The sequence below is a fragment of the Phytophthora cinnamomi genome (genome assembly GCF_018691715.1).
Source record: "Phytophthora cinnamomi strain GKB4 chromosome Unknown Contig24, whole genome shotgun sequence".
Taxonomy (NCBI): Eukaryota; Oomycota; class Peronosporomycetes; order Peronosporales; family Peronosporaceae; genus Phytophthora; species Phytophthora cinnamomi.
In genome coordinates this window covers 21,813-86,222 of record NW_027150957.1, presented here as the reverse complement: position 1 = coordinate 86,222, position 64,410 = coordinate 21,813, and the positions used below count along the sequence as shown (strand labels likewise).

At 51.6% G+C, this 64,410-nt stretch overlaps 19 protein-coding genes across 19 annotated transcripts; 10 read left to right on the top strand and 9 right to left on the bottom strand.

Moving 5' to 3' along the window:
• Positions 1-5,481: 5,481 nt before the first annotated feature.
• IUM83_15202 (putative transposase) lies at positions 5,482-7,851 on the bottom strand (the record flags this gene model as incomplete). Its single annotated transcript, XM_067940002.1, has 1 exon — positions 5,482-7,851. The coding sequence occupies one exon, from the start codon at positions 7,849-7,851 to the stop codon at positions 5,482-5,484; it is 2,370 nt and encodes a 789-aa protein (XP_067794480.1).
• Positions 7,852-11,323: 3,472 nt separating this feature from the next.
• On the top strand, positions 11,324-11,890 carry IUM83_15201 (putative secreted RxLR effector protein; the record flags this gene model as incomplete). Its single annotated transcript, XM_067940001.1, has 1 exon — positions 11,324-11,890. The coding sequence occupies one exon, from the start codon at positions 11,324-11,326 to the stop codon at positions 11,888-11,890; it is 567 nt and encodes a 188-aa protein (XP_067794476.1).
• Positions 11,891-12,016: 126 nt separating this feature from the next.
• IUM83_15200 (Cytochrome P450 86A2) lies at positions 12,017-13,594 on the bottom strand (the record flags this gene model as incomplete). Its single annotated transcript, XM_067940000.1, has 1 exon — positions 12,017-13,594. The coding sequence occupies one exon, from the start codon at positions 13,592-13,594 to the stop codon at positions 12,017-12,019; it is 1,578 nt and encodes a 525-aa protein (XP_067794482.1).
• A 354-nt stretch (positions 13,595-13,948) lies between these two features.
• IUM83_15199 (uncharacterized protein) lies at positions 13,949-14,571 on the top strand (the record flags this gene model as incomplete). The annotated part of the gene is made up of 2 exons (XM_067939999.1): positions 13,949-13,957; positions 14,056-14,571. The coding sequence occupies 2 exons, from the start codon at positions 13,949-13,951 to the stop codon at positions 14,569-14,571; spliced, it is 525 nt and encodes a 174-aa protein (XP_067794503.1).
• A 331-nt stretch (positions 14,572-14,902) lies between these two features.
• On the top strand, positions 14,903-18,195 carry IUM83_15198 (elongator complex protein 6; the record flags this gene model as incomplete). The annotated part of the gene is made up of 6 exons (XM_067939998.1): positions 14,903-15,379; positions 17,180-17,401; positions 17,470-17,709; positions 17,775-17,837; positions 17,908-17,991; positions 18,061-18,195. The coding sequence occupies 6 exons, from the start codon at positions 14,903-14,905 to the stop codon at positions 18,193-18,195; spliced, it is 1,221 nt and encodes a 406-aa protein (XP_067794541.1).
• Positions 18,196-19,932: 1,737 nt separating this feature from the next.
• On the bottom strand, positions 19,933-20,343 carry IUM83_15197 (transcription factor s; the record flags this gene model as incomplete). The annotated part of the gene is made up of 2 exons (XM_067939997.1): positions 19,933-20,202; positions 20,296-20,343. 2 exons carry the CDS (start codon positions 20,341-20,343, stop codon positions 19,933-19,935), a joined length of 318 nt encoding a protein of 105 aa, XP_067794543.1.
• Positions 20,344-20,467: 124 nt separating this feature from the next.
• On the top strand, positions 20,468-21,742 carry IUM83_15196 (SpoU rRNA Methylase family; the record flags this gene model as incomplete). The annotated part of the gene is made up of 1 exon (XM_067939996.1): positions 20,468-21,742. The coding sequence occupies one exon, from the start codon at positions 20,468-20,470 to the stop codon at positions 21,740-21,742; it is 1,275 nt and encodes a 424-aa protein (XP_067794542.1).
• Positions 21,743-21,838: 96 nt separating this feature from the next.
• On the top strand, positions 21,839-25,366 carry IUM83_15195 (SpoU rRNA Methylase family; the record flags this gene model as incomplete). The annotated part of the gene is made up of 1 exon (XM_067939995.1): positions 21,839-25,366. The coding sequence occupies one exon, from the start codon at positions 21,839-21,841 to the stop codon at positions 25,364-25,366; it is 3,528 nt and encodes a 1,175-aa protein (XP_067794544.1).
• A 2,210-nt stretch (positions 25,367-27,576) lies between these two features.
• On the top strand, positions 27,577-28,845 carry IUM83_15194 (kinesin family protein; the record flags this gene model as incomplete). The annotated part of the gene is made up of 1 exon (XM_067939994.1): positions 27,577-28,845. One exon carries the CDS (start codon positions 27,577-27,579, stop codon positions 28,843-28,845), a length of 1,269 nt encoding a protein of 422 aa, XP_067794509.1.
• Positions 28,846-28,951: 106 nt separating this feature from the next.
• On the bottom strand, positions 28,952-30,553 carry IUM83_15193 (Bloom syndrome protein, DEAD/DEAH box helicase; the record flags this gene model as incomplete). The annotated part of the gene is made up of 1 exon (XM_067939993.1): positions 28,952-30,553. The coding sequence occupies one exon, from the start codon at positions 30,551-30,553 to the stop codon at positions 28,952-28,954; it is 1,602 nt and encodes a 533-aa protein (XP_067794505.1).
• Positions 30,554-30,699: 146 nt separating this feature from the next.
• IUM83_15192 (Hsp70-like protein) lies at positions 30,700-32,601 on the top strand (the record flags this gene model as incomplete). The annotated part of the gene is made up of 4 exons (XM_067939992.1): positions 30,700-30,796; positions 30,864-31,773; positions 31,849-31,984; positions 32,059-32,601. 4 exons carry the CDS (start codon positions 30,700-30,702, stop codon positions 32,599-32,601), a joined length of 1,686 nt encoding a protein of 561 aa, XP_067794504.1.
• Positions 32,602-32,688: 87 nt separating this feature from the next.
• Positions 32,689-40,497, bottom strand: IUM83_15191 (Kinetochore component; the record flags this gene model as incomplete). Its single annotated transcript, XM_067939991.1, has 10 exons — positions 32,689-32,893; positions 32,960-33,179; positions 35,520-35,692; positions 35,761-35,786; positions 39,060-39,267; positions 39,332-39,432; positions 39,502-39,609; positions 39,696-39,933; positions 40,014-40,420; positions 40,492-40,497. 10 exons carry the CDS (start codon positions 40,495-40,497, stop codon positions 32,689-32,691), a joined length of 1,692 nt encoding a protein of 563 aa, XP_067794507.1.
• Positions 40,498-42,263: 1,766 nt separating this feature from the next.
• On the bottom strand, positions 42,264-42,818 carry IUM83_15190 (putative secreted RxLR effector protein; the record flags this gene model as incomplete). Its single annotated transcript, XM_067939990.1, has 1 exon — positions 42,264-42,818. The coding sequence occupies one exon, from the start codon at positions 42,816-42,818 to the stop codon at positions 42,264-42,266; it is 555 nt and encodes a 184-aa protein (XP_067794506.1).
• A 5,555-nt stretch (positions 42,819-48,373) lies between these two features.
• IUM83_15189 (Phox homologous domain) lies at positions 48,374-48,892 on the bottom strand (the record flags this gene model as incomplete). The annotated part of the gene is made up of 1 exon (XM_067939989.1): positions 48,374-48,892. One exon carries the CDS (start codon positions 48,890-48,892, stop codon positions 48,374-48,376), a length of 519 nt encoding a protein of 172 aa, XP_067794435.1.
• A 714-nt stretch (positions 48,893-49,606) lies between these two features.
• On the top strand, positions 49,607-50,896 carry IUM83_15188 (Equilibrative Nucleoside Transporter (ENT) Family; the record flags this gene model as incomplete). Its single annotated transcript, XM_067939988.1, has 2 exons — positions 49,607-50,648; positions 50,751-50,896. 2 exons carry the CDS (start codon positions 49,607-49,609, stop codon positions 50,894-50,896), a joined length of 1,188 nt encoding a protein of 395 aa, XP_067794436.1.
• A 432-nt stretch (positions 50,897-51,328) lies between these two features.
• On the bottom strand, positions 51,329-51,847 carry IUM83_15187 (Phox homologous domain; the record flags this gene model as incomplete). The annotated part of the gene is made up of 1 exon (XM_067939987.1): positions 51,329-51,847. The coding sequence occupies one exon, from the start codon at positions 51,845-51,847 to the stop codon at positions 51,329-51,331; it is 519 nt and encodes a 172-aa protein (XP_067794433.1).
• Positions 51,848-52,365: 518 nt separating this feature from the next.
• IUM83_15186 (uncharacterized protein) lies at positions 52,366-54,096 on the top strand (the record flags this gene model as incomplete). The annotated part of the gene is made up of 1 exon (XM_067939986.1): positions 52,366-54,096. One exon carries the CDS (start codon positions 52,366-52,368, stop codon positions 54,094-54,096), a length of 1,731 nt encoding a protein of 576 aa, XP_067794434.1.
• A 1,221-nt stretch (positions 54,097-55,317) lies between these two features.
• On the top strand, positions 55,318-56,667 carry IUM83_15185 (TD and POZ domain-containing protein 4; the record flags this gene model as incomplete). The annotated part of the gene is made up of 1 exon (XM_067939985.1): positions 55,318-56,667. The coding sequence occupies one exon, from the start codon at positions 55,318-55,320 to the stop codon at positions 56,665-56,667; it is 1,350 nt and encodes a 449-aa protein (XP_067794431.1).
• Positions 56,668-56,769: 102 nt separating this feature from the next.
• On the bottom strand, positions 56,770-57,495 carry IUM83_15184 (uncharacterized protein; the record flags this gene model as incomplete). Its single annotated transcript, XM_067939984.1, has 1 exon — positions 56,770-57,495. The coding sequence occupies one exon, from the start codon at positions 57,493-57,495 to the stop codon at positions 56,770-56,772; it is 726 nt and encodes a 241-aa protein (XP_067794432.1).
• Positions 57,496-64,410: the final 6,915 nt, after the last annotated feature.

Sequence of the window (64,410 nt, the reverse complement as noted above, 5' to 3'; positions counted from 1 at the left end):
CCCATTAGGAACCTGGACTTTTGTGAAGGCTGCGTATTGGGACGCGCCACACGGAAACGATTCCCCAAGGTACTTACTAGATCAAACAGAGTCCTTGAAGTGATCCACACCGACGTCTGGGTAGCAGGTTGCACCTCTCGCCATGGATTTAAATATTTCGTCAGCTTTATTGATGATTTTACTAGGTATGGAGTCGCATACATGCTTAGTGAGAAGTCCATGGTGTACTACAAGTTTCTAGAGTACATGGCATGGTCTGAGTTGATGCATGAGAGGAAAATAGCGACTGTTCTCAGCGACAGTGGTGGTGAATATAAAAGCAAAAGGCTGCTTGTGGCCTGCGCTAAAAAGGGTATTCGCTGGATTCATGCCGCGAAAGACGCACACCAAACAAATGGTGTTGCTGAACGTTTCAATAGAACTATTGCAGATTCTGCTCGAAGTATGCTCAAGTACGCTAGACTGCCAGACAAGTTCTGGAGCGACGCTGTCAACACTGCGATAGTAATCAGGAATTTACTGCCATCAAAATCAATAGGGCACGCAGAACCGTACAGGCGTTGGACGGGTAAAGACCCAAAAATCACAAATCTACGGGTGTTTGGCTGTGATGCCTACGCCTACATAGACAACGAGCGAAGACACAAACGAAAGAAACTGGATTCGCGAACTAAGAAATATCTCTTCCTCGGGTACAGTAGTTTTTCCAGAGACTATGTACTGTATGATTTGGAGACGTGCAATACAGTCGTAAGACGGCACGTGGATTTTAACGAGAACAGCATGCGTTTAAAAGAGGACGTTGAACAGGAGAAGGTCGCGGAAGGATGCGATATCTCTAGTGATTCTGACTCTTCGGATGACGAAGCTGCAGGTAGTAAACATGCTATGCCTGATCGCCCCACTCCAGTGGAACCGCAGAATAACGATGAATCTGTTGAGCTAAAATGGGTTCGGCGGAAGAAGAAAAAGCGGAAACCTGAAGATAGTGGCACGCGTGATCAAGACTCTCAGCGCCAAAAACTAAGATACAGTAGTTTATAGTTGGCAATGGTGGTCCGAAAGGTTCCGGAGTCTAGAGACACACCCTCGAACGTACTAGCGACGGTCCCGGGGCCAGAGGACTTACAGATTGTCCCGGCCAGTGATGTGTCTGGAAAGCATGGGCGTCTAGTCGAGAGTATCTCCGATGACGGCGAGTTTGTTCCTTCCAAGCGTGCCCGACAGAAGGGTATGCGGGTGAGACCTTCTGGAAAAAGGATCCGGACAGCCGCGATTGCGGAGAAGGACGTTCCGACGTACCATGCTCTGCTTGCGGAGGCACTGGCTTTACCCGGGTTGCATATTCCGACACCTAAGCGTTACCGAGCGGCATTAGCTGGGAGGCACTCGAAGGAGTGGATGGCGGCCTGTGTGGAAGAGTTTAATGCGTTGATAGAGAATGAGACGTGGGAACTCGTGATTCCACCGGAAAATGCAAATATATTAGGATGCCGGTGGTTGTTCAAGATCAAGCTCAAGGAAAATAACCTGGTTGAGAGATTCAAAGCTCGACTAGTAGTACAAGGATGTTACCAAGAATACAGGGTCAATTTTTTCGATACATACGCACCCGTTGTCAAGTTCACCACCTTACGAATCGTTCTCGCGCTATGTGCCAGTTTGGGTTGGCATGTCCATCAAATGGATGTGAAGACAGCTTTTCTAAACGGGTTTGTGGATGTTACTATTTACATGAAACAACCCGAGGGCTTTGAGAAAAAGTCCAAACGACACGTGTGTAAATTGAAAAAGAGCCTATATGGATTGAAACAGGCCGTGGAATGCGGTGCTGGATGCATTCTTGAAAAGTGTCGGGTTCCAGAAGTCCGTAGTCGATCCTGCTCTGTATTTTGGCGAGTTTTCAGGTGCTCAGGTCATCATCTGTGTATATGTAGACGATTTGATCATTGCCTCAAGCAAAGTGGCCGTCATTGCGGAAATTAAAGCAAAACTCAGTCGACGATTTAAGATGTCGGATCTTGGTGAATTGACCTACTATTTGGGAATGGAAATACACAGAGTTGACCCGGCCAAAGTGAAATCGCAAACCTTAAAGTCTCTCTTTACCTGGATCGAAGATCAAGTTCAAGATTCAAGGAGGTTAGCCCGTACCATCCCAGGGAAAAAAACGGTGTCTACGAGCTCAAGGAATGATCGACTGGATGACCACGTTGATGAGTGTAAGCTACTTAGTGCTGTGGCCAATTTGGCTATTGACGATTCTTCATGTCAGGATGGACCTGACTGTTCCCAGGGGGAACTGCGCGCGCATCACGAATTGGACGTTGATTCTAGTGGTGCTGGTGACTATGGTGTCGCCTTTGATTCTCCGGACGCCTATAGTGGCGAAACTTTGTCTTCGGGAGCTGTCTATGGTGACGGCATTGACTCATTTAAGATGAACAATTTTGACTCCTCAATGTGTGAATTTGATGTGGAAAACAATGACGTATGTTACGCTACGTCAACTGGACGACCTCTCTCTACTACGAATGTGAACTCTGGATATTTTATTAGTCAGACAGCATATACTCAAGCAATTCTCGAAAAGTTTGCGCATTTAACAGCGCGCGGAAAGGACACACCCATGGAACATAAGTTACGTCTTTCTGTCAGTCAATGCCCTCAAAGTGATGACGAGAAGGATGCGATGAAAAATGTGCCGTATCGCCAGGCTATCAGTAGTCTAATGTACCTAGCAATAGGCACTAGGCCCGATATTGCTGCAGCCGTGCGTGCTGTCAGCTCGTATAACGAAAATCCTGGCGAGGCCCATTGGGTCGCTGTGAAGAGAATTTTTCGATACCTAAGAAAGACATTGCATTACGGGATTTGGTATCGAGGGGGAATTTTTCACTGGAAGGATTTTGTGACGCTGACTGGGCGAACTGTGTTGATACCAGACGCTCAGTTACTGGATACGTATTTCTCATGAATGGTGGAGCGATCTCGTGGCGATCTAAGAAACAGCCTACTGTGGCAGCATCGACGGCGGAAGCTGAATACATTTCTCTGTCTGAAGCTACGAAAGAAATTTTGTGGTTGAGGATGATTTTCGCTGATCTCAAGTTACGATATGTGATTGACCGTGGCATTCGCCTACATGTGGATAACCAAGGCGCGATAGCGATTGCAAAGAACCAAGAAACGAGCCAGCGCTCAAAACACATCGATGTACGATTTCGATTTGTGCATGAACATGTTGATAAGGAGGAGATGATTCTCACCTACCATAAGACCGAGGAAATGACTGCGGATACGCTAACGAAAGCGTTGGACCGAGTGAAGTTTGAAAAGTTTAGAACGGCAATGGGTATTGTCGAAAAGGAGAGTTTGGGATTGAAATAAGCGCGATGGATTTACGAAGAAAGTCAAGACTTGAATTACGAATGGACAAATTTACGAGTGAATGATTTCGATGGAAGATATATGGATTACAACATGGCAAGACTCAAGATGGAAACGCAGGTCTCTAGTAGAGTAGTGGTAGTGTGCCGGTAATTTGAAAAGAAAAGAAAAATCCCGAAAGAAAGGAGATGCCAATAAAAAAGCAAGGGAAGTGGCTCTCCATAAAAAGACAGAAAAAGATAATAAGTCAAAAAGGCCGACGGAGTAGGCATCCGAAGGTGACACAAAAGGGAAATAAAAAGCAATAGCAAGTAGTCAGATAGGTTAGGTAGAATTGTATCTTAGGCACGGCCCCACGCGACTATGGTGCGAGTTGACAGCTTAGATATGTCGGGCCTACGATAAGATTCAATTCAGGGGGAATATTGTAGGCTATGCTTACATGCGTCTGAGGGTAGTTGGATTCCGAGTGGACTGATGAGTCGACGGCGGTCGACGAAACACATGTATTGCGTGGGTGTCTCCCGTGCGGAACAAGAATATACGATATACCAAAGGGACACTTGCTGGAGTGTAAAACTAGCCACGACCCACTAACTAATACTGCAAGGAAGGCGCAGCAATAACAGCCAGTAAGTAAGAGACACAAGCGACCCAAGAGACCCAAGAAGAGACAGATCAAGTGAGTGTTGATTGTTGACAAGCTTAGCTAGGAACAGCGGCGAGTCTCCCTGCCTAAGGAGACTTGAAACTTTAGCAGTATTGGATAACGCACAGGTGGTACGCGTTCGGACAGGGATCCAGTACAGTGCATAGCTAGTGAGTTGACAAGGGACCGAGGGTATCAAGTACAAACAAGGGACGCGTGAAGTGCTGAAATAACTACGCTAGGAAACGGCGGCGAGTCTTCCTGCCTACGGAGACTTGAAGCCTTAGCAGTGCTTGGGTAACGCATTGGTGGAAAGCGTCCGAACAAGGACCCAGTACAGTGTACAAGCGAGAAATTTCAACATGGCCGAGGTTGATTAAGCTCATTCTCGACTGTCCGGTTGAAATGCCACGTGATGTGTGTCTGTACTTCCAGCCACTGCCGCATTCCTCGTCCGCTGATGCAATCTTTGTTGCACAGCGTGGGTGTTTCGTTTCAAATCCCGCCAAAAAGAAGAAGACACGTCGTGTTGAACAGACTGGGCGAACCTTGATTCCGGGCCCTGTGGTCAAAAACTGCAAGAAATCTGCTTTTTAACAGACCCAACATCATCGAAGAGTGTAAAAAGTTTGCGTTAGTTTTCAAGGGATTCGACGAACTGAAAGATAGATTCGGTTCCATGACGGGAGTTCTCATCGTGTGCGTCACTCGTTATACACACGAGATCCAGGACAGATTCGGAGTCAATGGGTCGATCCGTTTGGCCTCACCAAAAACAGATTGCATCAAACATGTCTTGTTGCTGAACGTGGAAACACCTGATATGCGTGCACTTTTTTTCGGTTTCGAGGAGCGCCAGCACTGAAGCAAGTAAATAGTTAGTCGAAGACGTTGTCGCGAATCCTGAGAAAGATTCACCGCCGTTATGAGTGCTCGGCGAAAGCATCAGCGAGCTATTGACAAGCTAAAGAAAGCAGCCAATTTGTCAGCGGTGAAACAATGATTTTCTGAGTCGCGTTATTCAGGTTGGTTACTTGAACTGTTTGTTGCCTAAGGGCGTGCTCGCGATTGCCCAAAATCGCGGTTTAGGGATATCAGCGATGGTAAAACTTTATTTTACCGTGAACACGAGAAGTGCAATCAACGGTATTTTCTTACCAAAACGGCGGCCAAACAATGTAACGTTAGAATTGATTTTGCCTGAGAAATTCAGTTTTGGCAAAATTGCGACGGTCGTGATGCCTTCGATCAGCTTTACATACTCTAAACAGTACGTGTAGCTGGATTTCGGCAATCCCTTCTTATAGGAACGAAAGGTACAATACACTATTAGATACTTGATCCAGTAATGGCGTCGAGATCAACACATGTGTTAGTGATTGAAGGCAATGGTATTCAAACTCAAACGCCTCGAATCACACTTACACATTAAAGGTCTTGCCTCAAATCATCCACATCATCATTCCGTCTGGAGAAAGTGCTGTGTCTCCCATTGTAAAATCTGGCAGCGTGTTGTTCTGCACCTCGCCGCTTACGCGATTACCCGAGAACTGCGAGTCGTTGATGCAGATGAATGCCAGTCGCCGCATGTCGTCAAAACTGAGCTTGTTTCGCCGGCTTGACTGGGTCAGTGTGGTCTTGCACAGCGCCTTCTCTGACGCAACGCTGCTGGGTGCTAATGAAAAAAGAGTGAGAGCCAACGACTTGAGGTGCGGCCAGTCATCCGCATCCATCTGCCAGAACTGCAGCGGCGACCGGTTACCCTTCTCAAGCATCTCCCACTTGTACGTCCGGTTATTGCGCTGGTTCTTGGCGTAGATAACGTAGTCCATGTATTCCGCTGTCATCGCCCGCTTGCGGTCTTCGTTTACCCCCACATCCTGATCTGTTTCTGGAAAGTTGAAAATCAGTTCCTCGATCTGCTCACGATAGTCCCGTGTCATTGATTTGCCTATATATCGCGGGTCGAGTAAGAATGCCAGTCCGTGTGCCTCGCTCAGTACATACTGCCATCGCTCTGTGACCACCTTCTTGATGTACTCGAGCTCAACTGTCGTAAGCCCGAAAACAGCATCAAAGTCTGTTAGCAGATGCTTGGACTCGAAGTAAACCTCTGAAATCGGGGCCCGATCGTCCTGAAACTTGTACAAGATGAGCTCAATTGGGGTCAAGATGGTGATTGCCTTCTCCAGTGTCAGCTTCCAGTTCAGATTGAGTACAAACTCCTTGATGCTTTGTCGGGTTGCTCGCTGGTGCTCAGGAGAGTTCGGGCCAACGAATTCCGGGTCACTCACGATCGACTGTAGCACGTCTTCAGACTGCATCAGTACTCGAAAGCGTGCGGCAAGTGTGCCCCACGACATTGTAGATGTCGCGTTTGCAAACCCCTTCATCGTGTGGATCAACTGGGCGTCGAACATTTTGAACTTCTGCGTATACTGATAGCTGCTGAAAAACGCCAGCAGCTCGTTGCAGTTATTGGTGAGTTCCACGAGGTCCTGGAACGGGAAATCCATCGGAACCTGTGGGGTCAGTCGCCTGGGGTCATTTTCCACCGATTTCTCGGGGCCGAAGATGTCCATGATTGCCAAGTGCAGAGCGTGACAAATGCAACCATAGAAGAACTTGGTCGGGTATTCTGCCTTGAGCATATCCCACGCTCGCGAGTGATACTCTGTGCTACCCGTGACCACGCCGCTCACATTGCTCACCATCGGTTGCATCATGCGTTTAATATCTTGTGCCATCATGATCGAGTTGTACTGCGATTCGTCCCCAGGGGCCTTCTCCGACTCCAAGAAGAAGCGCTTCTCGTTATTCACCGCCATGTACGTCACGTACAGCTCCTCGGGGTTGTTGGTGTTGTACAAGTTCAAATTCGACCACGCGTCTCGCTTCAAGCACACGCGTCCAGGGTTGGTCGTCAGACACCCCCACACCTGCTTGTTCATCTTGTCAAAGCATCGAGTGAGCAGATCCGTCTCCAGTCTTTTCTTGTCGGGGAGCTTCACATTAGGCTTGAGGATGGTCATCGCCCTGCCCAAATGGGACTCCTCCACGGCTTCAAACGCCATGCCCGTCACGTAGGCGTGCATGGCGATGGCCTCCTCGAAGCGCTCGCTCTGGGTCTTGGACAGCGGGCCGTTTTTCTTCCTCTCCTTGGCTCCGGCGCCCATCTTGTCCTTGCCGTCGTCCTTCAGCGCCATGCCCATGGTCGCAGGGTCCATGAGGTTCTCGGGCATGCTCTGCTGCATGGCCATCTGGTTCATGACCTGCGCGTGCTGCACGGCGGCCTGGTCCAGCGCGCTGCTGGTGATGACCGAGGCCTGCTGCGCCTGAGCCTGGAGCTGCTGCATCTGCGCCTGCAGCTGAGCTTCAGCCTGGGCCTGAGCCTGCTGCGCCTGGGCCTGAGCCTGAGCCCGTTGGGCCTGCGCCTGAGTCGGGTCCACCTTGGCGCGCTTCTTGGCGGGGCCCTTGGCGTTGATCTTCTGGTTGTAGAGCGGCAGCACGTCCGAGAACTGGTGCACGAAGGCGTACTGGTGCTGCAGCTCCTGGAACTGCGCGCACTTCTTGAGGTGGCGGATGGCCTGCTCCGACTTCTTGTAGTACAGCACCTGCTGCTTGCAGTGCTTGCAGGCCGACGCGTTGCGCCGCTGCGGGTCCGGCTCGTCGGTCAGCAGCTGCCAGATGAGGCTGGGCGTGCGCCCGGGCTTCTTCTTCTTGGCGGCGGGCGCGCCCAGAGCCACGGCGGCCGCGCCCACGTCCGGCGCCAGCGGCAGCATGTTGCCCAGCGCGGGCGGCGTCGAGCTCATGCGGCAAGTTGAAGTGAAGCGCGCCGGGATGTGATTGGCGACGCGCCTTGGGCTGCAGGCTCCAGAGGTTTTTCTCGGCCGAGTGGGCTTGGCGCGGGGTTTATTTGGGCGGTGGCGCTCTCGTTTGGACGGCGCGACGGGATTGGACGGAAAAAGACCAATGAAGGGATGGCAGGGAAGTGTACCCATGTACCAGTGGATTGGGTACATAGGTACACACTACTGCACTTAGATGTATGAGAGGGCCATGGATGACTACAGTTCATGTAGCTCTAGGCCACGACGATCGCCGTGGTGGATGCTGTAAGGTGCTGATGTGTGGGGAACTCGATTGCCAGTGCGAGCCATGAGAAGTGTTCATGCTCCCATAGAGAACACCGTACAGCGGGTGCAGGAAATGAGCATCCACCCCAACAACAGTAATTTGTATGGGTATACAAAACTTGAGATGTTTTTGGTCGATGTGACTTCAATACGAAGCGAATTGACGCGAGACTACCACCATTCGATTCCAAATCGTTATCTCTCCAGGCTTGCACATCTCTAATTGGCGGAATCGTAACGAATCCCTAAAGTTCCGCCAATCACTGCAACCGGTGCCGTCACTGGCTAGCAAATCTCGTCTTCGATTTTTACTTAGTTTTTGTATTAAAATTGTTATGTTGCAAAAAATTTGCTCCAAGACAACTCCGTTCGCTTGAGCTGCTTCGGTCTCACTCCTTCATTGCCGAGGCAATGACTAGCACAAAACGACACCAGTACTCCAAGGACCTCCGCGAGCGCGTTGTCAAGAAATGGGCGGCTGGCTTGAGCCAGCGCAAGATAACGATTCACCTGGAGATGGCGTCCAGTCCATCGTACGCTTTCAGAAGGAAACTAAATCGCAACCCTGCCTCGTCAATTAGTGATTTAAAAGTGAAGTTACGTGAAATATGGGCTAACACTGATGACAATATCGTGGCGAAGTGCACCCTCTCAATGCCCAAGCGACTGAAGGCCGTGCGTAAGAGTAATGGTGGTCATACCAAGTATTAACGGCTAATCGACTTCAACTTCAAGTTTGACTTGATTTTTGTATGACATTCATAATCACTATGAAATTAGGGTGGATACTCATTTCCTGCACCCGCTGTACACCTTACACCACGACATCACACAGGTAATTATCGGTATCGTCTTCCACGGCGCATCCCCATCTCGAAGGTTTATCCTGGCATACGGAAATGCGGACGACATGGGGATTTGCGTTGAGATTGGCATTGCCCGATGCTACATCGGTTTCCAAAATTGGCGCAATCTTGTTTGCCCGGTTGGCCTTCAGCTCGCGAGGCCGCGCACAGTCTGACGCTGTGCATCATGACTGACGCAGAAGTCACTGCTCGTTTAAAGCCTATAAAACGAGGACGACACGTTCTTCTCACTGCTGCAGGTTAGCAACAGAGCTTTTATCCTCGGTAGCACATGGCGGCGGGATAAGACATGCAAAGCAGGAATTCATCCACTCATGTGGGATACATTATCACAATCAGGAGGATCACTATCTGGATCTCCACATTTCCAAGTGCAGTAACAAGCCAGGAGTACTGTAATAACCATTATTAATAGGTATTCACTCAATTTCCCTCCATCCGCAGTTCTAGCGTTGCATAACTTTGTCATAAAATGTTGTGTATGTATGTGCATCTAGTACTGTACCATGTATTAGTATTTTCCCTAGGTACTGTTCTGTTACTTAGTAGCGTACATGTGGTGCCGTACTACTGGTGTACTTCGAAGTACTATGGCCAGTGGATCGAGTTATTTTATCAACCTTTCTCGTTCTGTGCATTTTTGGTTGCTCTAGCACGATCCAACGAAATACACGCTGCGTCAAAACTAATTTAGCCCTTCAACGAATAGTGCATGGACCGGCATTGTGCAACTATCACAAATCCACGACATCGCTTGTGACCTCATGTAACAGTGAATTATGCAGCTGTCACAAATCCACGACATATTTGTGACCTCATGTAACAGTGAAGAGGTCACAAGTAGGCTATTCTATTTAAAAAATGTGACAGTGAACAATTTGTGGTTTAGGTTAACTTTTGTCACTTAGCTCTCTCACTGTAAAAATGACAGTTTCACAAGGACCTTTAAGAAGTTACATACAATCCGTGAGTTAAACTGTACAGTGGTGAACAGAGTGCCATCCACTTGGTTATTATTATAGGCATGGACAAAACGGATTGACTGTTGAATATAAAAGGAACTTAGACATCGACGTCGACGGCATGAAAACCACGGTTCAATTGTGCAGGAAGCAGGCGAGTATCACCGTGCAACCGTCTTACGAGAGAGAAATTCAACGGTTCACCTGATTTTTCAATTGACATTTTCCGGTTACTTCCCGCCTTTCACGCGAGGCCCTCCCCCCTTTCACTTCTCTCCCTCATTGGGCTCGCGCTTGCCCAAGCATGGACCTGGGTAGCGATGCTGAAGCAGATGAGCAGACGCTCTTTGATGGTGATAGTGACCTCGTCGACGAGCGCTTTGGCGACAGCGCTTCGGAAGACGAACTCTTTGCCTGGAGTGACAGCGCTTCGGAAGAGGAGCTCATGCTAGATAGGACGTGAAATGATGGCGGTACTGGGATATGCATCGAGGAAATTCAACGACAATATTCTGGCTTTACCTCGGTGATACCGTGAACCAGGCAAAGGTTCAATGATACCTTTCGCGCAATACCTCATGCCTGGCTATGCTATTCTGTGCTTGGCTCTGTCAGCAACGATTATCCTCGCAAGCTTCACGGATGCTACCATAAACAGGTGTCCCCGCTGAATCTGCAAAGGTGGGACAAAAAAAAACTTCGAGGTTACAATATCTGCACAGGTTGCGCATAGACGCTAATGTACTGCTTTTATAGACGCAAATGTACTGTTTTTAATGAAGAATGTTACGGATCAACATAGCTGAGTTTGCGCTAGATACGATGCCAGAATGCATCCAGCAGTTCCTGATAGTGGCCGGAGTTACAGCATTCCAAGCCTGTGACGCCCAACTTAACGCTGTGTAGATTGAAATCTTCTCCTGCGGCAACCCTACTATATACCGATCAATGTTATCCCCGACCTTAATGCGCGTGAAGAGACTCTTGACGCACGCAATGATGCCCTGATCTAAGATATAATGTTTATTGTGGGCCTTTCATTTTCTACCGAGATCTAGGCACTCGATGTTTCCCGCAGAGAGACATTTTCCCGCAATGATCTTACTAATGCAGTACATCTCACCAGACAGCTATGGCAAATCTTGTGCACTGGCAGACTCTGTGTTCGCGGTAGATAGCCGATGGCGGTTGCAGATTCAGCGGGGACACCTGAACTACCAAACTCAATCTGTTTTACCACTTGAACAGCAACTCTCACTTCGCAATCTGCCTTTGCAGCAGCACCTCTCCAGACCCTAACTGACGGACTGAGCGAGCCCCATGCGTCTGAGCTGCGTGTTGTTCGTGGCAGTGGCCGCTTTCTTCGCCATCAGCGATGCTGCCTCGACTGCTGACGAAAAAAGAGTTCCCAGCACGGCAACGGACACCGCGAACCAGGCGCGGATCACGCGACGGCGCCACTTGAGAAGCTACAACATGAACGACTTGGAGGGCGAGAACAAGAATGAGGAGCGGTTCCAAATGAGTCAGACCCACCTTGAAGAATTCGCTCAACTCTTGCGTGCTGAACGCGCGCAAACTCAAGCTCACACTATCAACATCGATGCAATTTTGCGGGCTGCACCCACCAGAGAGGGCGAACTCGCACGCGTCGCCGCGTACTTTGAGACTCATGAAAACATTCTCGGTGGGTGGCTTAAGAAGAGCACGCTCGACACCCTGCGCACTGCGAGTCCCAGCGATATGAAAGGAACGTTCCAGGAGTGGAAGGTGCAAGGCAAAACTTTGGAGAATCTAACCGAGTTGCTGAACGCTGAACCCTATGTGAAGAAGGAGTATGCAAAAGTGGCCGTGATGTATGGTCTGTACCTGAAGAGGTTGCCTTAGTTGCTTGATAATTGCCGCCGAGCAGTGTCTAATACTCACACTAACGATGCAATACACGATGCAAGGCTTCTGAAACGTGTTTGTCCCTTGCATCCACCCGATACTTCCCAAGCGGCTCCCTGCCATTTACGATGACGCGGCTTGTTCTTGCTGCAGTGCAGATTCAACTCGCAGCATGAGCGGGTTCTTCATGCCAATGGTGAGGTCCAAAATGGGTCGGGCTTCTTGTCCAGGCTCTTCGATCAACTTGAAGCGACCAACAACCGTCGCCACCACAACTTTTAGCTCCAGCATGGCCAAGCTGCGACCGAGGCAAATGCGAGGCCCGTCACTGAACGCCGAGTACTTCGCCGGCGGGTCCTTGAGCAACTCGCACGTCTTCTCGTCGAGGAATCTCTCAGGAGAAAACTTTGTGGCATCCTTGCCCCAGACGCTTGCTAGCCTTCCAGCGCTGTAGAGAGTCAGGAGGATGTCCGTGTTGGCAGGGATGAATGTGCCGTCCGCAAACACTGTGTCTCGGGCACAGTGGTAAGGAATGCTCGGGACGGGTGGATACAAACGGAGGAGTTCCAGGATGGTGGCTTCGAGGTACGGGAGCTCCTGGACGTCCTCGTGCGAAGGCACGTAGGTTTCTGATTCTCCGAGTTTCGGTAACTTGGCACGGGTTTCAGCGCGAAGCTTCGCCTGCACGCGCGGATTGTGACTCAACGCGTGGAATAACCACCTCATACCATCTGCAGTCGTGTTCCTCCCGGCCTCCAGGCCCGCGAGAGAAATATCGCGCACTTCGGTGGGCGTGATCTCCTGGCCACTGTTCTTCATCCTGTTCACGATCAGCGAAACAATGTTGTTCTTCGCCGCTTCGCCATTGTTGGCCCGTTCCATTGCGCTAGAAATGAGTTTCATTAGCAAGTCGTTCGTCTCGCCGATAGCCTCGCGAAGACGCCGCTCGCTCCCGACATTCAGCCAGCGCTTGAGTTTCCAGATCCAAGTGGGTATTGTGAACCGTTCGGTTGAGATGCGATTCGCGTCGTCGAACGCGGCCTCGAACGGATGTACTTTACCCGCTGTGAGGCTCCTCAGTTTGTAGCCAAATCCGATCTCCGCGATGGTGTCCATGGTGAAGTGCTGCAAGAGCTTGCTCGCATCGAAGCTCTCGTGGATTTTGCTCGCCTTCGTCAAGATCTGTTGCAGGAGCAGCACGTTTTCCTGGACAATCGGCGTCATGTACTCGCGCAGCGCTCGAGTGGTGAACAGGCCCGCCAGAATTTTGCGGTGGAACTGCCAGCGCTTGCCGTAGATGAGGACGATGTCTTCGCCCAAGAAGTCGTCGAAGATTTCTCGCGTGCTGTCGCTCTTGTTGAAGTTACTGCTCTGCGTCTTGAGCACCTCTTCGAAGTGCTCCGGTCTCGCGAGGTACACCACGTCGTTCTTGCCCAGCAGCCGCAGCGCGAAGGGTTTGCCATCGCGCTGCAGACTTCGCTCGGCCACCCACTCCTGGAATCGCTCGACGTTCGTCGCCAACTCGACGGTGTTCCCGACCACCGGAAGCCACGACGGCAAGTACGACACTCGAGCAGCTCCGTCCGGAGAATCGAACCGCGTACCTGCGTAGCTAGCCGCAACGAAGACCGAGACCAACCCACCGGCGAGCAACGCCCACGCAATGGAGCTGTCTCCGGACAGTTGAAGGGGAGGCAGCATGGATGAGAGATATCAGCCGAAACCAACTTGCTGCTCGACGTCGAGTTGGAATGTGCGGCCGCCATTTGAGTGGGGCGAGGCCGTTGCCAGTTCTTCCCGGGGCAGTGCTGGTCCGATCACCCGGTGCGCGGAGCCACTCACCGGGACCAGTTCCGCGGAATCGAGGTGGAGGAGTAGAGTAGCCCGCTTGACTTCAAGTTCGACTGCAGTACCCTCGGACTCCACTGTAGCCATATCTCGTCCGACGTGGCGGATGCTCGCTCACCCTGGTGGAGGAGACGATGGGCGGGAAGAGATGGTGCGATCGCGGATATGATATCTGTACATAGTTACCTATCGACACCTGGTGGCTCCATGGCAAAGGTAATGGCACCGCTCGCGCACTCGGGGCCAACCGCCTCGGTCTCAGTTCGGAACTTGCTAGGATTGTGACACCAATAATGCTGATGCTGTCGTCCAAGTCGTCGGAGATCGCCGCGCGCTACCAGTGCGACGGCAAGGAGGTGCCCAGGGTGCTGTGGCGCGTGCGCTACACGGGCCAGTCCCTCAAGGCGCGGGCCAAGCCGGCGTTCAAGACCAAGCAGCAGTTCAAGCGCGCGGTGGAGCTGCACCTCAACTGGTCCAACCGCGTGCCGACGCCCTTCATGTCCTTGTTCGGCACCCGCGAGCTTGCGGTCAAGTGGGCGCGCAGGCATTTCGAGCTCGGCTACGACGACGCGTTCCTGCTCAAGGTCGACGCGGCCAAGCTGGGCCCCGTGTTCCGCGTCCGGTACCTGGTGCAGGACAGCGACATCCACACGCTGCTGCCCGAGAGCATGTACAACGACGAGTTCCTGGTGCTGCGGAAGATCACGCGACGGAGCATCATTCGAGAGACGTACTTGTCCTGCAATGATGAATATTCGAGTGAGGACACCGGTAGTTTTGGGAGGAGCAGCCACGAGTCAAATGAGGACGACGATGTCTTCCTTGGCTAAAGTTACAAGTAGTTAGTTGAAGAAAGTATTAGTAAAGGTCTATCACATGTTCGTGCACGTACAACGAGGTTCCATGCAGTTAGTCCATGCTCAACCAACGTTTCTTCAGCTCACATAGCCTTAACTGGATACCAGTAGATTCCGCGACAGTTTTGCACGGGCATTTGCTGGTTCAGCGTTTTATCTCATTCTCCGCGTCTAGATTCTCCGCCATGACGGCCTGTGCGTTGTGGTGATATGTGATCAGTGGCTTCACACACGAGCGAGCGCAGGTCGTTCGTTTTCTTCTACTACGACCCATTTCTCAATTCGTTCAGACTGTCAGAGACCGATGCCTTCTACGACGTCCAAGATCGTGGCTCAATATGAGTGTAGAGAGGACCAAATACCCGCTAGGCTGTACCGAGTTCGATACAGTGGCAATCCGTCGCTGAAAGCCCGAGCCAAGCCTTCATTCAAGAGCCCGAACGACTTCAAGGCGACAGTCGAGGCGCATCTCACGTGGTGCAGCTGCGAGCCAACTCCGTTCGTGTCGTTATTCGCAAGCAAAGATCATGCGATGACCTGGGCCCAGCATCTCCTTGAGCACGGCTACCGCGACGTGATTCTGTTGGACGTCGATTCTGGCCGGCTGGGGCCTCTGTTCCGCGTTCGGGACTTGGTGGAGAACCGAGAGATTCGCACGACGCTGCCTGAGCATTTGTACGAGGACGAGTACTTGGTGCTACGTAAGATCCCGAAACGAAGTGTGGTCTCTGGAGCAGGAGTGCTTCGAGTCAGCACGGTCGAGCACAATAAGCCTGATAGCGTAAGCGACAGCGATGAAGAGGGCCCCAATAATGAATTCTATCGGGGCTTGCGTGGCAGTGGGCCGGAAAAGTGACTAGGTTTTAGCGAGGACAAGGAGGCATTAGACTCGTGGTGCACTCTGGGAAGTAAGCCTCGCTGCAGTATATGACTGCACAACGCTTTGAACAACCAAATGTGTCAGTTTTCCGAATCGTATCCCGGTAAAACGATTTTGCACTTCTTTAAGTCATGACCTTAGGAACGTTATCTGTCTCACAAGGTTGTCGAGACGAGCCTGCAGACAATCCAAGGGTATCTATCGTATGAGCTGGTTCCTGCCAAGCACATTGCTCAATCGATTTTTCATGGCACTCAACTGCTGGTCGTCCGTGATCATCGATGCATTGCCGTATCGCGAAAACGAAGCCCGCCGACGCATTGCAGTGCTCGCTACTGACTGCGCAATAGGCCTCATCTCAAGTGTGGGTATAATACTTATTATCGTGTTGAACAGTACGATCCCAGCGTAACCGGGTTCGATCGGGTAAAATGGTGCATGTACAACGACGAATGGACAGCTCGGCTTCTGAACGAGTTCGAGACAGTCCTGGTTGTGTCGTGGCCAGACTTGGTTGGCCGGATAATCTTTTTCTCTGGGTTCTGGGCTTGCTTGGGACAGCTACCAGCATGAAGGAATTGCTGTATCGCCGTCAAAACCAAATCGGGGCGGTTGCAACTACTATGAAGATTCAACAAGTCGCAGTTAAGGCAGCTAATGCAGCCACGACACTCATACAGGTCGCGCCATCACCCTGGTTGAGATGGTCAAGAAGGAAAAGGCGTCTGTTATGCCTCGACCCCGCACGCAGTGCGTTCTGAATCGCTTAGTGCAGATAACGTTTTTGGTCTGGGAGTTCTTGGCTTTACATATTCACGCTTCAGCGCTACGTGAACTACCGCAGTGCTTGCTACAAGTGCGCCTCTGGGCTGTATCAACTCCATCGTGCTACCTCGCGGGGCCTGACTGCCACCGCCTGAAGATTTCGGGCGAGCGACATGAAATTGACGCACTGTGGCGCGACTTTGTCGGATCTTGTTGTGATGATGTTGACAAGACATTGCATCTTGTTCGACAGACCCGACACCTCCGATACGTTCCACCAAATCCACGACTACAACTTGACAATGGCGAGCGTCTCCAGCTATCACCAACACAAAACACCCACTCTTATCCTCCGTGCTGCTGATCCGAGTTAAACATGAGCGACGGGTTGCTGCCGGCGGGCTTCCAATCGAGCGACTCCCCCCTCCACCTCTACGACTTTGAAATACCTGCACCAATCTACGCCTCGATGATCTATCCACCAAGTGGAACCCAGGCTCGCAGATCTTCGTCGAGTACAGCCACTCATCTCTCCTCAACGCTCGTTTCCATCCCAGTACCAAACACCAACGTTTCCCATTTTTGATCATGGACCGACCAGCTCTTGGCGCACGCGCGTATAGTTCCATACCGGTACCCGCCTCCGATTCTTGCAGGTGGCTCCGCGTACTGTGGAAATTGGTAGCAGATTCTAGATGGTGAGGCGACATCCTTCAGCGTGCTGGCTTCCGGTGGATATTCCACCGAGCTCATGGTCCCTTTCAATGCTATGATTGGGGCGATATTGGCGTACGTAGACTGCTCTCCATCCCGCTCTACCCGCTGGCGGCTGAAGACTCCAACAACGCGATCAAAAGTTCATGAAGAGATGTATGGATAAGGTGGATAGATGAACATGTAGTCTTGCCTTGTCTTGTCTCTGGTCTCACACTGCAGAAACGGATGGCGGAGGCTCTGTATCACCTCGGGGACTCGTTGGCCTGGTCGCCGACGTCGGCGCCTCGGGGGCAGTTGGTGCTGCTTCAGGACTGCGTGGAGGCTGGCGGGGCCTTTTTGGTGCATCACTTCGCGTCGCTGTTCCTCAAGACTGGCCACCGCGTGTGTTTCGTGGCAGGTGCCAACACCCCCGAGCACTATGCGGCGGTCGGACGCAAACTGGTGCGTTCACTGCGTCAATCCATGGAGACCATGCAGGGGCAGTATGGTTTGACGCTATTTGGTGGTAGGGGGTGAACTTTGCTGCGTGCCAGACCAAGAAGCAGCTCCAAGTGCTGGACTGGACCAAACTGGAGAGGGGGGAAGGGTGGGCCACGCTGTTTGACAAGTTGAAGAGCTTTGTCGACCAAGAGGACGGAAGCGGAGTGTCTATTGTGCTGGACGACGTCAGTGCACTTAAGTGGACGTTTGGAGACGCGGCGGTGCTCGACTTTGTCCGCTGCTGCAAGACGCTCACACAGGAGAAGAACGTGGGTGGCGACGCTATTTTGTTTTGTGTTGTTGTTTGCTGACACTTTGTTGTTGTGTCGTGTAGGGAGCTGCGAATGTGGTGCTGTTAAGCCACGCAGACACGGATCTGCCGGGATCGAGGCCTCTGGTACGATAATGAGGAAGACGAAGGTTGGCACAGCCATGGACTAATGAGATTTGGTGTCGCTGTGCTACAGAGTCTTGCACTCGCTGACATGGCGACGGTCGTATTGACCACGAAGCCCCTTACTACGGGTTACTCGAAGGACATCCACGGAACGGTAAGCTGGCGGAATGTGAAGCTTCCTTCCTGATCCTTGAGCTGTGAGGTCTGATGAATGCTCGTACAGCTCTCTGTGTCTCGCCAGAGTCAAGGTTTGAGTGGGAGCTGGGTACACGAAGAACCGACAGCAATCCCGTACAAAATTCTGGAGAGCACGGTGAAGTGTTTCCACTCGGGCGGAGAAGCTCTGCGGTGGAATTGAATCCAAGCAGCACAAATATAGCGAAGATAAGAACCGTGTTGGGTTCATAGTTTGTCGCGATCGACTCAACTAGCCAAGACACCAGCAGGATGGAGATGGTAAAGCTGCCCGTGAAGTCCCGTGATGAATACAGGCGACTGGCACTCATCGGTCGGGGAACTTACGGAGATGTGAGTGCGTTAGTCTCGATCTGAAAAATAATTTTGCCTGAAAAGAGCTCGCCTCTCTCCTTTTGCTTGTGTTCTATATCTCGACCAGGTATTCCATTGTGAACATGTTGAGACTGGAGCGCGTGTCTGCATGAAAGAGATCGATCTGACTTTCCGCACTTCCGACGAGCGGTAGGATGAGCTCACCACGTGAAAAAAAAAAATGACTTACTGCTGATAATAGTGGTGCTTGGTAGAATGAGATGTCTGAACGAGGTAGCGTTGCTCCAGCAACTCCCCGCTCACCCTAATATTGTGAGGTTCCACGAAGCCTTCTGGGCCAAATGTGCCGAAGCGAACGAGCAGGTCCTTGTCCTTATCCTCGAGCACGCGGACGGAGGGGACCTTGAGCAATATTTGCAAACTCTCGCCGGGCCAATCCTAGAAGACGAAGCACGCCGAGTATTTGTCCAGCTCGTACACGGAGTTCACCACCTGCACGCCCATCGCGTTGTACACCGTGATTTAAAGTGCGGTAATGTTTTTCTCTTCCAATCTGGGCAAATTGTGCTCGGCGATTTCGGCACTTCAAAGCTGCTTCTACCTAGCAGCGCATCCGATCAAGAGCTTGAAGGACACGGTTTGACTTCCACAGTGGTTGGGTCCCCGCTTTATATGAGTCCGGAGCTGTTGGAAGGCGAGCCTCATGGCTTTGCTACTGACATTTGGTCGCTTGGCTGCGTGCTGTATGAACTGCTTTCGGGAGGGAAACCTGCGTTTGCCGCACTGTCGTATCCTGCCGTCGTATTCCGAATCACGCAAGGTGGTTACGATCCATTGAGCTCTGCCGTGGTTTCTTCACAAGCCCGCGATCTGGTAACCAGCATGCTTATGAAAACACCCCAAGAGCGACCGAGCATCGCAGACGTGCTTCAATCGTCCTGGGTACAGATGCATAGCAACACGGGGAACACAAACGCCAAGGCACAAACCTCCTCAGAACTCGTTGAAACCATAACAAAGGAGAGTGAAGAGGCCCCAGCAGCGGAGTTGCGGGGTGACCTCGAACCACCCATGATAGTCGGCCATCCAACAGCTCTCTATCTCCCTCCAGCTCCACTACACGCCAGTCGTCGGAGCACGATTGCAGCAAAGTCCGCGCCCGAGGAACCATCCCTCCCACCCCCTCCTGCTCCTGCACTTCGGTCAGCGAAACTTGGCCATCGACCACAACGCCATCGCACCGAAGCATCTTCTCCTCTTCAAGACCGACTGGTCTCGCCGCTGATACGGGTAAGCCGCTAGAAGAAGAAGAAGAAAAAAAAATATTTGTCAAGTCTGACCTTACCTCGTCCCCCTTTCAGTTCGACGTCCAGCCGCCACCTCCGCCTGTACTTCCATCCAAAATGCACTTGTCTAAATCTCCATTCAAGCAGCATCAGCAGCAACTCCACAGCAATCGGTTACCAACCGAACCGCTAGTGCTGGAAGTGCGTGGCATTCACATGGCACGATCTGCTCGAAGGAAGCTGTAGAGGTGGTGTAGGTGGGTGGAGGCAATGAATTGATTGGCTGTGCTACGCTACGCCTAGTCGTTCCACTGCTTCTTGCACTGCACGCACTTGTAGAAGGTGGTGGACGGCTCGTCGGCCGAGCGGATCTGGATCTGCATGAAGTAGGCCTTGGTGAACTCGCAGTGCGGGCAGCGGGTCTCGGTCTGGTCCACGTTCTCCCAGGCCTCGTCGCCGCCCAGCACGTCGTCCACCTGCTTGCGCTGCAGCGGCACCTTCTTCTCCAGCTTGTCGTTGATCTGGAACAGGTACGGGCACGTCTGGCAGAAGAAGCGCATGCCGTCGGACTGCACGCAGCACAATAATGGCACACACACCGTGTCAGCAACATGGCTACATTTTTGTTTTTTATTCTCATTGTGGAAGCAGCATGTACGCACGTCGGGCTCCACGAGCAGGATGTTGCCGCACGACGGACAGAAGTGCATGGAGGTCTCTTGCAGGTGGTCGGTCTCGTGATCGGACGGATGGACTGGAAATGGGACTGCAAATGGCTACACCCGCCCCAGCCAATCACAAGATGGCTACAGCTGGACAGTTTTGATCATCATCATGGCTGCAGCGGCGATCGCCGTGTGCTGGACGCGCTGGCAGCGTTTCCACGAGCTGCACAGGGCCCGCGTAGAGCTGGGCGTCGCGGAGGCCGAGGCGCAGTTCGAACTGGTCGCCACGGGCCTCGCCCTTCCCCGCGAGGAGCTGCAGAAGCTCTTCCGAGATGACGCCGAGCAGTTTGTAGCCATGTTGACGCCTCTGCCATCCACCGCAGAGCACGACCGACAATTCCACTTCACGCTCGTGGCGGCGGCAGTGCTGCTGCGTCAGTATCTGCAGCCGGGAGATCAGCTGTCGACACAGCTTTTGACTGGGCCGTTGATGACCCAAGTGCTGCTGCCGGTGCTGCAGGCTCAACGCTGCTCATGGCTACATCACGCGGCGCTGGGCATGGTGCAGACGTTGCTGCAGTGTGAAGTGGACAAGCAGACGCTGGAAAACACTTTTGACAGGGTACAGGCATTGTTAATGGAGACTCAAGACGACGGGCTCAGTTATGACTCGCTGTGTGGGCTGCTGGGTGTGTTGCTGCGCCAGGAGGGCGAGTTGATCAACATGGCTACACAGGTTTGCAGACTCGCTACGACGCAGTGGAGAGTGTACCCGGAGTTTCTGAGGGCGGTAGCGCTGCATATTGTGCCGGTGCTGCTTGAGAATGACAGGGATGACGCCATGGAGCTGTATCTGGAGCTGCTGGACTTGGTGGTCACTGCGTGTGACGTGGGTGATGTGGACTCCTCCAATACGAAGATTTTCCCACAGGAGATGCTGTACTTGGTGTGCATCGTGATGCCAAAAGCCCCACGGGAGTTTATCGCAGACAGGAGACTGCAGAAACTGGTGTGCGTTGCATTGAGGCACAGTGACGCGCTGCTGAGGAAGCAGGGGCTGCATATTCTGAAGGTCGCATTCTTGCACTGTGCGATGAGCTCGGAGACTGAGGCGTCAAACAACAAGAAGATGAGTGAGAAAGTTGTGAAGCAGACGGTAGCGTGGGTGGATACATGGCAGAACTTCCTGACGGCGTCGGAGGTGATCCAGATGCACCACGAGCAGCACCTGATCGAGCAAGTGTGGCCCCAGGTGGCGGACCTATTGACGAGCTACCTGATCGTCGATACCGGTACGAAGCAGCCGCAGGATAGGGGGCAGTGGCCCGTTCAACTCACGTTTGACTGGATGCAGAGTCTGCTGGTTCGGCTGTTCGCCCACGACAACCCAGTGGTCAAACGGCTGTTCATCTCGAACTTCATGGAGACCTGTGTGCAATCGTAGCAGACTTGGCGACAGCAGCGTAGTGACGTGTCTGGAGTTGACCGCGAAGCTTCGTTTGCCTGTGCGCCCGCGTTCCAGCAATTTGTGCTCCACGAACTGCTGCGCGCGTGCAACGACCCGGTGCTTTACAAGCACGCCCACCGTGCACGCTTCCAAGCTCTGGTCGCTAACTTCCTCGCGTCATTTTTCGCTTTCCAGTTCGCAGAAGGTGACGAGGCATGTGTCCTGGATGATTTCGTTGCCGCAATTGAAGACGCAATTTTTGGTGAGGGCTCGGATAGCCACTCTCCCGAGGCTCTGCTGAGCATGCTGCAAGTGTTCCAGTCTGCGCATCTGAAGCGTGCAGCTTCCTCCGCATCAACCCAAATGTTATTGAGCCCAGCAGCAGTCGACCGCCTTCGGTTTTTGCTAGATGTGCATGCTATGCAGTCCTTCTCGCAAGCGATGCGGACAAAAATGCTCCGTGCTCTTACCCATGCACTCACTGAAGGGTATGTAAACGCATCGACACTTTCTCTGTCGGCTTTGGCTCGTGTTCTTGGTGTCTTCCCTACTAGCATCTTGATTAGTGACGATGGCGAGGCGCTACTACACTTGTTGGCGTGGATCAAGACGTCTACTGCTACCGACAGTTCACCCTACCTTTCCTCAGCTCTAGCGTCTGCGCTTCAAGACTATCTGAAGCCGCAAGCGGAAGGAAGCAACAAGGAAGTGCTCAGTCCTGTCCAGCTAGCGAGATTGCTGCTTTTTACGGGAGACGTATCGGGCGATTCGGAGACCTATCGCTTTGACGAATCATCGGAGCGTCGGACTGCGTCGAACGTGCAGCTGTGTGCTCCGATTAGCGCGTTGATGCCCAATATTTCAGCTCAAGACGTGGATATTTCGCGTCTGGTGCTAGTGATTGCCAAGATTGAAGAGCAAGTCCAGGAACTCGTGAGCCATTGCTCGTCGTTACCTTCGAATTCTGCGTTCAAGTTTTCGTTTCAGCGCGAGAGCTTCTACGACGGTCAACTTAACTGCTCGTACCTGTTCGCTTCTGCTATGGTACTAGTGCGACGATGGCTGGACAAGGTATCCTCTGGAATTGACGCTGGCGAGGTGGTATCCGATGATCATGAGAAGGAAAACGTGATGGAATCCGTGACGTCCGCCGTGTTTGTGCTTGCTCAAACAAGCACGCACAAGATGAATTTTACGAGTGAGCTGGACGAAATGGTGGCGCTTGATGATCTTTGTGACGAACTGATACGCATTCTGGCAGCCACAGCCGACCGAACAGTCTTCGACTTGGCGTTGGCTGCAAAATGTTTGGCCATTATCGGAGCTAATGGCGCTGCACTCGACTCTTTGCGAGCGTTTGAAACTGAGCGAATTCTCCCGCTTCTTCTCGGTATTGACACTGGTCAGCGCTATAGCGGAAGGCTTGATGCACGATGTGCTATTAGCCTGGCTGCTGACAAGTGGGTATTGATCCACCACGTCGTTGAGGCCATGTCGTATATTGATACGAAGGTCATGCAAGCTACGTACGACGCCTGTGTCAAGGCACTTCCCACGGCAGGCATGGATCCGTCGGCATTGATTCAAATGATGAACGTGTTGTCGCTTACGCTGTCACAAATGGCTAGCCCTCTAGCAAGTGCTGCGGGCATCAAACATCTCGACAACTTACTCGAGGAGATCTGGAGCGCTTACAGCGACAGCAAGTCGAAACCCGACGCGCTTACTCGAGCTGTCGTAGTCTGTATGTTTCAGCCTGTGTTCCTGCTCCGGACTAGGTCTACTGCTGCGATGAAGTACTGGATCGCCGAGTTTATCCGCTTTGGCTCCCGCCACAGACCCAACGTGATTTTCCACCTAGCTTGCCGGTTGTGCCAGACGTGGCGCGCGCACCCGAAAGCAGCACTTCTCTTCGCCGATGAACTTGTTGAACTGCTGCTTTACAAGGAACCGCTGATCGACGAGAAGGAACAGCTAACAACGGATGCTAGTGCTCCATTCCAAGGGTTTCAAGGTTTCTCCCCGGTTGGTGACAGCCAGGTTGAAGCCATCAAGAGCCACGCCAAGGACAGATTCGTTCGACTGGTGGTGCTGAGCTTCCTCGATGACGTCGCTGTCGATAGCAGCAGTTCAATGTCCGGCACTCAGCGGCTCATGGATGCTCTGCTCGCTCGACTGCTCGCGCTCAACGTGACGCCCGACTGGCAGAAGCAGCACATGCTCAACAGTGATGGCTTCGGCAAGAAGCTGCGATCGTGGCAAGCGCTCTGCATCGTCAGCGCGCACACTACCAAACCACAGCTGGGTGAACTGCTGCCCACGCTACAAACCGCCTTCGCCGTTCCTCAGTTGCCCAGCGTGCGCTACTACATGGAGCTATTCGGCATGCGCATGGCCACGAAGTTCCCTGGAGAGATCTGCTCGGGGCTGTTGCTCCCCATGCTTCACGACGCGAACTTGATGCCACAAGTGGGCGCCTCTCTTCTGCTTGTAGCTGCATATCTCGCGAACTACAAGCTGGATGACGACAGTAATGATATCGACTGTGGAGAACTGATCGAGACGATGCTGCCGTGGTTGAACACCTCGCACGGATACACCAGAGTGTTGGCGCAGTTCCTGCTGGCCAAGGTTCTTCCTCGCCATATCCACCAGCTCCAGCTCAACTCGAGTGATACCCCGGGTCTTCGTTTTCTGGAGGGCACGGCTCGCTATTTGAGCAACAACAAGGAGTGCAAGCGCATGCTGCGTCGCCAAGTTCGTCAGCTGGAGGAGTTCCATCCCGACTACGAGAGCTCGTTGCTCGGCATGCTCTCTTCGGGCTTCATCAGCGAGTTCGGAGAGCTCTTGCCGCGTGACGAGGCTCTGCGGTTCAGCGAGCAGCTAAAGACTGCAATGAACGAGCTCTACGCGCAGTACCAGCTCGAGAACTTCACCCCAGCGCTATCCTCGGCTGTCAAGACTAGTGATACATCGGCTTCACCTGTTGCTGTGGCTCTCACTGTCCAGCGCAAGATCGACACAACGGCGCTGTTGCTTGAAGACAGCTCGCTGCCCTCAGCGATGCGTGCCGACTTCGACGCTGCTCGTCGTGGTGATACACTCAACGCGCGTCAACGGCCTCGCCAGCCTCTCATCATGTGTGCGAGCTTGGTGGACAAGATCCCCAACTTGGCAGGACTGGCGCGAACCTGCGAGATTTTCAACGCGCAGAAGCTCATTGTGCCTAACGTGCGTCTGGCTCAGCAGGACGTTACGTTCGCCACCGTGAGTGCTACGGCGCACAAGTGGATGCCACTGGAAGAAGTGCGCCCACAGGGCGACGACCTTCGTCAGGCGCTGCTTCGCTGGAAGAACGAGGGGTACACCATCGTGGCTGTGGAGCAGACGGCTAACAGTGTGAGTCTTGCGAACTACACACTACCACGCAAGATGGTGCTGGTCTTGGGTCGCGAGAAGGAGGGAATCCCGGTAGACGTCTTGCAGCTTGTCGATGTCTGCGTCGAAATCCCCCAGTTTGGTCTTGTGCGTTCGCTGAATGTGCATGTGAGCGGAGCTTTGATGCTGTGGGAGTACACGCAGCAACAAATCATGTCAGGAGCGATCGACTCAACGGTCTAGTGGGCTGGGTAAGTGGCGAAATAGAGTCCAGAGAAGCTGAATCATCTATAGTTGACAGGGTCGTTTCATGCAAAAGGACAATGTTATAATATTACAGCTACTTTGTTTTCGCTCAACCCTCCTTGGAGCCAAATCTGTGTAACAAATACGGTGTGCCTCGCACCGTAGATAACGAGACGAGTGAGAGGACGGGCCTGCTTCGATGACGGCTGGAGCAGAGCATTCGTCACCGTGGGCGTTGTGCAGCCACTGCGCGATGTCAAGGTGGCCGTTCGCAACAGCCCTGCTCAACGGACTACCGTGTCTGCTGGCCGTATCTGATCGAGCACCGTGGAGCCACTGCACGACAGCGAAATGACCATTTGCTGCCGCAACTTGTTGTCCCTTCGATACGTTGAGTTTATACGACCAGACCTTGGCGTAGTAACCTTGCGTGGATTTATCCAGCATCAACACGGTGTATCTGTCAGTTCCGCGCTCAAATAACCACTTGACCACTTCTAGATGCCCGTGAGACGCAGCAACTTCAAGCATATTATCAAAGTCTGCTTTCCACGGGCATCGACCATCTCGCCGACTCGTCATCCAACGAAGTACATGAAGGTGACCACCTTGAATTGCAGCACGCAACGCTTCGTTCCATTTCGGTGTCGTACGGGAGAGGAAATATTCGAGTGTGGATTCCAGCGCTCCTGCTTGGCATGCCGCATTCAACGCTTTCCGGGGAGAAAGGGGTCCCAAGAATGCGTCAATAGTGGCTACCGCTTGGAGAAGGCAGCGTTCTTTGGCTGAGAACCAGTGCTGACACACAAACAAAGCGGCAGCGTAATGGGGCGATCTCGAGTTCATCGTGGCTAGAATTTTCGCAAACTGGTAGAGCTTGGTTTGATCATTCTAGTCTTTTCTGCTGCGATTGATGTCTACCGATATGGAATGTTGAGGCCATGGAAGAACTAAAATGTTGTCGTCATAGAGAATACGAGTGTCATGCCGATGAATGTTGACACGTACTGTCATCAATACTTGAGTGTACTTTTGCCTAAAAGTATAAGCGTTTGTGGTATGAATTTCAATCAGTGTTCTCTTTATGCGAGCGAGCAACGACGTAGATCCAATTTCGAACCAAACGCTGAAAATTCACGTCTTGTACTACAAACCTTCATCTCTAGTATCAGTTTCAAGCAGTGCTCTCTCGGAACGTGACTGGCAAAAAGTGAAGGCTAATTTCCCATTTAGGATTGCAATGCAGTTCTGTTTTACCTCCGACTACTGTACTATATCCGTTGGGGCAGTAGTGCGGTGGAAACTACCTAGTTTCTGTTATTAAAGAAAGATGAGAGCAGTATTATAGTACAGCAAGAATAGATCAATTGTTATGCTGTGCGGTCCGCAAATTGAAATCCAGAGCTGTTTCGGGCGAAGCACGGCTTTTGTTAGAGCTTGCCTGTGACCACGTCCACGCCGCGTAGGCTACGAGAAATAAACAAATCGAGGCAGGGCGTAGCTTAATTTCTTCTGCTTCTTCAAATTTAGGCACCGAAATTTAGAGCTTCTCTTCGTGTGGCACACGACTTTGTCTTAATGAACGTAGGCGACCTCCACGAGGACTGCATGCTGCCTGAACGCGCGAAAAATCCGCGGATGTCGCTCGAGCGATCAGATAAATTACCTGTCACAGGCATTATACTCGAGTACAAGTTACTTGAAATAACAGGTTTTTTTATTTAATAAAAACTGGATGGGTCAACACACCAGCATTATTTGATTTGAGCTCAGGTAATTGAATATCACAGTCCCTAAAGCGCCAGTTAAACCGAACCGAACGAATCATATTCGGCAGGTATTTCGATTGGAGAATAATGGCACCTGAGTGGCATCCGCCTAAGGACTCTGGATAAAATCCAGAGAACTAGCAGTTAGCGATGGCTTAGGACATGTCAGGCCTGAAAGTCAGGCCGCCTGATCATCATCATCACGTAAAATAAACAATGAACCGAATACCATACTACGTAGTACATGTACAAAAACTTGGCCCTAAATTCTGTACGTTTTAATAGCTCTAGCGACTCCATGCAATTGGACGCATTACCAGCATTCCTCAAAGTACGTGCAAGCATTCGTTTTCCTCTTACATGTAGACTTGCACCTCATTCACCACAACATCACTTCTATTTTTTCCTCTCACCTAGAACTGCCATCACTATTCTGCCATGACCAAGGTTTACATTCGGCCTCGCCCGTTAACCATCTCGGAGCAAGGAGACGACTTGGTCGAGTATAAAGTCGATGAAAGCGGGGGCATGCTAGTTACCAACGTCGACAAGACGTTTCAAGACTTTGCCGGAGCTCTTTCGCCGGAGAACAGCGAGGCTTATGCTCAAGCTGTCGGTCCGATGGTGGGTGGAATGCTGAGCGGCACCACTTCGTGCTGCTTCGCCTATGGTCACACAAACAGCGGCAAGACTCATACCATCTTTGGTTATGATGTTGAGTTGGGCATGTGCCAGCGTCTAGTGCAAGACCTGTTCGCTCGGAGCAATGGCCAACTGCTGGTGCAGGTTCGCTTCTACGAACTGTACAATGGCAAAGTCTTTGACCTGCTGAACGACCGCCAACCGGGATTTGTGCGTGAAGACGCTGATGGAACTATCCACGTGCGAAGTGCCACGACCATGGGGCCGAATGGGGAGGTGCTAACGCAGTCTCTGCAAGCTGCGTATGGAGATTCGGCTGCTGCTACCGTCGACATCATCCGCAAAGGAAGGAGTCTTCGAGCCGAGGGGACATCGGAGCTGCACCATCAGAGTAGTCGCTCGCACGCGGTTCTCGAGCTAGAGATTGTGACTTCTGCGCTGGCTGAAGCCCGCAAGCAAGTTGTGCTGGCGCAGTCACGTGTCGTTCCTCTCGGCAAAGCTCGCGATGACTTGTTCATCGCGATCCAGTCGCAAATGTATACAGTCGTCGATGGGAAATACGCATTATCCGGCGTTCAACCACCTCAAGAGGATCAAGACCGACTCGAGGTGCTGCGTGGACAAGTCGATGCAGCTGAGGCGGAAGTAGCGAACTTGAAAGCGCGTGTCGATGCCGAGAAAGCGAAATGCTCTGGAGGGATGTTCGTGCTGGTTGACCTCGCGGGAGCTGAATACACTGGGGAAGGTTTAACTCGCAATTCCGAAGAGCAGAAGGAGGCGCGAGAGATCAACTCGAGTTTGCTTGCGCTCAAGGAGTGCATCCGCGTCCAGGCTCGTCAGGGAACAGGCCACATCCCGTACCGAAACTCGAAGCTCACCATGTTGCTTAAGTGCTACCTTGAGACGGACAATCCGTCGTCGACCATCATGATCACGAATGTCTCGTCGGCTGCAACTCACCTGCGCAAGGCTCTGGACTCGATCAGATACGCTGCGTTGGTCGCTTCTGCGTTCAAGACGACTGAGAACATGAAGGCGGCGAAGCGCATTCGACACGCGAAGTGAAGAGGCTAGGATTACACAGCTTGGATCAATTGGCGTACATTGCGGACCTACAAATGACAAGGATGCTATTTGGTTAGAACAAAAAATAATGGTTGTTGGTAGAGGATCAGCGGTTCATGCGGGCGGCACGCTGCGTGCGGCGGCAGTTGTCGCAGGTTCGGTTGCAGTCCGAGCGCTGGAACTTCTGGCCGAAGTACGAGATGAGCTGCTGCCGCCGGCACGTCGTGTCGTCCTCGCAGTACTCGGCCATCGCCCGCAGCTTCTCCATGTGTACGGCACGCGTCTGCTTGGTCATGCCCTTCTGCGGCATGAACAGGATGCTGCGCATCCTGGAGATGTCTCGCGGGCTGTAGAAGATGATGCATTGCGACGGCTTGCCGTCTCGCCCGGCGCGACCCGCCTCCTGGTAGTAGCCTTCGATGGACTTGGCTACCGAGAAGTGGATCACGTACCGGACGTCGGGCTTGTTGATGCCCATGCCGTACGCGATCGTGGCGCACACGATGCTGAGCTGGCCGTTCTGCCAAGCTTCTTGCACCATGTGCCGGTCCGTTGCGGATTGCCCTGCGTGGTAGAAGTCGGCGCTCAGCCCGCGGTCGAACAGGTAGTTGGCGACGTCCTCGCTGTCCTGCTTGGTCATGCAGTAGACAATGCCCACTGCGTCACGTGGATACGTCTTGGAGATGAGCTCGTAGAGCGCCTCCATGGCCTTCTTGTCGCCGCCCAGCGGCTTGTCGCGCACCTCGAACGTGAGGTTCTGTCGGTTGAAACTCATGGAGAACACGGGTCCTTTCGTGATCTTGAGGGAGCGCTGCACACCTGCAATGACCTTGGGCGGCGCCGTGGCCGTCAGCGCCATGAGCGGCACGTCCGGGAAGGTTTTCTTGAGCATGCCGAGCTGGCTGTACTCCGGCCGGAAGTCGTGCCCCCACTGGCTGACGCAGTGGGCCTCGTCCACCACGAACCTGGCCAGCATCTTGTTGCGGTGCAGGGTCTGCAGCAGCTCGGCCATCTCGTCCGACTTGACGATCTTCTCGGGGGTCAGGTACAGCAGCTTGAGGCTGGGCACGGGGCGCCGCAGCTCGGCCGTGATGGCTCTCTTGAGCGTCAGCGCCGTCTGGCTCGTGAGGAAGGCGGCCGGCACGCCGCAGCGCCGGTTCTGCAGCAGCGCCGTGACCTGGTCCTGGATGAGCGACAGCAGCGGCGACACCACGACGGTCACGCCGGCGCTCAGCACGGCCGGCAGCTGGTAGCACAGGCTCTTGCCGCCGCCCGTGGGCATGAGCACGAAGCAGTCCTGGCCGCGCATCGTGGCCTCCATCACCTGGCGCTGGTTCTGCCGGAAGCCTGCGTTGCCGAAGACCTTGCGGTTGGCGCTGGCCAGCTGGTCCTCCTGTATATTCCTACTGCTGTTATTATTGTTATTGCTGCTGTTGCTGTTGCTGTTGCTGTTGCTGTTGCGCTTCTTGGCGCTGGGCCGTCGGCTCTGGCGGACGAGGCCCAGCGCCGTGTTGGGCTCGCGGTTCTCGGCCTCGTCGTCCGAGGACTCGTAGAAGGCGCGCGGCCGCTTCTGCCGCGAGAGGCTGCGCGCCAGCGGCTGCGTGTCCAGGTCTCCGTCCAGCGTGAGGTCGATGGCGGCTTGGGGCGCCTGCAGCGGCCGGAAGTGCGCGTCGATGGGCACGAAGGCCGCCGCCTTGCCCGCCTTCATGCTTGATTGCCTTGTGTAGTGAGTGTAGTTGTGTATAGTTGGCGGAGTGATGGTTTATCGTCGTGTTAAGTACGAGTCAGCCCGTATTCGATGTGGTGCACGTCATTTCCCTTTTCCGCCAATCGCTGCCTACTGCGCAATAAGTCATGAGCGGCGCCACGTACGACAGCTGGGGCAGCGCCGCGGAGCGCTTCGCGGACGGCTCCATCTGCCTGGGCGTGGACCTGGGCACGACGAACTCATGTGCGTTAGCTGCGTCTCCCTCTCCTCTGCATTCTCATGTCTGATTCGCCCCCTGCTTCCCCCGCAGGCGTGGGAATGTGGCACGTGGAGCGCAACCACGTCAAGATTCTCAAGAACCGCGCGGACCGCGGCCGTACGACGCCCTCCGTGGTGCGTTTCGACCCGGCGTCGCAGCGTGTGGACGTGGGCAACGCCGCCGTGCAGCTGGAGACGCAGCAGCCCGTGGGCAACACCGTCCGCGCCGTCAAGCGCCTCATGGGGCACAAGTTCCAGAGCAAAGCGGCCGACGTGGCGCGCATCTACGCCGCGTACCAGGTGGCGCCCACGGCTCAGGGCAACGTGGCTGTGCAGGTGGCGCGCGGCGGCCTGAAGCACGTGCTGGTGCAGCCGGAGGAGGTTTCGGCCTGCATCTTGGCGGAGCTCAAGGCCTCGGCCGAGGCCTACTTCGACGGCGTCAAGCTCAATAACGTCGTCATCACGGTGCCGGCCTACTTCAGCGACTCGCAGAGGAAGGCTACTATTACTAGCGCCTCGATGGCGGGGTTTAAGGCTGTGAGGCTGCTGAACGAGCCCACGGCGGCGGCGATGGCCTACGGGCTCTTCCTGTCGGGCACGAAGACGGTGACGGTGTTTGACTTTGGAGGAGGCACGTTGGACGTGTCGCTGCTGAGCATCGAGGATGGGAAGTTCGAGGTGCTAGGGATTGGAGGAGACACGAATTTGGGAGGAGAGGACATCAACAATATCCTCGTGGACCATTTGCTGGAGGTGCTGTACAAGCACAACGATGTGACGAGAACGCAGGTCGGAGAGCAGGATATGGTGAGGCTGAGGAGGGAGGTGGAGAAGGCCAAGCTTGAACTGTCGGAAGAGGAGTCCGCGGAGATTTCGCTGCAGAATATTGCCGGGGTGAAGACGTTCTCGTACACGCTGATGCGACGCAAGTTCGAGCAGCTCTGCGACCCGATCTGGAAGAAGTGCGTGGGAATGGTCTTGAGAGTAATGATAACATTCATTGGTGCTAACAAGGTGGTTTGTCGATGTTGACGCAGGTGTCTTCGGATCGTGTCGAGTGTTTTGAAGGAAGCAGAAGTGGAGGCTGCCGACATTGACGAAGTAATCCTTGTGGGAGGTTCCACGCGGATTCCGATCTTGCGCACGAAGATCTCGGAGGCGTTCGATGGCAAGGTATGGTGCCCTATATTGCTTTGGTACTGTGTGCACCGCTGTTAACTAATGCCTCTCGGTCATTGGTGACTCAGGAACTCTGCATGTCTGTCAACGCCGACGAAGTTGTTTGCGAGGGAGCCGCTATCCAGGCTGCCATCTTGAGTGGCATAGACCAGCGCGTCTTCCGTGACGTACTCATGATGGACGTGCTCCCACTGCCCATCGGGCTTGAGACGGCGGATGGGAGCATGGAGGTTATCCTACCTAGAAACGCACGCATCCCAACGACAGTGACGAAGTACTTCCAAACGTTTGAGGACGATCAGCGTGGACTAACTGTCGAGGTTTATGAAGGCGAGAAGGAAATCGCCAAGGAAAACGATCACATCTGCTACTTCAACTTCGCCCTGCCACGGGAGAAAATCGGCAAAGCCGGCGAGTTCGCACACCCGGTCACGTTTACTATGAACGCCAGTGGAATCCTGCAGGTGCAGGCCGGTGTGCACCACGACGCGGAGGAAGCGCCGATGTCAAAGACTGCCATATTCCTCTTGGCAGCGTACATCCTTGCGCTTTTTGGGTTCTATGTGTTTTTCCGCCTCTACTTCGCTGACGAACGGGACATCACCGCATAATAGATAGGCACCACTCGCTGGGGCACCTTAGCAGCTTTTAGATAGACTTGTTTGCCGATAAAAGTTTCAGTTTTTGATTTGCAGTTGTCATGATACTTGAAAGCGCGCAAGGTGAACCGAGCTAGACGATGCCAAGTACGCGTCAATAAGCTCCCAGCGTTTGGTTTCGGAACTCCCCGCCGTTTCTCCGTCGCATGACCCAGCAGCATCATGTGGTGGAGCTTCCGTGGGGTGATACTCGTAATAGAGTTGCACTGCGGTCAAAGCCATCTCCATTCGCTTATCCTCTAACCTGCAACAAAGAACGCATTAGCAACCTCGTCATGACACAAACAGCTCACTCAAGTAGTAAACTTACAGCTGAGACAGCAGGTAGTCAATGTTAGCAGTAGCGGCCAGATATTCCACGAAGCCTTGCTCGAATGGACTACCCAAGATCCCCGAGTAATCCTCTCGTTTAGCGGCTTCAGAAAAACTTTCCTGAACAAGGCGGAAGTTATCCGCAAATTCCCCGCTATCGTCTTCTGTAGTCTGCTCGCCATCGAGAAAGCACGACATGTCCAGCAACTCGTGCAACACTGATTCGTATGCACCAGCTTGAATGATCCTCACCAAAGCCTCAAAGCGAGCAATTGGCTTTGGAATGATCATCGCGCACTTCACCGCAAAACCAAACAAATCCAGTTGTCTTATGATCTCCGCCCCGTTAGGCTTCTCCTCGCACATCTCAGCCATATCTCGCAGATAAATAACGAACACAGGTACGTCGATTTGGTCAAGGAATGGGCATTTTTGCAGCAAGGCGACGACACGTTCGAGCGCAGACCGTACGTTTGGCACCGCGATCCCAGCAAAGCACAAGGTGCTAGCGCCTTCAGCTCTTTCCTTAGCCAATAAATCTTGACCTTCAGAAGAAAATATGGGCTGGTTGTTGTTTCTCTGCTTGAGTTGAATCAGTGGCAGAGTCAACACGCCTTCCCAAACTTGTCGGCCGCATTCTAGTGACCTCACGAATGACTTTCGACTAAGCGGTCCCATGATACTAGCCAGTGATCGGACCATGCCCAATTGCAACATGCGCGACAGGATATCCTCCCACAAATCGGAAGCTTCAACTCTAAAATCGAGCATCAGTTGGCTCGCACACCGCAGTACCCAAGGTTCGTTCGGCGGAAATCGACGAAGAAAACTGCGCGTTAATACTTCTTTGTCGCTTTGCAATACATATGACATTTCATAAGGCACCCGATGCTCTTCAAAGACCATCATGTGCGCACAATGCTTGGTGTAGTCCAGTAGCTCTTTGAAGAATGCGGCCGAGCTCGCGATGCCATATTTTGCGATCACATATCTTTCGACGGTTGCATGGTATAGTACACCAAACTTCAAAATCACGCGTAGTGCTCTCATTTTAGCTCGAAACGTAACACCAGCGCGAGGTCGCACATCTTTCGCGAACTCAATGAGATAGCTGAAAACCTGTTCGCCAAATAAGTCACCACGCTTGATGTAAGCAGTCGCCACGTACAATATTCTTTTCCCAAACGTTTCGTCGACCCGATGCAGTTTTTCCGGATCAAGAAGCTTAAAGGGATCCTCCTTCGTTTCTTGGTTTGATACACCTTTGCTGATGTGGACAGCGTCTTTGACAAGCCATTCACGGATCAAGTCGAGACGAAGTTGCGCTTGTGGAAGCTGAAGCAGTTCAGCTATGCTATCAGCAACCGTGTGAAGCAAATTATTGCTATGTGTGTAGAACCACAAGGCATATCGTCGGTACAATTCCTGGAAAAGCTTCTTCGGCTCTGACACAAGACCTAGCAATTCGTTAGTCTGCTCCTTGTCGTCAATAACGTCAGCCAGACTTGACGTCTGCGAGCCTGCATTTCGAAGAAGTAGCTCAACCTTGACCCGCAAAAGTTTGGTTTCCAGCCTTGTTAGTGCTTCATGTCCAGTGAAAGAGGTGTTCGAAGGATCGTCGGATTCATTTCCGCCGGAAACCGCAGCTTTGAGAGCAAACTCAAGCGCCTTCAATTTGTCTTCTCCAAGCGGAAAATTCTCGGCCAACCACTCAGCAGCAGTCACCCGGCTTTCAGTATCACTCAAACATCGTAGGATACCTTCAAAGGCACTAAACTGGGCCAAGCTGGAGTCAGTGTTGTTCTGTTCAGATGCCCTCGGTCGGAGGTTTGTAGTGATCATGTTTTTAAGAAGCAGCATCTGCAACTCGTCTGGCTCCAGTCGAAGAGGTTCGGCGAGACCAATCAAAGCGCTGAAATTTTCCTTCGTCACTAGCTGCGCCAGAACATCGCTAGGGTCTGCGATCAGCTCATGAAATGAAATCCTCGTCTCAGTTATCTTGCCACCTTGCATCGGCACGACGGACCCAGTGGTTATACCGTAATTCATTGCCACGTGTTGACTATAGTTCTTGGCAGTGTTTACGTTTCTTTTTTCTTGAAACGCAGCGAAGACTTTCAGGTTGCGCAAAACCTCCATGCGCCGCTCCACCTCTTCTCCCTCGCGGTAGGACGTATTTTCGAGCAGCAGCCGAAAAATAAATAAGAGTCGATCGTAGTCATGGCCCGAAATCTTAGGAATGCTCTTGAGCAACAGCTTTACTAAGTGCTGTTCGTGGATATCTTCGATCACACCGACAATTTTGTCTTGGTACTCGAGATTGGTTGTAGCGGCCTCTTTCAACAACAGAGTTTCCGCGTAAACCAGTGAGGGAAAGCTATCATCAATTTGGTAGTGCCGAGTGAACTCCAAAACGGTATAGAAGTCGTAATTACTCCGAGTGATCAGCGTTGGAACGAGGCGGCGAATGTACTGCAAATCACGACGCTCGCTTTGAAAGGCCTTGTGATCGCATTCGATACCAAGCAGGTTGAGGTAATGCCACCATCTCGCGTTACCTTCCAGCTCAACACACTGATGCAAAAATGCGATCTGTTGCCAAGCCCGAGCAGCATCTGCACCGATGAATGCTAGTTGTTGAAAACGGTTGAAGTCCTTCGCAACATTTTCTCGAGAAATTTGCCTTCGGAACGCGTGGAAGGCATCTTCTTGCTCCATAGACAGCATCAACCTGATCAACAAACACAAATGTTAGTGCTCATATTTTACGAAATCGTCGGGTGTGGTGACATGACGTACCCCAGGGCCAAATAGTTGTCGATCTCCTGGGATTGGAAGACAGTCGACAAAAGTTTCCCCATTTGTGTATTAACTACACTTGCCGCGTTTTCAGGCAGCTCTTGCATCGACAGCAAAGCCTGAAGACTAAGCAGGTCTGCCCTTTGTTCAACGAGAAACGATACATATCGCTTTGAAGCAATCGTATCTCTGGCCGCCAAGTCCCGTCGAAGGTTTTTGTGCTCGGCAATTGCAAATCGTGTTGCAAGCTTCATGGATTCGTAGCTAGGTAAAACGCACGCATCTCCTCGATACCACCGAGGGTACAACCACCAGTGTGCTCCATCAGCCTTCATTGCCATGGTATTGTACTGGGTAAACTGGAGAACCTCGGATATCAACATTGTGTTTTTGAGAAGAATTAGTGTTTCATCAAAGGATTCCTTGTTGCAAATGCAGAGCGCGTATTTCAAAAGTTCCAGAGTGTAGATCGGGGCGTGTATACGTGCAACTTGAGCCGGAGGTAGCTGCTGATTCCGAGTGAAAGATACATCATAAATATCTTTCACGTGTGTTGAGGTGTACAGCGAAAGTGATATCGCTATCTTCTTGAGTGCTTCAGCAGGGTGGAAAGTGCCTTGGGGATCAAGCTGTGGCGCATTGGCTAAGCTTGAGTTGTTGATGCCTGCGTTTCCTTCGCGAGAAAATAAGCCTCTGGAGAAGCGGAGAGCTTCCAAAACGCAGCCACTATTAGCCGCAGTCTCAGCGATAAGGGACTGGCATATCTTGGACCCCAAACCAGCTGCCGACGCAAAGCGATTGAAGTCGAAAATGAGTCGAGTCCTATCGTCGTCCTGTTGAAGCCCCCGTCTTGCATTGTTCGACGTTTGAGGGGCAACGTCCTCGTTGGTACGCTGTCTTTTTAAGTCTACCGATGAGCTTTGTCCATTTGACGCTACTGCGCGCTTTTTACCCTTTCCTTTTCCAACGTATGTAATAGACTCGGTCGATAATTCTCCATTAGGCTCACCATAATCATCGCTGCATTCAGCAAATATTAATTCCGGCTTCATCAGCTGCTTTAACTTCATTTTACATCTTGCAGGGTCACGCAGCAACGATAATGGAAGCAAAATTCCATGATGGGCCTCGATATGGCAGATCCGCTTCAAATCTGCCACAAGTGCATCCGATAATAAATATGTCGGATTGTCCGTGTATGCAGTGAGCGAGTCCCTTTGGGTCGGATCAGCTAAATCCACAGTTGCCTTCAGTTCGGGTAAGTAGGCTCCTGCAAGTGCCACTAGCATCCGTAGAACAAATGGCGGCGGTTTCTTCTCGCCTCGGAACTCTGAAGGGCAAAAACAATCCTTCTCTTTCAACTCTTCAGCTTCCATCTCCAACAGCATAACACCGAACTCAATAATTTCTTCCATCAGCGACACGAACAGCATCACATGAGACTTGGGGTCTTTCCGCTCTTTCACCTCGGCTAGCGCATCCATTGCCAGCCTCACTCGAATCTCAACTTCAGTCAAATCCGCGTTTGTTGCGAGCATTGCATCATAATTGGATAGCATGTTCTCCGTAAACCGAACAGCTGCCCGATCACAGTGAAGATCACGGTATGCATCGACCAAAATCATCGCATCTGCAAAAGCTGATGGTCTTGGAATTTGATTTAGAATATGCGAAACCATTCGTGAAGCACTTCTTGCATCTGCAATATCGAACTTCGTTATTCCATACGTCGTCAGCATATCTTGGATCTTCATCAAACGCAAGTGTTCTTCGATCTCTACAAGACGCTCCGTCTTCCATGACTTAGTACAGCTTGCGTAACTCTTTAACGCTTGAGAATACGGAGGAAGAACAGACCGCAGTAATGCTAATGTTGCATCTGCGCGGACGTTACAATCAGCGATCTCATCAAGTAACACCAGTGCTCGAGTTTCTTCAGCTGACTGAGAAGTCTGAATAGACTCTGCCAGCTCCGTGACGTAGTCGTGGAGGACGGGGTCAATACAAACATCACAGTATCGAAGATACTTTTTCACATGGTCTTCGACTTCTTTTTTCAGCTCTTCAGGGGTGAAAACGCGGTCAAGCATGCTCATCGCGATTGTTGCCGGCGTCTCACCTTCGAACACCGAAAGCGAAACCACAAAATGATGCTCCACAGCCAAACGCTTGACGTGCTGAAGCTTCTGACCCAGCAATTCAATACGCTTGAATGGATCCGGCTCCTGTGATGGGTTTTTGTTGTGCTCTCCGACATCTAAAGATGACGATAAGCTTGTTGAAGGCGAACTTTGAAGTTTAAACTCGTAAAACGAAGTAGCCTCACCTCCGTTTCCATCACTGCTCTCATCAATTTTCAACAAGTTACATATCCGGATAGCGGTGTCTAGGTTGCCTTTAGCTGCTGCAGCCTCTGATCTCTCTCGAATCCACAACGCAAGCTCGATTAACAATGGTTGACTGCCGGGCTCAGTTGCGATGTCTGAGTAAGCAGCGTGTTCGGCTGGTTGCTCACCATGACGAATTAAAGTGGGTATTACTTCGTTCTGGATCCAATCTGCATATGCTGAGACTGGCAAAGAATCTGGAAGACAGCGTAGTAACTTGCTGATATTTCGGATGGCCTCATTATCCAAGTGCCGGCTCCACAATATCATGACTGCCCTCATAGATCCCAGTGTCACGTATTTTTCTAGCATATCCAGCACTGGTATCGTTCGAAAGAGGTTCCACTTCTCACGTAGCGTTTTCCCTTGAACTCCTGCGTCACTTGATGATGAGTTACGCAGTAGCTGAAATGTTGTCCATTTATACGATAACTCGCTGATCTCATCGCACCACCGCAATAAATTAGTCGGAAAAGAGGATTGCCTTGGTGATGAACTCGCAAACTCTCGGATGCCTGCGGCTACGTGAATCAACTCCTTCAAAACAGCGCGGGAGTCATCTTCATCCTCCCCTATACTTTTCGTACACAAGTCAAGTTTTGCTTGGTATTTTTTCATGACTCGCTTGTGCATGAGCGATGAAATGTGGACACCAGCCAAAGATTGTGCAACTGTGACAACACCATCATCACAGCTCAATTCGCCATCATCCTCATCACAACTTTCATCTTTACTGTCACCACAATCAGTGTAATTTGACAGAAGCAGGATCGAGACACCAACGTCGGTTCGATAAACTGCAATCCCTCGGGGTTTGTTTGTGTCTTTTACATCAGCGAATACCGCAACATTCATACACCGCGATTGAGGTCGACTGTCTCCGACCACATCCACTTCAGATACCACGCTTACATAGTTATTATCTCCTGATTCAGAGTGCATGATTTGAACCTGCTCCAGCGATGGTGCTGAACTGTTCTTTTCCGAGAAGCATGTAACCAGCACCAGCGCCACGTTTTGCTGATTCTTTTGCTCGCTGGTAGATGCACCGAAAACCGCAAAGCTCCCAATCCCAGTAACACCTGCTTCAAACAATTTCTCCATGCTCTGCCATTCCCACCTATCGTGCAATCAAAAGTCAGTTTCATGAGCAGGATAAGCAATAAGCAAGTACATGCAGGTACCATGATAGTTTTCCCTCAGAAAGTACGACCAGCCTTTTAAATTCGCTGTCAAACCTAATACAGTCGACAGGAGCCGAAGTGGATTCGCATACTGATACATTCTGCGCAAAACGTACCAACTCATTAGTTATACTCGCCCCAACTAAGCTGCACCACACCAGCATACGTACCTCAATTCCACTATGACCTTCTTTGTCGATTGACGAAGTTCTCCAGACACTCAAATGTGACCCGTGATTTCCTAGGATTATAAACACTTCTTGTCGAACGCGATGGACCTGCAGTAATACAAAGTCCAGCCTACCAGGTAGCACCAGAACTAAAACACGACACCACCAAAAACACATAAATAAAGCACAAATACCTGCATGCACGACCTCGAGCCCTCATTCAACCTGCCGACCTTCGCCCTCTCGAAGCGTATGTTCCTCATGATCACTCGCAAAGCACCCTGCGGTTTGTCCATCAGCAGCTGCTCGAACTCTGCCAGCCTTAAATCCCCGAGTCTCAGCAACGTTCCCGACGCCGTCACCGCCACCAAATCCTGCGCGTCACTGCTCGTCACACCTCCTTGCGCCGTCGCAAACTCGATTGCAACGACGCTGTGTGCAGTCACAGCCCATCACACCCCAATTGCGTCAGCATTTCCCCTCTCAGCAGCTCAAAACGGCAGTCTTTCTACCTGTCGGAGTCTCCCGGTCGAGCCACACGGTGGCCGAACAGCAGCTCCCCGTTGCTCTTGTAGAGAGACAGCGTCCCGGAGTCGTCTGCAATGGCCAAAAACCCTCCACAGCCGCTGAAGGCCATGGCGGTGACCTGGTTCTGCAGAGAAATGGTCTTCTGGCCCACGTTCCCGCCGTCTGCAGCCTCCCCAGCGTCCACAACCTCCACCACTTGTCGGTCACCCACTATGACTGCAGTTTTAGAGCCGCGGACGGCGATCCACGGCGCGTTTGGGTCTGGAATCGAGGGATTTGGGCATCCGGCGTCCGAATTTTGGGGACTTTTTAGCGGGAGCTGGCAGAGCAGAGACGCCACCATTTTGAGCGCTCTCTTCGGCTGGGCATCATCCGACGCTTCGTCTTCGTCCTGGTGCAGAGAAGAAGGGGTTAGCATTGCGAGAAGACAGCCAGAGCCACGTGGAGAGTAAGGCAGCGTACCGCCATGATGCCCAAGGCTCGGCGCACTTTTCGCGATTGAATAATGTGGTGTGGTGGACATATTATCGGTCTGTGAAAGAGAATAAACCTCCTAAATAACATATGGAGCACTTCACCGTGGACCAGATGTCCTCCATCTTTAGCCTTGTAGGTTCTAGAATTTGTACTCATGGTGGTTGGAATTAAGCGAATTTTATCGCCGTCTGTTTAACCGCTATCATGGTCTCGAGGCCGAGCAGTGCCGATGGGACGGAATTTGTGTGTGTGTGTGTGTGGGGGGGTCACGTTGCGCGTTCGCCTTCTGGTGGCTTGAGGTCCTGCTGATTCACCTGATCTGATCACGTTCGTGTTCAACGCGTGCTACGCGAAATTCTACTGGGCATTTTCTTGAGTGAATCGTTGGAGATGGACGATGTTGGCATGATTTCATCCAATTTCGTACGTCCACATGGTGTTGGCCTCGGCTCACGGTGGTTGTTTGCTGATGATGGTTACCGGATCAGTGCATCGTTGCAGTTTAGTTTTCTCCCCGTGGTCGAAGTCAATCGATCACAGTGCAGGGCGGTCCAGAAGATCTTCTGGTAAAGGGTCGAACAGCAACGTGGTTGTGGTGAGTCGTCGTGCCGGCTCGTCGAATACGAAAGGAACAAGAGTTAACAGGCTTTGTTTGAAGCGCGTCATAAAACCTATGCAAATATTGCTGATCGACGCGGAGCACTTGGCGGTATTTCTACGTGACTCTCATTTGTCGTGAGATTTTTGAGACTGCATTCCAAACTGTGCAAGCCTTTCGAATAAGTAAATTCCTATCTAGCACTCTTCTCAACCGCTTTTACGTCATTCTGCTCGTGATCACTTGTTGGTCGTCTGTGCTTATCCATACAAAACTTCTTGGGAAGGACGAAGCGCGACACAAGTTTGCAGCAATTGTATTCGGCTGTGCGCTAGATTTGATTTCGTCCATGGGGTCATCAATGTGGGCCAATATGACACTGAATTCATGGATTCAGCTCCGACTTAATTGGTCACATCCTTTTGTCGTTGGGCGTGTTCGCCGCCACCTACAACATTAAAGACTTCCCCTAGACGTGGCCTACGTGTTGCACATGATAGTGGGTCAACTAAGGATGTTGTTGTTGAGGTGTATTGTTGCTGGCTCGCGCCGAACTCCTAATACCCCTTCCGCCTCAAAGTGAAGAGGACTGGGAAACGCTACTTGACATCGTGCGCAACGGCTAGCATACTGTGAACGAAAGTTATCGCGTGAAAGTATCTCATGGCATGCCGACGTTGTTCCCTTCTAGCGTGTAGCTAAAAAAGGTGTCACCAAAGCGCCAGTAGAAGCAGGCCGCGTACAGGCATGAGATTAAATGAACAAAAGCGACAATCAGCCACCAAATCCCAAAAGCACCAGAATAGATCTACAAACTCGGTTGGACGAGAGGCAGAGGATGTGGTAGGTTCGATCATCGTATTCACGTTGGTTTAAATGGTCGCGCACACCAGTGGGTTGTTGTAAAATACTAATTGCATAGTATGCAACGCATACATATATTTGAATAGGTATTCCCCCGGGGGGCGAACCATTGCTACTCAAGGAGGTTGGGCGTGGTAAGTTTGCTTTTGATCGATACTTTTTTTTACTACGTACTAATGGTACTACAACAACATGTAGTACATTGTACTGACTTGTAATGACGCTGTAAAGTACAAGACACTGAGTGGATATCTAAACTATTTTGAATTATGCGCACGAAAGGTAAGCTGCCCACTTAAGCATGCCGTTTAGCAGCAGCCTTTGCAATATCCGTGACGTATTCGAGATAGCCGTCACCGATATACGTCCACTTGGCACCAGTGTACTTGCCGGACTCCGCAATGGTAGTAAACACCGTCTGGGGCTCAATCCTGATGTCGTGCCACCCTTTGAATACGTCGGATCTGTAGGCGACGTTTTTCACCATCTTCTCGACAGTAGTATCGTCCAAAAACTTCGCCACGGCCTCTATTTGCTTGGCTTTCACTGCTGCTTGGACCGCTGCTTTCACTTGTGTTTTCGCGATCGACAGTACCTCCTCGAGCTCCTTAAGACGTACACTTGTGCGAATCTTCTTCCACTTGAGCGCCGCACTGGAGAGGCCATTTCCGCCACGTTCTTCTTCACTATCGTCGCCCTCATCGACAGCGTGTACCTTGATATCATGCAGCTCCTCGGAGGAACTCACAGATCTCAATCCTCGGTGAGAACCTTTGTCTGCGGACTCGGCAGTGCCACTCGCGAGCAGAGTGAGCGCGGCAGTCACGACGGATAGAAGAGACAAACGCATACTTGATCTTGAGCGGGAATAAAGTGGAATGAATAGTTGGTGGCGGAGTAGAAATGACCAATACAGTATTCGTTTCGAAGAGACGCAGCCATCCCGCCACTCTACCACTTCAAAGATACAGTACTATAGTAGACGCAGCAATGTTTTGCTGTGCATAATCGCAGTACGTAGCTTGCCTACTACCGGTATATAACTACCATTTATTGTGGTTTGCAGATATTTTGTCGCTCGGATTTAGGGCTTAGATCGATCTCTGAGATAAAATAATTCGAAGACATAAAAATGCGAGACGGTAGTAAATCGACCTCCAGGCGTAGGTAAGTCGCACCACCTCTTCCTACTTAACATAACGAGCGCATCGTTGGTTCTGAGGACACCGAGGTAACGTCGCCGGCTACTGCTGCTCCGGTACGGCTCTGTTGGACGTGTTTAACGGCTCGTTAGCTTCGTCTGTGAGTGCACTAGCGGCTCCTGTATCGCTGGGCTTTCCGCTTGTCTGTCGCGCGAGCTGCACTCCGCCATGTAAGACCGCATGTCGATACTACGCTACCATACTGAAACTTAGTGTGTCTCCGGCCCTTGCGACTCTAATACTAATCTGTTGAACGTGTTTGATGGCTGGTTAGCTTCGTTTGTGAGTGCACGAGCGGCTCCTGCAACACTGGGCTTTCCGCTTCTCTGTGGCGCGAGCAGCTCCCCGCCATGTAAGACCACATGTTGATACTACGCTACCATTTTACTTTAGGAAAAGCGTTTCGTATGAACTGCTGTAGCTCCTCTAAATAAAATGTAGGGTGGGCTTTCACGTACTTTCGAACACGGGTTACCACGTCGTTCGGCCAACGCGACGAGCGGTTAGTTCGATCTCCTTCATCAACCACACCATCGGTCAAAAACAACTTGTACCAACGTTGCAGTGTTCGCACGTTAGGCCCAAATATATCACTAACATACTGCATACATATTCCATACACATGCATAAGAAAAACAGCTCGCCAACGGTAGTCGAGAGAGTACATGCTGCACTTGTGCAAGGTGAAGGTTTTCGGAAGCTGCGGTGCTTCGACAGATCAGCAGCGCGATCTGCCGACCACTCGTCAAGTGTCCAGATGTACGTGTCCAATTGCATATTATGTATATATAAAGCGCGGCATTATAATCCGTACACAGCCATCACGATTTAAAATAAATCGGCCCGAATTTCGTTTTTGGATCGGCAATTCGACCACAGATAGCGTAAATCGATATCGATATCGAGGCTGGCGATTATAACTTGGAGGATTTAATGGCCATCTGTTTTTATATCGGGCGCCAGATATTATAACTCGGGCAAATCACTAGGTGAAAACGACAAACGCATTGCAAAGCATAATAACAGGCGATCCAGTTAAGAAGAGGGAAAAAAGGGCCCAAAATGGGGACAATCGTCGAGCCAAGTAATTGCGGTCTTTATTTTCAGGTCGTGAAACTAGCATCATCAGCTAGATCGATATTTCAAACCTATAAATATGCTGTCTTTATTCACTTGAACGCAGCTCACATCTTAGCAAGAGCGCTCGAAAACAGCGCCTCCGCCTGATTACCCTTGGTGTGAATGCGATGCATGTCTAAATTCGGAAAACGAGGAGGTAGAGTGGTTTGCATTGCCCCATCTCTCCACAATGTGTAGCCTTGTCTCCACAAGGACGGCAAGACGGCGGTGGGCTCGTGGGAGGGTGAGAACAATTTGTCCATCGCGCAGTTCGGCAGGGAGAGCGCGCAGTAAGCACCGCCTTCGGTCCTTGCACTCGGTCTCTGTGGCTCAGGTAATGAGCGGATAGATTCCGCCACCAGAGTCTTCTCGCCCCCCCTCCATTTGGAATTCTGCGCCACTGAGAAATCCCCCCCTCCAACGCATCGAGACGTGCACGTGGCCGAGCCGTCTGTACCACTATCAAATGTCTCATACCTCCAAATCCCTACAAATGCTTCAAACAGCGCTAGTATCGGCATGTTGCTTGCATGCCTTGCCATGGCACAACCAGTGCAGCTACGAAAGTCGGGCTTGATTCATTCGTCATTAGAAATTCTAGTTATGTTCCAACTAAAATTTCATTGAAATAGGACAAATTCCGCATTTAATTTTGTTTTAGTTCCCCCCCAAAAAAACCCTCTTAACTGGATCGCCTGTTAAAACAGGCGATGCCTGTAAGAAGGGGCATAACAGGAGGAAAGTGACGGAGCAGGTATTATAATAATTCCGGCACTGATCGGTTTATGCTATAGCAGATGTAGATCGAAAGCTCAATATTTCAAACCAAACAAACTAGCATTCGTAAAATGCAGCGAAGGCTATAGATCGTGTCACTGCCGCCGCAACAACGCGCCTCCACTGTGTGCTTGCTGGGACGTTTCACTTTTTTTTACAACACTCGCGGTACTTGTCTGCCAGCTGTTCATTAACTGAGATACTTGTCGAGGACGGCAGCTTCAAACAGACCGATAACCAGAGGAGGATACAGTGCACGTCAAAACTATAGGACCACCGTTCTCCCTCATAACTCAATCCATTTTTATCATTTTGAGGTGGGGTTTCAACAGTAGTTGTGAAAGACGCTGAGAAAGACCTGCTATACGCCAACACTCGCGTTTTTGCACTTTAACGGGTGGCTCGTATACAAGAAACTGTTTGTGCAAGGTCGACACAAATTAGGACCACCCCCATCCCAATACAACATCCAATATTAACCGAAACCCCGTACAAGGCGATATGACTAGAGATTTGTAGTGGACATGCTTTCGGGTGCTCGCTGTGACAGTATCCTAGCATTGTAAATAGTGTTAGCTGTAACAGTGGAGCACGACATAGCCTCATAAGCGATATTGAGCCTGAAGCGATCGCCAACGTAGGTCTCAGTGGTAAGTCAGCAGTATCCCTATAATTTGATATAGAACGACCAGTGAATGGGAGCTTCAGTCGATAGCTACTCGTACCTTACAATCTACGCCTCAGTCAGACACCGCGGTTCGCATCCGAGTGCACTTAATAGATTGCTTGTAGGATCGCGAGTAATTGTCGTGTTCTGCACGAGCGAACGCGTCTAACTAACTGCCGAAAGTATGCCCACTACAAATCTCTAGTCATATCGCCTTGTACGGGGTTTCGGTTAATATTGGATGTTGTATTGGGATGGGGGTGGTCCTAATTTGTGTCGACCTTGCACAAACAGTTTCTTGTATACGAGCCTCCCGTTAAAGTACAAAAAGGCGAGTGTTGGCGTATAGCAGGTCTTTCTCAGCGTCTTTCACAACTACTGTCGAACCCCCACCTCAAAATGATAAAAAATGATTGAGTTATGAGGGAGCACAGGGGTGGTCCTATAGTTTTGACGCGCACTGTACTACCGATACATGCAGTGCAGTACCGGCTCCGCTAGTTAATCATTATGCTTCTCTACAGAGCTGTCAACTCCATTAAAAAAAATCCGGAATTATCATTTTTCGGCATCCCACTCGATCGTTGCCCCTTCTTACAGGCAACGCCTGTTAATGGCTGCCAACAACACTACAATGCAAACTGGCGCAAGGGTTCTCGATTGTGTAAGCCATGGTATGGTCCCGGTGTAGGGGGAGCCATCCATACTCCACGCAAGCTTCATGTTGCAATTAGGCGAGTCAGTTCGTTGTCCCTGAAAATTATTACCAGTTGCTCACAAGCGTAGTCGAGTAGAGACGGTTCAAATACGGTACCGATACAAGTACTTGCAGGGTGCAAGCACCTGCGGCATATTTTTCGGAAAGAATACTTGACATGTTTCACCATGTTTGGGATTTCTTATTTGTTATCAGTATATACCTTCCCCTAACCCATTTCGAAAACATTGGCTGTACAATGGCCTAGCTTTTCTTTTTTAAGTTTAAAATAAAAAAAGTGGCATGGGAATGATATGTGAGCCTGGGCCATGAGAGACTGATTTACACGTAATGAAGGGAGCGTGTCAGTTATGGCAACTTGTGAGCATATATGCTTAACATGTTGAGAACTACTACGAAGTACAATACTTCTACATGATACTGTATGGAATATCCATCGAAGTGAAAATCTGTGCCAATACAATAAATGTGCTTACAGGTAATATATTAATACAAGTACAGTATCATAGATGTGTACACAACCTTGTCGCGCGCAATTTCTGGTCTATTGGACAGGAGGACCAATCATTTCATGTGTCCGTTCATTCAGCGTGTACCAAAATCATCTGGTGCTATCTTCAGCTTTGACGGATACGATTGTGTTCTGGATCGCAAAAAGGAAATGTCTGATATCATATCAGTGATACACAGACACGTTGGCGCAGCGTCGAGACCTGAAAGTCACAAACAAAACGGACAGGGTGGAGGCTGGTCATGTTATGGCATCACGCTTTGACTGGGCTGGCGCTTTTCATTTATTTCTCTGGGCGATAAGGTTTTATGTATGTACGTACGATAATTTTCGTGGACCAGCGAAGTAAATGAAAAGTGCATAACTCATATTATGAATGCGAATTTCACGCGTGTCAGAAAAACCCTCGATTTTATTCGTGTCTCTCTAGCTATCACAAATGGCAAAAATGCTGTCTCGACGACCTCAAGGCAGATTAAAATCGCATACGGTATCTCCCGTTTACACCTCCAACACAGTTTTAGGACTGGTAAGAGAGGATCTTCATATATAAATGCACATTACGTACTCTTAACTACATTAGTCAGTCCTGACTCCTAGAATCTCCAGACTTTCCGATGACCTCGCAGAACTTTATCAGGACGAGGCCCAATGCATTAGGTCAATTATGGGTGTCGTAATCGATTATGACAGTGTATTTTGTAATTGCATCGTGGCCACGGATTGAGTAGATAGTCTAGGTTATAAAAGAGAGTACGGACTTTAAGTTACATATACTTTTTTGGCAATTTGATTCGTTTTGAGGATCTGGCAAGGAATGCAAACAACTCGGAAAGGGTGATTGGCAAAGTGTAACTGGAAAGCAGACAGTGGAGCAAACAAAAAAAGACGGCGAAAGACACGAAAAAAGCGCAAAAAATGAGGGAAAGGGGATCGAACCATACCTTTTTTTTGGTAATTTGACTCGTTTTGGGGATCTGGCGGTTTTGCAGTAGGGTAAGGCATACTGCTGAAACTCAAATTTTGAGTACCATTTAGTGGTACTCAGCAAAATGCGGTCCTAAGGTGGCTCGTTCGCTCGATTTGGATGCTGGAACCTTGGTGCACACTCCGTTACCGAGGAAGGTCCTTCCCCCTTCAATTTACATATTCACAACAGCCGTCAGAGAGTTTTATCACCTCCGATTCCATTAAGAAAGGGCTTGTACGCAATCTCAGTGCTGGATTCACCAACAGATAAAAGAAAATTCGGATTTTTTTCGTGTTCTTGCCATGGTATAACTGAAAGAGTAAGGGATTTAGCATTTATTCCTATCGCTGCTCGGTTATTTTAACTCGGTTCGCCTCGATGACTGTGCTGCTTTCTCCCACCACATACATGTATATGGATTCGTTGCATCAGCGATACCCGCTAAGTTTGAGGACTGAGGAAGCTTTCCAGTATACTTGGCACGATTTCCTGCGCGTGGCACTTGTACTTCCCAGTCTTCTTGACACGACGCTTCCCCATGGCCAGGACGTCTCGGATGAACGCAGCTAGAAGTTTTTTGCGCTTTCGAACACCAGTTGTGATCTTGACAACGCCCCGTGGTTGGCCCCACTTGTATCGCGTGTATAGCACAAATTCCACGCAGTACTGACACGTGCACTGCGGCAAAATACCCAGCGCTTCAACAATTTTCCCGCGCAGGACTTCAAAGTCGAAAAAGGACCGCACGACCGAGTACAATGCTTGGGCTTCAAAGTTCGAGTTTTGGTTTGACGGTGTCGTATCATTTGGATCAGACTGGAGTGCCGCTTGTCGTGGCGATGTCGGGTTGCGATGAATCTCCAGTTCATAGAGCACCACGTTGTCCCATTGACAGTGTGTCTTGTGGATATCAATGCGGCTGACACTGTTGAGGAAGTCGATCGAATGCTTGTCCTCCATCGTCGGTGTGCCTCCGAGTCCAGCTGCGACCGTTGATTGGGTCCCGAATCAGTCTTCACCTCCTCTGGAGGGATGGATTCTGTTGGTTTGCTGGAGTGAGTTATCACTGCGGCACCGTTATCGGTGACCAGCGGTTGGAGTTGGGGTAGATTCGTGCTCGTCTTGTAGTCACTTGCTTCCATTTGTATGTTTGCAACTGCTGCGATTGCGCTACGTGAAAAAGAAAAAAATAATCGAATCTATGGATTACGTGTCGACAGGTATTATAGTAGTGTAATGATTACACGACAAAACCCGTTGCTTACATAGCGATTGCGTCCACAGGTGTGCAGAGATGGGCATCCGCGTAAGTGTTTGCGTCGAACTCGAGCTACCGCAGCCTAAAATCTCCCGTCGACAGTGAAGAGTGCGTGAATATCCTATACTTGGTTGACTGGGGGGATCAAAACAAACAATGAATCCAGATGAGGCCTCGGCCGTTGCGTGACGTGACCAGATAACTAGTACTTAAGTACATGAGATTATACCTATTGTGGACAATGAGTTGCCTATTTCGATGCTAAGCACCAGGACAATACCTTTCAGTCTGCAATTTGCATCATCGAGTACAAGTTCCGAGTCCAGTTCAAGTTCCAAGTCTATGCAATGAGGTCGCCCACGAAATCCGATACCTTAATCGAGGTGTCTTGTGCGTGCGGCCGTGACCGCGACGGCATGCCCGAAGACGTCTACCAAGATTTCATCACCCACCAGCAGTTCATTTTCTTCGCATTGATGTATCTCAACGGTACTGCTCTCTGGGCGTACTTTTCCTTCCTGAGCACTCAAGATTACTTCTCCCAGCGCTTTGCGAACTCGGGGATGGATTTTTCATTCTTGACGACACTCTGCCAGAGTTGGCCCATGGTGATTTCCCAGACTACTCTGACGCTGACAGGCCTTGACAAGAAACTTGGCCAGCGCACGCGCATGAACGCAGGCTACTGGGGATTTTTCGCTTCCTCCGCTCTCGTCATCATTTTGTGCGGCATCGAGTTCATGAGCGAGAAAACAACGGCTATATTGGTGCTGGTTTGCATCGGATTGACGGGCATTTGCAGTGCGCTCACTGAATCGACTTACTACTCCATGGCGGCCCTCCTCCCGGACCCAAAGTTCACGACATCTGTCCAAATTGGGAATGGAGCAGCTGGAATCGTCAATGTCACGCTCCTTACGGTCTTGCGGCTTGCAGTCGGCGGCATCCAAGAGAGCAGTGACTCGGTCAAACTATCATTTTATTTGTTCTTCGGCCTACTGCTGCTCATCGTCCTCTCGGCTATCCTGCTCTATCGCAGATTGATGTCGATGCCGTGCATCAAGTTCGTCATGAATCGAGATGAAGAATTTATTGCGACCAGTTCGTTATGTCTTTCGTCGTCTCCGCCAGTTTTCGGCACACTTTTTCACGTCTTCAAGATCATTTGGGTTCCACTCGTTGCGGAATTTCTGGTCTTCTTTGTGTCGTTCACCATTTACCCAGGCGTTGGATGCGCAGCCGCTCGGAATCTGGCAGAGCCATACATGGAAGGCGATCACGACATTACCAAGAACTGGTTCTGTTCACCAGGTATCATTGGCAGTTTTCAGTACGGCGACTTCTTCGGCCGAGCGCTTCCCATGTTCTTCTTCAAAGACAGTGTCAACACAAATTCGGCGCTTACGCTATCAATTTTGCGCGTAGTGTTCGTCCCGTTATTGCTGATGGGCATTGCTGGTACGCCACTGTATGTGTTTGGGTTCGGCAACATTGCCACTGTTCCATACACCGTCGTACTCAACTTGGTGTTGGGTCTTTCTAATGGACTCCTCACAACAGTAACAATGCGCCAGGCCCCGACGATGCTTGATACTCCCGATCGCGAGTCAGGTGGTTCGTTGGTCGCGATGTTTTTCTTCTGGGGTGTAACCCTCGGGTCGACGCTCGGGTTCTTTGTGGACGGATTCAACATCCTAGGTGTGTAAATGTTGTGATCCTTTAGGAAACATACATTGGTTACCAGATCGGCCTAACAACACTGGTTTTTGAGGACAATAACTCGTTTTGTACAAGGCCAAAAAAAATAATCGTTACAAAACACATTGAGTTCGTTCGAAATACCTACAAGATACAACAGATGAAGGTGTACAAGGCAATCGATGATGTAAATAGACAAATACTGAGCATATTTTCGAGCAGACTGTAGTCGCTAGTTCAAAATCGCAAGTAAATTCGGATTTGTGGCCATTGGTGGAGGTAAGGTTCGGCACGCATAGATCAATTAGGTAGTGTCGTCTGTCCTGCATAGGGACGAGTTAGTAACACTCGTACCATACCTTGTAGATCGGAGCCCGGTGACTGTGCTACATTCTCCCACCACATACATGTATATGGATTCGTTGCATCAGCGATACCCGCTAAGTTTGAGGACTGAGGAAGCTTTCCAGTATACTTGGCACGATTTCCTGCGCGTGGCACTTGTACTTCCCAGTCTTCTTGACACGACGCTTCCCCATGGCCAGGACGTCTCGGATGAACGCAGCTAGAAGTTTTTTGCGCTTTCGAACACCAGTTGTGATCTTGACAACGCCCCGTGGTTGGCCCCACTTGTATCGCGTGTATAGCACAAATTCCACGCAGTACTGACACGTGCACTGCGGCAAAATACCCAGCGCTTCAACAATTTTCCCGCGCAGGACTTCAAAGTCGAAAAAGGACCGCACGACCGAGTACAATGCTTGGGCTTCAAAGTTCGAGTTTTGGTTTGACGGTGTCGTATCATTTGGATCAGACTGGAGTGCCGCTTGTCGTGGCGATGTCGGGTTGCGATGAATCTCCAGTTCATAGAGCACCACGTTGTCCCATTGACAGTGTGTCTTGTGGATATCAATGCGGCTGACACTGTTGAGGAAGTCGATCGAATGCTTGTCCTCCATCGTCGGTGTGCCTCCGAGTCCAGCTGCGGCCGTTGATTGGGTCCCGAATCAGTCTTCACCTCCTCTGGAGGGATGGATTCTGTTGGTTTGCTGGAGTGAGTTATCACTGCAGCACCGTTATCGGTGACCAGCGGTTGGAGTTGGGGTAGATTCGTGCTCGTCTTGTAGTCACTTGCTTCCATTTGTCCAAATTGGCGTTTGAGCGGTTGACTGCGAGCTACGAAGGTATTCCAGTGGCCGTTGCCCCATCCCTGAACAGCATGCTCGTGTATAAAGGACGCCTTTAGTCGGCAAGCAATGGTGACGTGGGTATTTTGACTGCAGTAGAGAACTCTATTGTTTAGTCTCTATCTGTGAAGTGCTGGATTGCAATGCGGCACACGGCACCATTGTTGACAGTTGAAGTTGGTCCACCAATCAGCGTTCAAAATTCGTCCGTTACTAAAGTCACGGTTCAAGTTGCGCAACGTAAGCCGCACCGTAAGCCCTGCCACGTCAGACTGCGCAACGCAACGACCATGAGCTCCGCTGGCGGCGTGCTGTCCCGGGCTGTGCGTGGCGGCTCCTACCGCTTCCTGCAGCGCGTGTTAACCTTTGCCGCCAACTCGTTGGTGCTGCGTAAGTTGCATCTCAGCGTGACAGGCGCCGTGACCGTGCGGCTGGAGCTGGCGCTGGCCTCCATCTTCCTTCTGCGCGATGGCTTCCGCTTGGCGTTCTTGCGCATGCCGTCGCTCGATTCCTCGAGTTCCAAGGGTGGGGACAATGGGAAAGCTCATTTGCAACAGTTGGTGAACGTTGCGTGGCTGTCCACCGCCATCAGTTGGGCGGTGGCGGCGTTCGTGCTGGCGTACTCGGCGGTCTCGGGCTCAACGGAGACCGTGAAGGAGGACGAGGCGCTGGACGGATATTCGGCGGTGCTGGCAATGTACTGCGGCGCTGCAATGATCGAGGCCCTGGCAGAGCCCATGTTCGTGTTGGCACATGCAAGTGTGCTGGTCAGTTGGCAGGTGGCGGCTCAAAGCGCCGCCTTTTTGGTCCGCGCGGCGGTGCAGTACGTCGGTGTCGTGGTGCTGGAGCTGAGCTTGACGGCGTACGGCATTGCTGAGCTGTCGTATGCGTTGACGCTGCTGGTGATGTTTGCGGTGTTTTTCTGGAGGAGAATCTATGACGGTTCGTCGGAAGGAGGCAAGTTCGCCTTGACCAGTATGGGCCAGTTGCTGCCGGGCAAGCCCGAGGGAGACGCGGACTGGTGTCATGGAGAGCTGATGACGCTGCTGGTGCCGCTGAGTGTGCAGAGCGGAGTGAAATATTTGCTGGCGGAAGGGGATAAGTGGGTGCTCACGGGCTTCGCGTCACTGCAGCACATGGGAGTTTACGGACTGGTGTCGAATCTGGGCTCGCTCGTGCCGAGGATTGTGTTCCTGCCGATTGAGGAGGCGACGAAGACCATCTTCAGCAAGCTTGCGCTTGCTCAGAAGCGGAAGAGCGAAAAGAAGGATGAAATGGATGAAAAAGAGACCAAGAAGAAAAGCTTGGCGGATGGACAGACGTTGCTGCTCGTGCTACTCAAAATGATGAACCTGGTGGGGCTACTGTTCGTCTGCTTCGGTACTACCTACGCGTACACGTTGGTGCTGTTGCTCTATGGAGCCGAGAAGGCAAGGCAGGGTGTGGGTGCAGCCTTGGCTGTCTACTGTGCTTACATTCCGTTCCTCGGTGTGAATGGCGTTTGCGAGGCGGTGGTGCACGCCATTGGAGACGATCACGAGCTTATGCGACTGAACAAGTTGCTCGGCGTGTTCTTTGCCATCTATGCGTTCAGTGCGCTCGTGTTCATGCAAGTGCTCGACTGGGGGACGCTTGGACTCATTCTGGCCAACTGCGTGAACATGGCCTGCCGCATCCTCTACTGCTTGACGTTCTTGGCTTCGTACTTCCGTCGGGTGACCCCACCAGCTCAAAGCAGGAACCGCTTCGTCAATGGACTTGCGTTTTGGTGTCGATCGCTGCCTCACCGACTTGTCCTGCTCACCTTCATGGCGTCTTTGACGGTGACGGCGATTTCACAACATGTCCTGCTGAGTTCCGAAGCGGATGGCCAGATATCGCTGGTACGACACGCTGTTCACATTGCTGTGGGGGCGACATGCTTCGGTGGAACGGTGCTTACACTCTACATCAAGGAACGACACCTTCTAGGTGCTCAGGTGGCAGCGCTGCGGGGACAGAGCAAGTCTCACGAAGATTAGGTAGCGAAAGCAGATAAATAGAGGTTACCGAAACTTCATGCGTTTCCTACTTTGGTGCGGCCTTGAAGCGTCGTTGTAGTATCGTACGTGCAAACTACCTTGGCAACATGAGCAGGCCTCAAGTGTTTGGAGGCACCCTGCGTGCCAAGCAGCAACAGACCGAAATCGTGCAATCAACCAGCAATGTTCAGACGGAGAAACCATCGACGGGATTTTTGGCGACGCTATCGGCCGAGCAGGAGCGCCAGCAAGCACGAGAACAACTGAAACAGGTGACGAGTAAAATCTATTCCACTGAACGTTAGCAGGACGACTAATTTGTATACGAAGATGCCTCTGCTGTCGCCCTGGACAAGTTACAAGGCTTACGAACCTTCATTCACCGATGAGCTTAACCGGTAAGGAAGTACTCCTCGTGGATTCCTCAGTTTAGTTGAACTGAGTTCGTTCTGCACGTAGAGAGCTTGCTAAACGTGTTGAGGATATAGTGTTGGATAAGTTAACATCCCTCCAAGAACGGCTGGAAAAACTTCAAGCGAAACGAGAAAACTCGGGGGTCCTTCCGATCTCCACGCTCGATACTTTGCTGCAAAGCCGCTTGGTCGTTGAGGCCAAACGCAAGGTGGTCCCAGCACAGATCGCCGACAACGTGAGCATTTTCGCGCTTGTCCTTAGTTTGTCATCGTCTGCTACATGCATTGGATTCACGGATTGTATACTGAACAGACCATTGCAGCAATGCGAGCAGCCAGCTTGCACGTGACATTTCAAAAAGAAACCCCCCTATCGCCTGCCACGACAGTGAGTAAACGCCGTGAGCATCGCTCAAACTCTGTGTTTGCCCCCAGCACGAGTAACAGCATCTCCAGAAATTCGCGGGTTAAACCCAGCAGCATTATCTCACCTCGAACACGGGCTGTAGTCGACGATATCGACATATCCAGAAGACGACACCGATCCAGCTCAGCAGCCGACTATTGTCTCGACGGCGATAACGACAAAGATGGCGATGACAATTCATCACAATCGCTGTTGTGCGTCCAATTCCCGAAGTATAGCGAAGTCGCAGCGGCGATGGGAAGTAGTGAAGCCAGCCAAGAAAATGATGAAGAACAGCAGGCTACACATTTTCGTTCTCGCCCAGTAGCACCATCAGCAGTAGAAGATGCTGCTGATGTTGCTACAAAACGCGAGCCGCACGAGTCACGGGTGCGCTACATTATGTCTACTCGACTTGGAGCCCTACCACCCACGAAGGGAATCTTGGACGAGTATCCGATTCCGAAAGAAGTGCTTGACGCACTGGAGCGGCATCGCCACTTTCACGTCGACGAGTCTTCTCCTTTGACTGCGTTTGAGCCGATTCGACTCCCCCCTCCTGCCCCAACAGAGCTGAACGACAACACTCAACCACGCAACGCAGCAGCAAATGCCGAGTGGGAATGCTTCTACAGGCGTTCAGTTCCGCTAGAGAGATCTCCAGTCTCTTTTGTGCTGGCATCGCTGGCTATTGCCCCCGAGAAGCCTCTTCCAGCACCTAGCGACCTTTTCCACCAGCAAAAACTCGTCGCTGCAGCATCCGATGAAACTATTCTTCTCCACGAAGTGCGTCAACTGTATGACAGTACCCACGATGCACATCAAGAATTTCGAGCAGAACTTCATCGGCACCTTGATCTCCAGTACCTCGTGGATTTATCTTTTCGCAGTTCCCTCACCTCAGCAAGCTACTTTGTCGACGACGAAGATGCCAGCGAAGAACCAGGCGGTGGAAACGTCCAACCGAGCGTTCAGATTCCGTCTCATTTACGCCGACAACGCATGATCAGTACAGCCGAGAGCGACGCCGCCGGAGCGTCCGCCAAATGGAAGTTCTTGCTGAACGGCGTGCACCGAATGGCAAACCGGCGTGGGGCGATTTCTCTTGTTGCAAAGAGCGAAACCGCGATGCGAGCACAACGCAATGATCTCCTCGCTCAGCTGTGCATGCTGTCACCGCAAGACGTCGAGTTCCTCACGTTGTGGTATGGTTACAGTCCCGACGCAGAAGCCGAAGCGATCGCCACTGCTGGCACTGACGATGGCGAAGGTGGAGTGGTGCGCTTGGATCCGGTGCCTATGAGTCCGTACTGGAGCACGCGTTTCGAGCTGGCGTGGAAGCAGTTGGCGCTGTCCACGACTGAGCGTCTGGACCTGGCCATCAAGTATTCGTCGCTCGGGTATTCAACTAAGCTGCCGGACGCAGTCACTCTCTGGGAGACGGCAGGAGCGCTCGTCACGGAACACGAAGACTTGCTGCGTCTGATGCGCTCAACCCTCACAGGCCCTCGCAGACACTCCACCGCCAGCCTCTCGGAGGATACAGCCATGCTTCACGCACTCATCGCTAGCGCCGCACACGTCCGCGAAATTCTCCTGCTCACCTACGTCGAGGTCGGCGACTTTGTCACGTACCAGGGCAACTTCTACTTAGCTAGGATGGAGCGCGACGCTACCGAGATCCGACGACTAATGGAGGAGGACGGCGAGTCCGAGTCTAACCAGGTGCAGCCGCCCACGACAACAAAATGACATTCTTCAACTCCTCCTTCCGCCATCCAGGATACAGAAACATTCACCGAGCTGTATCCAAACGTATAAATTCATTAAATCCACGTGGACCAGCACTCCGAATCATGCCGAGTCGCCGTCGTCCTTCTTGTCTTTCTTCTCCTTTTTGTTCTTCTTCTTCAGTTTCCTAGCCTCTTTCTTCTTCTTCTTTCTCATCTTCTCCTTGTCCTCCTCCTCCTCCGAGTCGCTGCCGGTGGTCACGGGCGTCTCCTCCTCGCTGTCCTTCTCCTCCTTCCTGGCCTTCTTGACCTGCATCTCGTCGCGCTTCAGCTTGCCCTTGCACGAGCCATACGCCCGGCGCCCGAAGAGCTTGCCGCCAGTGGCCGCGAACAGCTCTTCATCTGTAGGGATGCGGAACTTCTGATTGGGCGACTCATTTTCGTCCAATCGCTTGCGCTTTTTGTCCTTCTTCTTATCTTTCTTCTTTTTCTTCTTCTGCTTCTCGCTGCCGCCTTCTCCTTCCTCGTCCGACGACGCGTCCACCACGATCTTGCTGGCCATGCGGTCGTACACGTTGTACCACCACTGGTTGCCCTGCTCCTGCACCGCCTTCTTCTCGGCGCCCACGCCTTGCAGCTCCTCGCGCCGCTTCACCTTGACGTGCGACTTGACGCCCTGCTCGTTCTTGCCCAGGCCCTTGCCGGCCGACCAGCCCATCTTCTCCATCTGCCGCCGCGCGAAGTCCGACACCTCGGCGGCCGCGCTCTCGTTGGCCATGCCGCCCAGCCGGCTCATGAGCTTCTTGCCCACGAGGGGCAGCGCCGCCGCGGAGCCTGCGTCGCCGGCCATGCTCAAGTGTCGTCTGCGCCGGTCGGTCCAGTGCAAGAGTGAGTTGATTGGCGGCGGAGAGAGCTGAGAGACGACTGCGGATTGGACGAAAATGGGCTAAGCGCGGATTGGCGGAAACAACGGTAATGTTGAAGCTTCGATTTCCGATGATGGCTACATTCTCGAATTCTATGAGGCATATAAGGTTATATGATGTTGCAGTACAAGTGAAATACACGGAAAAGAGAGCCATGTGTATGATGTTGAACAGGATATGCTTCTGTAACAAGTTCGTTTGACGAGTACCGCAACACACACACCTCGATTGCAGTACCAATCCACCTCCTTCTCTCGCAAGCTAAGCTCCGCCAACCGAATGCTGCCCCCGTCGCTGCTTCAAACCATTTCCAGCCCCGCCCTGTTCGGTCTGTTGGCGGCGTCTGCAGCGCTGCTGCGCTCCTAGCTGCTAGCAGTTCAAAGCCTTCGAGGAAGAAAATCCCGAACGATGCAGTGTCTGTGGCATTTCTCCCGTCCGGGCAACACGCTGCAATTGGCTGCCAACTCGGCGCGACGGGCGGCAGCTAATTGGCAAGAGCAACCTCGTCTACATGTCCAGGCCCGAGCACTTCGAGCAGGTGCTCAAGCTGCAGGCGGGCAACTTTAGCTAGGGCGTCGCCATGCACGACGTGTACTCTGACTTCATGGGGGACAGCATCCTGCTGGTGAACGGGGACCGCTGGAAGTTCCGCCATCGAGTGCTCGTGAACCTCTTCAGCGCACGGGCACTGCGAGACTTCATGATGCCAATTATCCAGAAGAATGTCCATGCGGTGATGGACATTCTGTCGCGGGCTAGCGAGACCTTGACAACCACAAGCTGATGAACAAGTTCACGCTCGAGACGTTCAGGGAGATCGGCTTCGGGCAAATGCTGGGAAATCTCGTATCCACCCGTTCGAGCGCGTATTCGATGAAGTTGTGGGTACAGGCTGACTACACCGACTTGCTATGGGAGATGAAAAGATGACGTCTTGGAGATGCCATGGAGGTGGTTAACCAATTCTTGCTGGACACGATTTCTCGTATGATGGACCAACATACATAGTCTGGAAAGGAGCAGCAGCCGCTCAATAAGGCCCTTGTTCAGGTAGGCCGCGCGTTCCACAACGAAAAATGGCTAGGGGTCGAGTTGACTGGAAGCGCAAACTCCAAAGAACGTTGTGTTGGGCTTGTTCAAGTAGCGCCCTGCGCTCAGAGCTACGTCCGGGCACTCAGCGTGCACCAGCTCGTAGATGCGTAGGAATGACTTCTTGTCACAGCGCAGCTTTTTGCGGAACCAGCCCGTTCCAGGGGTGCGTAGCGCTCGCTCGAAGGTGTAAGTTGGAAATGTCATGGTAGCCGTGGGCGGCTGGCGTAGGCCGCGTTGATCGTCCATTGCTACGACCGAACTTACGCAAGCTGCCAATACTACCGCCAACACTACTGCTGTGGTATCGTCCAACACTGCTGCTGTGATATCGTCCATAGCACAAATGTGCCGAGGCTGGAACACCTGCAGGATGTATTCCCAGAACAAGTGGTTCGGAACATGCCCTACTGCTTTGGTTTAGCCAATAGAAATGCGAGTTGGGAGGTGGCTCAGAACGTTCGTATTATAATAGGCTTTTGAGATATGTAAAGCACGTTGTATTGAGCTGGGCACAGCAAGCGCTTTCGATTCCGGTAGCGTTTCTGGCTGGTGTATATCCCTAGCTTTGCTCTTAGCTCCGTATGTACAGTACACTACCGTACTGAAGTACTATAATTGTATTGTAGGATTGTATTGTGAAAACCGGTGATTTTGTCACTCCGTATAGCTCTGTAAATCAGGGCTGTGAGCAAAAACGATACGTGATAATTTGTACTGAATAGGAAGTTAATGTGGGTACTAATCAGAGTAAGTCGGCTTAAATAGGAGTTGGGAATTGGGCTCTTGTCAGAACAGAGTGGTGAGGGAGAGAGACAGCGGAGACACGATGTCCGCGTCCTCGACACGGACGCTGGTTCTGCTCGTCCTGTTGATTCCTCCTATTTTGACTGATATCTTGGCTAGTGTTTGCATAGCCGCTTGCTCGGTGGATTTATTTGTGCGGACTTCCTCGGAATGCCGAGGTTGTCTTGGCACTCCAAAAGGTTCAGAAACGCCAGGTTAAGTTGGCGATCAACCTGGGCCTCGATGCTCTCGTCCTTGATCCAGAAAGTCTCTTTGCGAAACTTGCCCAAAACCCGCTTAGCCGTTTTGATCTGGCGGAGGAGATCCACTTGAAGTTTAGCGAAACTCTCCGCCTCGGCTGGCGAGAAGAAAAGACTGGTGTCAATCGCCGTAACAGGTGGAGGAGCAGGAGTGGACGTCGATGATACTTTGACGTCACTCGCTTTCTGATGCTTCCTCTTACTGCTTTGGTTGTGACCCTTCTTGTAGCGGGCCATAGACCGACTCCAAAGATCGAAAAAGAGGCAAGGGACTACCACCGGGTAACCAAGGACCGTTATACTTCTACAAAGTTCCGCTTTCGCAGACACAATGCAGGCGCCCTGGTGCTAAACCGGCTTCTAGTGATAGCCCAGCACACAGCGAAGGTTAGGTACAATCCGATCTAGGCGGAGGCAAAGCCCCTACGTGGTATTTCCACCGGCCACACGGAGTGATAATGTACCCACTTCTTCGAAGTGTGCTCCTCAAAAGCTGCACGTTCGCAACCTAGAGCTTCCCCACGATGTGGCTGGCTCCAATAGTCACAGGTAAAACTCGCTTCCCACGATGTGGCCACGAGTAAACCTTTCTTGAACTTGAACCGAAGCTTGACACGGCAAGTGCTACTATGTCACACAAACCGATGCGAAGACCCGAAGCTTGAGGGGCGCAGTGGCGGGCGCCCGTCGAACACTTGAGAGGAAGATTGGAAGTTGAAAAGTGATTGATTGAATCGTTAGTTTGGCGTCGGCTCATTGCCGCCGCACAACCAGTAGTTCTTGGCGACCTGGACACGCAAACAAGTATCCAGGTCCCATCCTAAAGTCTATCAATCTCAGATCCTAATTCTATCCTGATCTACCAATGAGAATCTACTAATCCAAAACGTAGCTTGATCCAAATATGCGACTCGCGTCCCATAATCAAAAGTTCGGCTCGAAAATTTGATTCTTGCACATCTCCAGGATTTTTAGCCAATGAGGTCGCATGAAACTCCATGTTTATGCGTCCCATAATCATGATTATTCTTGATATTGACCAGTAGGATAGCATGTAACGAATATAAACCATGCAATGTTTTATTACGCTGTACAGCGTAAACAGAAAGGTATGCATTAGCAATTGACGTGGGAGTCCTCTGCCATCTCATTGGCAGAGGGACGTCCACGTCACAGTGTACCAGTCAACGAGAGGAAGGCGCGGGCGGCGCCGACCGCATACGCTTCCAAGTAGGCGAAGCACTAGGGTGACGGCTAAATGCATTTGGTTTAATGAGCGAACTTACACGGCTAAGTACATCTGCTTTGATGAACGAACTTAGTAACTACTGGGTCAGTACTGCTTTTGTCCGCACTGGCTGGGAAACAAAACAGTAGTTTTCTACTGTATTAGTGAAATTCCTCGAGAATCTCCGTCTAGAAAGGGCAGAGGCAGCCCCCAAATCCCATTTTACTACCAATCCACTGTCGAGGAGTTCCCGAACTTGGAGGCCTGTAGCTCCGCCCTGGGGTCTTATCGGCCGGCAATTCCTTAGCCCCCAGGAAGTAGAGATCCTTGTGCACTCGTAGGTGGTCTCCATGTTCGCACAGGGCGCCGGAAACGCGAGAAGGCCATTATTCTGGAGGCTATTGGTAAGGAGCCAGGCCAGTGAAATTGTATGCAACTCTGTTACTAAATGTCGCAAGGTGAAGCACGTAGTTTCTCTGTTTTTGCCGAGGATAAAAAGAGGCTTTGCTGCGTTCAAGCGAAGCGTCACCAAATACTAGTACGTACGTTACACAAGCACGCTCGAAGCTAGCGCCAAGTTGTAAAAGAGTGATACACTGTACTGTACCGTACTGTTCCTTCGGCAACACATCCTGGCGCTACCCATACGGCTGTCCGATTCGGACTCCGAATGCTTTCGTGTTGCAGGATTTTGCCTAAGTTGACTGAGCAGAGCTCCTTACATTGCAGGCGGAAACTTGCCGCGACAGTACATGTATATTGGGTGGCTGGGAGCGAAGGAACCGTTGAAGCTCTGCCAAAATACGCATTTTTGCTACCCGCGCTTCTCACGCGCAAATCCTCTCGCAAATCACGTGAAAGTCTGAATAGTACCCAGAATACAGTATAATAGTCTCCTCGAATTGCGTCAAGCAAATTATATTGTACGCTCTAAGTACTACAGTATACAGACGGGGGCGTGAATAAGGAACGCCTGACATATAACAACTTTCAAGTGGTATGATCCAATTAGAGGGCATAAATTGCCATTGCTGGGACAAAATACTTGATTTAGTTAATTATGTCACTAATCTGTGTCCGGTCCACGTATAATCCGGCGTGGCGCCAACAAAATTTGATGGTGTCGGCGTCCAGCGCATTCCACGCGTTGCTGCACCACGTGACTGCGTCCGATGTCTCGATTACAAAGGGGTCCAGCTCGCAGCAAAGTCTCCAGACTGCCTCGGCGTACAGCACCATCTCGAGGAGGCAGGAGTCCAGGGCCACCATAGACGCCCACGGCACCTTCTTGCGGCAACGAAAGTCGACCGCAATGCGCTTGAGCGAGCTCTCGTTGTCCAGGATCCTCTTGACGGACGATTTGCCCGGCGCCTTGTCCAGCGCAAACTTCTCCCGAACCCATTCTCCTAGCGTCGCGAGGCTCCACGTTGGCTCGCGGGTGCGCATTGCACAGAGGTCGAGCTGTTGCTGCTTGGTGAGGCGTATTCTCTGTGCTTGCCGCTCCATCTTGTTCGTGTCAAATTCGAATTTCCCGCCCCGATTCAAAACCCAGCTCTGCCAGCGGCCAATGGCGATGTCCAATGTCAGTGCTTCAAGCTCTTCCCTCTAGAATTGCATAACATTAGGTTTTTAAGGTTATAGGATGACACCCGTTCCTTATTCACGCCCCCGTAACACCGGCTATAGTGGAAGAGAAAATCGACTATTAGAGCGCTTCCGTGAGATCCCAAATCATGACTAGTAAAATCAAGTGAAACCGGCTATTAGGTTGTAAGTGTAAGAGAGCTCCCCCGCCCAACCTAAACCACACATTGTAAGAGGAGTGGGGGACAAGTTGCTCACATTTAAAAGCGATCAGGAGTACAACAATGATATCGTCGCGTCAGCACCTCGCTATTTATGAAACGAACAAACTCCGTCGCGTGGAACGCTGTTTCGGAGGCGACAATTCGACACTGCTTCATAATAGGATTGTGTCAGCGAGCATGAACGCTAGGCTAGAGCGCGACAGTGAACCGACTTGAGAAACGAAGATCTAGAACTGCTGATATCTAGATTAGATTTATTGGATCCGTTGAGCGCGCCGAGCTATATAAGATGCCGTTGAGAACTACCCAGAGAGAGAGAGAGAGAGAGAGAGAGAGAGAGATGCGACACAAGCGAGCCGTCTTCGAGTGACAGCGAGAGTGACGGTGTTTTCGCATTAGTAGCGGCGCAAAAGCTCCAGATCTACATGTTTACCCACGGATTGCGGGACACCAGCGTTGTCAACGCTACCAGGAGCATGGCAGTCACCTCTAAGTGCCAGACCTCGATCACCTCGTACTTCCATGCGGAGTAGTAGTGTGTATGTTAAATGATAGGCCCCCTCTTATAACAGCAATAAATCTATGAGAGCTTCAGGAGTTGGTGACCAAACACCTCCACTATAACCGGTGTTCTCTGTATACTGGTGGCAACGGTTCGTTTCCGAGACTGTGACAGCGGCATGATGCACCACCTGCGTCACGGGCCACATCGTCTGGCTGATGACCGACTGGTCTTCATATAGCTCTGCGTCCACCACCGTAGTAACGGTATCATACTGTACACTCAGTGTAAATGGCCGTGGCGACACAAACACAAACCAATGTCGCTTTCTTATCCGTTTTTGGTCGTCGATCGTAAATACGTAGCATTCTTGAGCGCAAAACACGCGCAGTTTACGTTTTGTGATAGCGTTTGTGTGATTTTTGGAAGAGTTACCAAAATCCGCAATGATATTGAAGCAGGCCTGTTACCTCGCTTGGCTGTGAAGCGAGTTGTATAGCTGTCGCTGCGCGGCCGTGTCTACCTCTTACGTCTCCAACGCCCAGATGGCCGACAGCGATATCAATCGCTGCGCCCGATCGTCCACCCTCGTGTCCGGTCGAATTTTATTAAGGTGGGGTCACTAGAACCTCTTTTACACTCAACTCAACCAAACACAAGCTATTGCCAACCCTCTGCCGACACTAACCCACGTCCAGCCCAAAATCACGCGTCCGTCGCCAGCCCTCGCTAGCAACTTCCCACGCTGTCCGTCAATTCCTCGTCGTGAGCCTCAACCGTCCAACGACAGTTTCTTGGCTTCGTAGCTAACGCTACGGAAGTCCCTCGTTCCTCAGGAGGACTAACGTCCCCGTTATTCGTGTGCGTGCTCGCTGCGTCTCGCGATGCAACTCGCGCTACAGGCGGTCTCGATGTGTGCTCGAGCCCGCAAATTTTGTTCTGTTGCCGCTGTCGCCCGCAGTCTCGTGCCTCGGCCGCTGTGTCGAGTCAACCCTCGGGTGCCAACTGCAAGCCCCGAGTCCTGCTGACTGTGCCACTCTTCGTCAACTCGGCCACTCAGGAGCGTCCGCTTGGCTCCGCCGACCGCTCCCAGACCACTCCGATGCCGCCCATCATTGCCGTGCCCTCGTTCAACATGGACGTTTGCTTCACGTCGCTGCTCACCG